The 72089-nt window shown below is 36.1% G+C and overlaps 1 protein-coding gene and 1 pseudogene across 1 annotated transcript; one reads left to right on the top strand and one right to left on the bottom strand.

Moving 5' to 3' along the window:
• Positions 1–19675: 19675 nt before the first annotated feature.
• On the bottom strand, positions 19676–20537 carry LOC138148084 (mitochondrial fission regulator 1-like pseudogene; annotated as a pseudogene).
• A 22088-nt stretch (positions 20538–42625) lies between these two features.
• On the top strand, positions 42626–46813 carry LGSN (lengsin, lens protein with glutamine synthetase domain). The gene is made up of 2 exons (XM_069070753.1): positions 42626–42904; positions 45614–46813. Exons 1-2 carry the CDS (start codon positions 42812–42814, stop codon positions 46811–46813), a joined length of 1293 nt encoding a protein of 430 aa, XP_068926854.1. The 5' UTR covers positions 42626–42811.
• Positions 46814–72089: the final 25276 nt, after the last annotated feature.

The raw sequence follows: 72089 nt of genomic DNA, 5'->3' as shown, positions 1-72089 counted from the left end.
CTAGTGGATTTTGTCTATTTTCACTTTGCCCACATGTTCTAATACATCTGAATAGTTTTCTTTCATGATTTCTTGAAATATTATATCTAGGATCTTTTTTTGTCATTGCTTTCAAGTAGTCAAATTATTGTTATTAGCACTTTTTGATCCCATTTTTACAGGTAAATGGTTTTGGCTATGAGATACATTTCCATATTTTTTTTTAGTTTTTTGAATTTTAATATTAATTGTTGTCTCCTGGAGTCATTAACTTCAATTTGATCCATTATAATTTCTAGGGAGTCTGTTATCATGTTATAAGGCTTTGTGCTTCTTTTTAAAGCTAATGAGATATTTTCCCCCAAGTATCTCATCTGTCACTCTCAATTTCTTTCCAATTCTTTCCTCCATTCTGCTAATTTTATTTATAATATTTTAAAATCATTTTTGATCACACTATTCTAGGAATCCTTATTGTCTTGTGGACAAGCAATATTTTTTTCCTTAATTTTTTTTCATTGTAGTATTTTTAAGTTAATCTCTTCTGTGGTGGTCTGTCTGTCTGTCTATCTCTATTATATATTACTTTATTTACTTATTTTTATTCATCCATCCATTTATTCATCTATTAATTAATTAATTATACTCAGTTTTGGTAGTTAGGCCCTCAGGAGCTGATTTCTAGGTTTCCTCTTTTCCAGGGATCAGACTAAGCCGAGGCATTTTTCTTTGCTCCTGGATTCTTTGCATCATCCTATGGGTGCTTCCTCTACACATACTCCTCTATTTTGGGGACTCATATTAAGTTAGAGCCCCTTCCTTTATCCTATAACATTTCCTTCTTCTGGAATAATGAGAATCCCTTTTTCTGGGATTTGCTTTAGTGTGAAATCCTTTCCTTTGGAGAAGGAGAAAGATGAAGGAGAGGCCTTTTCTTTAATCTATGGTTATGTTTGAGTAGCAATCTCATCTGGTTTCTTAGGGGGACCAAGGGAAGGACTTTTTGATTTATCTTATTATTTAGTTAATTAATAAGGTAATATTATTTTATCGTTGTGGTCTTTTTCTCTCACAGAAGGACCTCCTCTCCCTTTCACATAAGATCCTTCTTCCCCAGGACCCTTCCAAAAAAAAAAAAGCAACCTCCAGAGTTGAGGTTTTTCTTTTTGTGTTGAAACTTTTCCCCTTTGTTTCAAAGTCTTACACGTTCACATTCATTGTTCAAGACTTTCCCTTTTGGGGCCGCTAGGTGGCTCAGTGAGTAAGAGCACCAGCCCTGGAGTGGGGAGGACCTGGGATCTGTTCCAGCCTCAGATACTTAACACCCACACACACCCACACACACCCACACACACACACACACACACACAAAAACTGGCTGTGTAACCTTGAGCAAGTTACTTAACCCCAATTGCTTAAAAAAAATACTTTCCCTTTCTCTTTCATACCTCAAAGGATCAAGATCAGATCTCTTGCTTGTTAAAGAGGGAGGAGAGGTAAGTTGTGTGGCAACTGGGTTGTTTATTGGTGGAGGAGAATGAATCTGTACTATTTCCTTGTACTCCACCATCTTGGGCAGCAGAGTACAACTGAATATAAAAGGACTCAGAAGAGGAATAACAGCAAATGTTGGTTGGGCTGTTTAGGAGAATGACAACCTCAAAATGTACCAGCTGTGCACAGTATTTATTTATAGTAGACAGAACTTTAGAGATGAGAGACTGTGACTTAAGGTCCCTTCCATGATTTTGGAACCATGCTGCTGGGATATTTCCTCCATTTATCCTTGTTTCATTGTTAAGAACTTTGCCTTCATGATTATACTGTTTCATGGATATTGCCTTACATAGGCCTGTAGAATATTAATTTATATGCTAAATGGCTTCCAACACCTTTTCCCTAAAACATTTGTTATTCTTCTGCTCAAAAATCTGTAGCTCTTCCTTTTTACCAAGCTCATACAGCAGGGATAATATTGTTGGTCTGCACACAGACTACTGCCCATAATTTAGAGGATGGCTTTAAGGCAGAAATTATAGTTCTTTAATAATCACATCTCCTAATTGTTTTCAGAGATGGCTTTTGCTTAGCCAATAAGGCCATTGTCTTTCCTGCCTCATGTCCATGTCCACCCTTGGTGAAAGGAATCTTTCAGGATCCCCATGTCAAGACCACCTCTCTCTTTTTACTTCTATTAAGAGACATCTTGTTTTCCAGAACTAAGGCCCAGCAAGCATGCTCTGCCCTAAGCTTGTCATAACAACAATCCTTTGCATTCACCCTCTGGATGAACTCAGCCACAGCAAAATCCCAGAATTGTTTCACACCAGTATCATGTGGTCTCTGAACTTGGACAAGCGCCTGTATTACCCATGCTCTAGTCATGAAGCACTGTGATGAATCAAACTCGTCTCATTGCTGTTACCTCTCATTGTCAGGGTTACAGCTCACTGCTTAGCCACTAGCATATGTATTGAGATTTGCACGCACTAAAGTCAATCTCCTACCTGAGGAGGCCTCAGCAGGTGACTAGTTTCCCTCTTCCAATGGAATGAAGAAAGCTTTTTGCTTATGACCTCTGTTAGCTCTTTGGTTTTATTTATTTATTTATATTTTATTTTTCAGAGTTAACTTTGGTTGTGATAACCTGTGTGAGTGAGCTCTTTGGTATTTTTTTTTTTTTTGGCCTTTTGGAGGGCAATTGGGATTAAGTAACTTGCCCAAGGTTACACGGCTAGTTTTTGTGAGTGTGTTAAGTGTCTGAGGCCAGAACTGAACTCAGGTCTTCCTGACTCTGGGCCATTGCTTTACTCACTGTCACCTAGCCGCCCCACTCTTTGGTATTTTTAGAGTTAACAGCAGTTGCAAAACCTCTGTGACTCTTTGGTCATTTGTTTTCAGAGCTGACAAATCTAATACTCTATTATATTGTTATATTTCTGTTTACATAAACTTAAGTTTTTTGAATGAGTCCTGAGCAGCATTTTTTTTCATCAACTAGTACCTTATTTTGATTGCAGTGATCTCCCTCATAGTTTGAATTTCTAACTGTAAAAATGAGGCTAAGTGTTACATACAGGTATTATTGTCAATCTTATCATTATTGTTATTGTGGCTACACTAACATCACTGGGATGTAGATCAATCATGAGAGTAGAAAAGACTAAGAACTAGGTTTGTGTAACCTGGGAAATTAGCATTCAAAATAGCTTTTTCAATAACTTAGGGTTAATTGTTTCTCTAAAATCTTCAATGGAGTTCATAAAGTCTGATAGAGCTTTTTTCCCCCTGTATATAAGCAGAGCAATTTAGTCTCAAATTGCATTGCTTCCAAAGATTCATACTATTATTAAGTGCTATTATTATCCCTGTTTTATAGATGAGGAAACTGAGGTAAAGAGAGGATAAGTTAAGAGGTTAACTTGCTCAAGGTCACACAGTCAGTAAGATGTGGAATTTGAACTGAGGTCCTCCTAACTTCCTGTCTGATACTCTATATATCATGCCACCTACCTACCTAAAATAACAATTCCCAATAATTCTATTGTTGGAGATATATCAAGATACAATAATCAAAAGAAAACAAAAGTACTGATTTCTTAAAATATTTTTATAGTAGCATTACATGAGATTGCAAAAAACTGGAAGTAACTTAAATGTCCAAGAATGGAAGAGGTTTCAAGTCAATTTTATACATTAATGTAATGGAATACCATTGTAATATGTGTTCTTGAGAGTACTCTCCTACTGACAGGTCAACTCCCTAGAGCAAAGCTATTGATCTTCCTCTTTGGATTCTAGGGATAACCTTGAGAGTTACAGAAGGAGATGTCTTTTCTCTAATACTATAGCTCATAAGTCTCCACAAGCATGCTTATCTCTCATGGCTATCAGTTTATATTCATTAGTTAGATAGACTTAATTAGCTTTTAGAGAGGGATATTTGCTAAGGTTCTAAAAAAAGAACAGTTGGTACAAAATATTCTCTCCTGCCCCATTTATGATATACTTATGTAAGCCCTGTAGTGGTTTGTAAGACATTGTAAGACACATGACCAAGTGCCTTAACCAATTTGAAGTTTCTTCTAGTTTGTTGTCCCACTAGAAAGGTGCCTTGGCTTTGTTCACACCTAGTTCAGGTTGGTTCAATCCTTAGTGTTCTTGATAACGGTAACAAGGTTACATGCTGTGGGGTAATTGATTAGTTCAATCAACCCTACCTTTACAGTATAATACAATTAAGAACCACCTATTTGGACTATTAAAAAAGTAGGAACGATCTTTATGAAATGAGAGTGTGAAAAAAAGAATGATAAGAATGGAATAAAAACGAACTATTATCATATGGAGGAATGGGAATGAATACAGACACAAATGTCCTGATTAGGACTTAGAACTAATGATTATGCCATGATACTTTTGAGTTAAAATTAATTTAAATGTAAATAGGCACTAAACAAGTTCAGTTGTTTGGCATTCAATGTTAGGCTTCTAATAAGATATTTAATTGAAAAAAAAATTTCAAACTTAAAATGCAGCCAGAAGCCTTTCAGCTATAAATCTACATATTTTAATGAATTAATAAATAAACATTTATTAAACACTTACTATGTTCCAAGCACTGTGTAGGCTCTGTGGATTCAAATACAAATTCAGACATTCTCTGCCCTCAAGGAATTTATATTCTAATTTGCAGAGATAAGACATAGAAGGCAATTTTTGCCAAGGAGAGATAGTTGGTTTTGGGAAGTTACAGAGATGGTGAATGGGGTACAGAGCAGTAAATTGGCATACTTTTCTCCAGACAGTATTCATTTGATTCTGGTTCCAGAACTGGAAAGCTGATGGAGAAAAGGGGTAGGCATGTTGGCTAAAACCAGACTAGCCATAATGATGCCAGTGAAGTACTTACAAAGCAGGACAGCATGGGCCCCATGGGAGACTGGAGCTAAAAATTTTAAAGGTTGATATGTGAAAATATAATTTATGTAAATTTATGCAAGGAACTGGCTTCTAGTATTATCAGAGCACATAGTGGGATTTAGTTTCTTTTAGCAAGTTAAACAATTTTTGTTTCATAATTTAACTTAAAATATTTTGATCACTGTTTCCAGATTTTTTTTCCCATTTGATTTTTTTTGGTGAGATTTATTGATATGATCTAGATGAAAATACCATTAATCCGTTTATGTCTACTTTTCACCAAGTATTTCAGGCAGCTTGTGTGGTGGAAATGTTGAAATGGCATTTGGCTGATGAGGTAACCTTCAGTGGATATCTCTAAGATAATTCCTAGCAAATTAGATTTTGGGAACAGGTAATAGAGATTGCTATCTGAAAGCAGCCATCAAACCACAACGTGCTTACATGATGAAAAAGGTGCACAAAGGACTATGATTTTACTCGAGAAAATCAAAGTAGCATAAATAAAAAAGCAACTTTTTGTAAAGATGTCTAGTCATAAATATCAGTAGTTCTTTAAAAAAATAGAAAAGAACTAGTCATTCTATCTCAGGAGCTATATTGATTGACTCTAGTAGAGGGCATCTCGCAATCAAATCATCAGAAGCATTCTATTCAAAATTACTTGAAAGACTTCATTCACAGGCAATGCACACCCTCTCTTCATTTGCCCAGATAACAAAATCCATTTCTCTCATTAAGAAAGATAAAGTCAAGAAAAATACAATATTTACAACATTGAATATAATCCATACTCTATGTCTAAACCACTTTTAGGGAAAGATTGACAACTAATTTTAAAACTTATCTGGAACCTGTCAAAATATCATCTCCTTTATTTGAAAGAAATGATTGTTGATTTCTTCTAAACACCACCTTCGTTTCTCCATATCTTTCTCTCTCATCCCCCAGAGTGAGCTATCCCTTATATAATACAGAGGTTCTTAACCTGGAATCCATGAACTTGTTTTCAAACTGTACTTCAACATAATTGGTTATCTTTGTAATCTTATGTATTTTACTTTATACATTTAAAAATATTGTTCTGAGGAGGGGTCTGTAGGCTTCACCAGACTGACGAGGGATCCATGATGCAAAACAAGGAATAAAAATTTTCAAAAGATACAGAGATAAATAATTGATTAAGTGTTTATGATATGCCAGACTTTATGTTGAGCATGGGGATACAAACACAAGTATGTAAGACAGGTTCTGTCCTCAGAGATCTTACATTCTAATAGGAAAATAGAACACATAAAGAGGAGCTGATGGGGGGAGGGAGTCTGATTTGTAGGCATGGTGTGGAGATGGCCAGGTTCAAAGGCCTGGTTCCTAGCAGGGTTAAGGTGAAAGATCACCAATAAGAGCTGAGACTGAAGGTCCCTATTCAAGGTTGTAGTGTGGGGTAGATGAAAATGATTACTGGAGTTCTGGAAGTGGGGTGCTCAGCAAACTACTCAACATAATAATCAAGTCAAATAGTAAATGAACTTTTACATTCATAGTTCCCACCTTTGCAAAGAAGAGAAGGTATATCTCCATATCTTCTTTTTTTTTGAGGTCAAGCTTAGTCATTAAAATTACATTTACATTATTATAGTTGCTGTGAAAATTGCACCAAGTTATCCTTATTTAACTTTGCATCAGTTCATCCAGGTTTTCTCATGCTTCCACATATGCTTCACATTTATTGTTTCTTACTAAAATAATGTCTTAAAGAAGAAATGGGATTTAAATAATTTTCATTTAGAACCTTAACATATAAGTATTAAATAATCTTTGTTAGTAAGTTTAGTCCTTGAGAGTTTTCTTATAGAAAGGCAAAGCTAGAAAGAACTATACAGGATTCATCTAAGCCAGACTGCTATCTTCAGAAAGGGACTTCATGATGACGTACCATTCAGCATCTATCTTCTGGACTAAATGCACTTCAAGTTTGAAAGGCCCTTTGACAGTGAATAGAGCACCAGCCGTGGAGTCAGGAGGACCCAAGTTCAAATCCGGGCTCAGACTTTTAACACTTACTAGCTGTGTGACCTTGTGAAGTCACTTAACCCCAATTGCCCTGCAAAAAGCAAAACCAAAACCAAAAAAAAGGCTCTTTGAGGTCATCTACAACTGACTTGACTTTATATTACCGGACTTTACTTAAATTACACAAGGAAAGATTTAATTTGATTCAACATTCTGGCTATTTGAGAGACTTTGTCTTTCCATAAATTGAATCAGTTTTGCTTTTGCAAGTGTTTATTGTCAATCTTGCTCCGCAAGTAAACTCTCCACATGCAAAAAACCTAGTATGTTACAGAAGGTAGGGTGTTTTTGTTTTTATTTATCATTATTATTTTAGCATTTGCAGCTTTGTGATCAGGAAAGGCCACCAAGATAGTAACACTTCAGCTGAGCTTTGAGAGAAACTAGAAATTCTAAGAATTTCTAGTTTACAGTACATGATAATGGAATGCTTTCTACACATAGAGGACAATATGTGCAAAGGCACAAGGAAGGAAGATGGAGTACTATGTGTAAAAAGCGGCAAAACTGAGGCTCTTCACACCTGATGAAAGGACTGCATGCAAGGAAAAATGTTGGGAAGATGGAAAAGATACCTTTGAAAAAAATGTCAACCTAGATAGAACATTTATTATAAAGTGAATACTATGTGCTAGGCACTGTGCTAAATGTTGGAGATACAAATAAAAGAAAACATTTTTATGATTGAGGTTCCTGTTCCCAAAGGAGCTTGTATTGTCAGAACATAAAGGGGGAAGTAGAAGGTGGTAGAGGGGAGGAGAAAGAGGCTCTCTACAAGGCAGCTGGTAAAGAGGTAGAACAGTCCAGATAGTGAAAAGAGAAAATGAAATTAAAGAGACAAGAAAAGTATGGCTAATTCAGTTAGTTTGATAAAAAGATTGTGGTAAAATTTCCTAGTAGAAATCTTTGACTGTTTTTGAAAAAGAAAGAAGATAGTACTTTAAAGTATAAAGAATCTGGGTTCTTGGTCCAATTTTGCCACTAAATTGCTATGGGACCTAAGTCAACACACAACTGCTCTGGACCTCAGTTTCCCATCCTCAAAATTAGGATTTTATTCTGGATGGTCTTGAAGATACTTTCCAAGTCCAAGAACGTATTTTTCTAATTTGGCTACTTTTCTTTGGAATAGTCTCAAGGAGCTATAGTAGCAGTATATCACCAAAACTCAGTAGAGTTGAAGATGTCATGTCAATATTTAGATTCTTTAGCTGAATTTAACTTCTGTAGCCCAGATTGAATACATACCATGCTATTGAAAGAATTTACCATTTTAATCTCTAAAGAACTATCAGTAATATTTAAGGCATAATGGGAAATAGAAGAAGTACCAGAAAACTTGAGAAGATTCTTGGTTTGAATGAGTTTCTTCATTTTAAAAATAAAGTTTGACCAAATGACCTCTAAGACCCTTTTGAACCCTAAATGTTAGATCTTAAAATTATGCAAAAGGAAATGCCTTAAAAGACACAAATCAATATAATGTTACCTACAGGAATCATAGTAAACACCTAGACATGGACATAGGTTTTTAGATGATAAGATGGATACTTTACCATGCTTTAGTGAACTTTTCCAAATCTAGTTTCAGTGATTAATATCTGATAAAATTGAATGTAAATGAGACCTAAGCAAAGTATATCATGCTTAAAGGTATTACTGACAACTGGAGAATATCAATATTTAACACATATCTACTTAGGTGAAAGCAACTAAATAAAGATAACATTTAGTGCTTACTATGTGTCAGACAATTATTGTCTTATTTGATCCTCAGAAACCTTGGGAAGGTAGAGTGCTAATTGTTATTTCCATTTTATTGATGAACAAATGGAGGCAGAACTTAAGTGACAAGTTTAGGATCACATAGCTAGTTATGTTTGAGACTAGATTTGAACTCATGTCTTTCTGACTCCTGGTTCAGTGGATGGTGACACTTTGCTACTCCTAGCTGCTAAATTTCTAAATGAAAATTCAATGAAGTTGAAAAAAATAGATTCTAGGAAAATCAATAGAAGGAAATGTAAACAGAGAATATGACAAATCAAACACAAAGATAAACAAGAAAGAAGTCATAGACTTCAGTAGAATGCCGATGAAGCAGGGCTATTTGATAACCATGAAATCAATGTAAAAAAATACAAATAATTTTTTTCAAGTATAATTTGTAACATTTACAAAAATTGATCATGTTCTGGGGTGTAAGTTCAGTCAGAAATTTTAAAACCAGACTTAAAGATGATGAATAATGAAATCATATACAACAAAAAATGCTCAAAAGATGAAAGTCTATGAAGAGAATAAAATTCCTAATATAACAAATTATAGAAATAGATTATGTTAAAGATCATATAAACATTTTTATGTGGACAAGGTAGGTGGTGCTGTGGATAGAGTACTGGGCCTAGAATCAGGGAGACTCCTCTTCCTGGGTTCAAATCTAGCCTCAGTCGCTTACTAGCTGTGTGATCCTGGGAAAGTCTCTTAACCCTGATTGCCTCACTTTCCTCATCTATAAAAATGAGCTGGAGAAGGAAATGGCAAAAAAAAACTTCAGTATCTCTGCCAAGAAAACTCCAAATTGGGTCAACAAAGAGTCAAACATGACTGAAAATGACTTAACAAAATAAAAGTAAAAATGCATGAGATGCAGTCAAAATAGTATTTGCCTGAATGCTTCGCATATACAAATGGGAGAAAAAGATGGTAAGTTCCTTCCAAATATGGATTGTTTCTTTCTTTGTATTTGTGTACCCTAGCACTTTGTGACACAGTAGACACAATTTATGATACTTGACTGAACTTTAAAGGAAACTAGGGATTCTAAGAGATGGAGATGAAGAGGGAAGAACAAGGATAAAAAATGGAATTTTCAAATAAAAAGAAAAAAAAACAGAAAAAGAAAGGAACAAATGAATTGAAAAAAAGCTGCTTTTTGAAAAAAAAAATAATACACGTGAAAAACAGACAACCAGGATGGGTTAGCTGTGACCTGGGAATTAAGTAGACTAGATAATTGCTCATAGCTGCAAAGTTCTTGTCACGGAAGAAACTCCTATGTTTGTGAAATGTATCGGAGGCTGACTGAGGTAGGAGGATGGGGAGAATGAGGATAGAAACTCAGGAAGGATAGTCAGGAAGCACAGTGGGATACTAGTCTGGGATTTGCCATCCTATTGGAAGTAGACCAGGAACCAAAGCAAACCGAATCAAGTAGGATAAGAAAGAACACAGTTGGGGCAGCTAAGTGATGCAGTGGGTAGAGCACTGGCCCTGGAGTCAGCAGGATCTGAGTTCAAATCTTACCTTGTGTGACCCTGGGCAAGTCAATTAACCCCAATTTTCTTACCTCCCCCTCCCCCCAAAAGAATGGATATAGTTTGGAAATATTATTAATTCATAGTTGCATGGCAACTTAGAGAGTAATTTTATTTTAATGCACTCAGAAATTAGTAATGCAAATCTTGCCATCTCCACTATACAAATTAGAAAACCAAGACACAGATATTAGATGATTTGTTCAGGTTCACACAGCTAATAAACGCTGGAACTAGGATGAAAACTCAAGTATTTTGATTAAAAATAGTATTCTTTCTACCATGGCATCTCTGGGAGAACCCAGAATTCAGAGACAAAAGCCAGTACAAAACTGGGAAATGCATGGCAGTGGTGGTGATGATATCTATGTGTGTGTGCATAAAAGAGGAAGGAGAGCATAGTGACAATGAATGAAATAAATGGTCTTCTGTTAGCTTTTTGACTTGTCTGCCATGTGTGTTTCCGTGTCTCCAAGTGCCAGAGCATTGACAGAGTAGTTGAAGGTTGGAGGACCTGAGGGATATTTACCATAGAAAAGACTTGGGTACATGATAGCAATTTTTCAAATATTGGAACCATGACATTTGGAAGAGGAACCAGACTTCCAATATGGAATTCCAGAGAGAGCTATAATAAATAGTTGGGAATGACAGAAAGACAAATTTTAACTCAATACAAAGAACATTCTCACAGTCAGAACTGTCAAACAATAGAACAGGTTGCCTTGTAAAGCAGTGAGCCACCTGTCACTAGATGATTTCAAGCAGAATTTGTATTACCATCTGTCAAAGATGATTTAAAATGAATTCTTGAATTGGGTGGAAAGTTTGACTAGATGACCTCCAATATACCTTCTAGGTGGTGCAGTAGATACAGCACCAGGCCTTGAGAAAGGAAGATGAGTTCAAATCCAGCCTTAGATACTTATTAGCTGTGTTACTCTGGGGACCTCAGTTTCCTCATTTGTAAAATGAGTTGGAGAAGAAAATGGTACACCACTTCAGTATCTTTGCCAAGAAAACCCCAAATTAGATCATTAAGAGTTGGAATACAACTGAAACAACTGAACAACAAATATCCCTTCTACTTTTAAAATTCCATTGCATATTTTTTTTTCAATTTTTTATTATGAACTTATGTAGCATCAAGCACCCCAACACCCCCAAGGGTGGCTGCCAACACAGTTTCTTAGATCTGCTTTTCTAAAGGAAAACAACTCAAAATGGGTTAACAATCTTGCTTTAATCAATCAAACATATCATTTACCTAGTTCAAGGTAAAAAGTCAGGACCTCGAACTTCAGAGTGTACAGACAGGTTACAAGCAGAAGTTACAAGACAGAGAAACATTTCAAGCAGACAGGTCTCCAACTGTCCAACCATTACATCCATACCTAGTCAGTTACCAGAGAGGGAAGCATCAACATCTGGGTTTTTCACAGCCAGGGGGCTCTCAACGGCTACTGAGAGTCTCATCTGGTCAAATCATACAACACTTCTTACAGTGAAGCCAAAAGCAAAGCCTCACAAAAGAGTTTATATAGCCTTCTCCTGGCTCAGAGAATGTAACAACTCTCTTGACCCACTGCCCAATCACAATGTATCTCCTGAAAAACAAGCCTCCTGCCACAGGCTCCAGGTGCACTTAAAGGACTAGGGGCAGGGAAGATCTTAAATTTATATTCCCATTACAACTTAACAATCAGCAACAAACATTTCAGCAAGCAAGAGGATTATACAAGAAACTGTGAATTATTATGTACAGTTTCTAAAGAAATATAGGCACACTCATGTACAAATATATGCATTACATATGTAATCTACATATATGTATATGTGTACCCTATATATAAGTATACACAAATACACACACATATATGTATATTCACTTAACCTCTCAGTGCTGAACAGTGGTTTAAAAATATAAATTACGGAGAAAATGCTGACTTGCATTGGCAGAGGACATTTCTTCATCCAGGGACTTACTTGTCCTATTAAACTCACAGGTCCCGTCATTATCCCTATGTATTTGTGTATGTATATAGTATTCCATTATACTTAAATGAAAAAAAGACATTTTTCATATAACATTTGTTTCAAAGGCTGAAGATTTTTACAGGAATAAAAGCAGTTAAAAATATTTGTAGAGATGGCATGGGAAAGAGATTGCTTGGGGTTACTTTGAGACAATGAAATGGAAAATAGAAAATATTGAGTCAAGTACCAAAAAGATTACTGGGGGAATATCTAAAACTCTCCTCCCCTTCCAATTATCCCCCATCTATTAAAAAAAAGTAGGTCATTTAGTCCTACAATGGACCCTGGTATTATATTTTCCCTTTTGAGATTTTGTCTGAGTTTGGATAATGTGATTGTCCAATAAAGGTTTCAGTTTCTGGGAGGCTAACAATAGATTTTATTCCACAATAAGAGTGTTTATTATGAAAGAAATAAACAAACAAAAAAAGTCCACTTCTTTGTGTTGGGGGTGGGTTGGATAGGGGGAAGCCAATCAACCCAGTTTTAGGCTTTCTGAGCTCTTTGTTTGCAGGCAGCCAGGCAGAAATGAGTATTTGCCATTGTACTCTTCTAGAATTATTCTAGCACACTGTGCTGTGGACATGACACATCAGAGTGTGGGATTTATCTTTTATTACCTGCCAGGACCTTCTGGTGAGAGCCACCATTGAATTCCCTAACAATCTTTGTTGTCTGGATAGGTATAAATATTGTGCTCATTTGACCACAGCCTTTGTGATTTCTGGGCCTGACTTAAAACAGAATGTGCTGAGATGAATGATGAAGGGGAGCCTCTGTAGAAGGTAAGATGTTAATTATTAATAATGCTATTTACTACAAGACTAAGAATGGTTTTTTGGTATTCTGTGTCAACATGGTATTTGAGTGCCAGTATGAATAAAAGTAAAACTATCTTATTCCTTGTGTGTTTCCATTGGGAAAGTCTGTGAACATTCTCTCTACTTACATTATGATAACTCAGAAGTTTAAAAAACCCAAACAAATCATTATTCATAGGTTTGTAAATGTAGAGCTGAAAGGGCCATTTAGTTCAACCCCATCACTTTAAAGATAAAGAAATTAAGAAGGCAAATGACTTGTCCAATATAATATGGATAATAAGGGGCTGAATTGGGATTTAAACTCGGTTCCTCTGACTCCAAAGTCAATGTCTTTTCACAGCACAACACTAATTTTTAACAATATTTTAAACAAACAAAAACTTCTCATTGAATGAGGCTTAATGTTGTCAAACTTTAAATAATAACTTTATTGAATTATAGAATAATAGCCTTGAGATTAAAAAAGAAAATAAAAAACTTTTCTAGATTTTTTGGGGTGGTGGTGGTGGTGGAAGTAAGGGTAGGGATTGCTATTTGTTTTAGTCTCTGCATTTGTCAAAGATTTGTACTTACTGTAGGTCTGGACCTGTGAGAGATGTTATAGTGGATAGAGGGTGGCCACTGGAGTTGAGAAGTTCTTGCTGTGGCACATACTAGCTATGTTTCCTTGTACTTTTTATGTAACTAGGGAAATTCACTAAAATGGTTCCCCCTTCGTGACATTCCATCTCTTGCTTCCAAACTTTTGCAATGGCTTCTTCCCACTCCTGCTGGTAGGGATAGAGTGCTAGATCTGAAGTCAGAAAGACCTGAGTTCAAATCCAGCCTCAAGCACTTTCTAGCTGAGTGACCCTGGGCAAGTCATTTCATCTTGCTTGGCCTCAATTTTCTCACCTGTAAAAAAGAGAAAATAATAGCAACTATCTCCCAGATCTGTTGTGAGGATTAAATGGGAAAATAATTGTAAAGCACTTAGCACAGTGTCTGGCACAAAGGAAGTAATATATAAATGTGAGCTGTCATTATTGGCTATTGTTTTCTTGCTCCACTCCGTCTATAAGAATCTCTAATTTCATTCAAGGATCAGTTCAAGGGCCACTTTCTACAAATAGATTAGATTGATTCCCTCCTCCAAGTTTTTGGCATGTCCCCACACACAATTCTTTGTATTATATGTGTTTTGTTTCCCCCTTGAAAGCCAGTTTCTTGAGGACAGGGATGGTTTTCATTTTTGTTTGTGTATTTTCAGTGCCTAGCACATAGTAGGTGCTTCATAAATGCTGACTCTGATTGAATTAGATTGAAAAATTATGGACAAATTAATGAGAATTAGTGGATAGAACATTGGACTTGCAGTCAGGAAGACCTGGCTTTACAGAAGATCTAAAGTACTAATTGTGTGATTCTGGAAAATCGCTTAACCTCTCTGATCCTCAGATACCTCATCCATATCAGAAGAGAGTTGAACTCAATGGCTTCTGAGGCCCCTTTTGCCTTTAGGCTATTGTGTTATGACTTAAATCTTCATAGGACTTAACATAATTACTACACTGCTAAATCAGAAATAAAACAATTTATTTTTTATAGGCAGCTAGATGGCATAATGAATAGAGCAATGGGTCTGGAGTCAGAAATGCCTGCTTTCAAATCCCACCTCAGCCATTTGCTAGCTATGACCTTGGGCAAACCATTAACCTTTTTTTTCTCAGTTTCTGTAACCATAAAAATGGGGATAATAATAGTACCTATTTCCCAGGGTTGTTTTATGGATCAAATGAAATAAAATGCTTAGCATAGTACTTGGTACATAGTAGGTGCTATATAAATGTAAGTTATTATTATCAGCAAAATAATATAATGAAGTTAAATAAATACTGCTCCATATATTGGATAAGCCCTTGAAGTTACCTTTATGCTTCTAGTTTTTAAAAGTATTTTTATTGAAAAATGACTCTTTCTCTTCTTAGTTCATAATGTACTTCCATTCAGTTTCACATAGGCAGCATTGTCATGGCTCTTTGGGAGCTTGGTGAGTCAGTTATAGTCCTCAAACAGTGACAGCTGCAAATGTACTCTATACCCTATTAAATCACTGAATTGACCAGGTGTGGTTAATGTGATGTTTTGTTCCTGAAAAGTTCATATGGTTTCCATGTTCAGCTTATACATTGACACCTCTAACAACCCTTCTTCAGTCCAAAGTACAGGCCACAACGCCAGTATGTATATTTGTACAATTATAATACCTGTTGGAAATTCAGGGGAGTTACTTTGTTTTTCCCAGAAAGAGTCATGGGCATAATTATGAAAATGAAGGAATTAAACTAGAAGAAATTTATAGGATCAAAGATTGAGAGGTGGAAGGGGCCTCAGAGGTCATCTAGTCCAACTCTTCCCGTTTAAAAAATGTGGAAGCTGAGGCCCAGAGAAGTTAAGTCATTTATCTAAGGTCACAAAGCTTATAAGTAGCAGAGCTGTGGTATGAAACTAGGTTCTCTTAAATCCAGAGCCAGTGCTAGGTTATTTAGTTCAACCCCCACACTTTGTAGATGGAGAAACTGAGTCTCAGAGAGGTAAAGCAACTCATCAATTGGGTGGTAAAGACACAGATATGTCTGTGGAGAGCAGTGACTGAGGGTCAGGAGACGCAGCATGTTATACTCAAAAAAGTACTTAGACCCAGCTTCAAATCTTGCCTCTGGAACTTATTAGCTGTTGTTGTAGGGGTTACATAGAACTGGACACAACTGAAAATGACTGAACAACAACTCAAATCCCACCTCTGATGCTTTCAAGTTTTTTAAATATTAATAAGTTATTGAAACTCTTTGAATTTCAGCCTCCTAATTTGTAAAATGGAGAAGATATCATGTATAGTGGCTACCTTACAGAATAATGGTGAAGATTGAATGAACTCATATAAGTGAGGTAATTTTTGAGTATTAATCCATTTATATTTATATTAAGTTTTATCATTAGAGTTGAGAAAAACAAAGTTGACCATGTTTTCTTTTTTTTAAATAAATCAGGGGAATTTGATTTTGAATTGCTTGCTTTTCCCCAAAGTCATGCTCAATCTGTTCCTGGACAGCAAAATTGTTTTCTATACTCTCCATTCCAACCTTTAGCTAAAATTTAAACCAATCACATGAGTCCCCATAGCATTCGGGATACATCCAAGTCTAATACTGACCACTTGCTTTGTATGACCCTGCATTTCACCTAGAGTTGCAGATAGGGACTGGATCTGGGATCTCTTTGGTAGGAAAGTCAGTGGACGAAGAAACTCCCTCTATAACTTCAGGTCAGCATCTTGTCTGACATTTATATTTCTGACAAGTTGCCTAGATATTTAAGCGATTAAACAACTTGTCTAGTGAGTGTCACACAGACAAATATGTCAGAGGCAGGATTTGAATGCTGGTTTTCCTGGTTCCAAGATCAGCTTTCTTTCCTCTATGCAATACTGTTTCTCTAGCATCTCAGAAGGCTAGGAAAACCCAAAGACTGGAAATAAATTGAACCAGGGCAACAGTAGTAAATATACTAGATCTAGGGTTTTGTTTTTTGTAAACAGACACTCTATTTTCTTCTACATCTTTAGCTATGAATGAAAAATAATGCAATATATATCAAATAAGAACCTTGGTAGAGTAGTTTTCACCATTTTTTTATCCCCACCCAAGTAATCCTTGTGTCACCTAATTCCTCTGTAAAGTTATACCTCTTAAGACAGTAGGAGGAAGGAAGAAGGGGGATGTGTTAACTGGACAGAACATGTACAACATGGTTTTCTCCAACTGCATTGAGTAGTGGATAGAGTACTGGGTCTGCAGTCAGGAAAACTCATCTTCCTGAGATCAAATCTGGCCTCAGACACTTACTAGTTGTGTGATCCTAGGTAAGTCACTTAACTCTGCTTTCTTCAGTTTCTCATCTGTAAAATGAGCTGGAGGAGGAAAAGGCAAACCACTCCAGTATCTTTGCCAAGAAAACCCCAAATGGGGTCAGGAAGAGTTGGACACAACCAAAATGACTGAACAACAACAAATGTTAGGATGAGTGATTAAAAAGTTGCTACTTTGCAACAGATGCTCTGGGAAGGTGAATGACATCACAGGTTAACTGCAGAGAAAATGCTGCATAAAAAAGACCATGTTCATACAAGGTGGCAGGGTGTTTGGATGAGAAAAACAGGGCAATGACTTTCCCAAGTCTAACAATTTCTTTGGCTGAGTCTTCAGCTAAAAAATGAACACTTATTAATCTTGGATTTAATAGCTTCCCCTAAGGATATGCTATTGAGATCTTTAATCAAAACAATGACATAAAGCAATGTTTTCAGTCAACTTCTTCACACTGGTGCCCAGAAAAAAAGATGGAAAGACATATTCAGATTCCCATAAGTAACCCCTAAAGGTATCAGAGACTATGAAATAGGAGAAAGTGATGCTACATAATCATCCTCAAAATCTATTTTTCATGTCCTGAACTGAATAGGAAATTATGCTAGGTGCCCTACAGTGCAAGTTAAACAAGAAGAAACATTCCAGGCGCTTGGCAAATTGAGAACCCAAGACAGAAACAGAAACTTATGTAGGCATAAAGTACATTTATTTTTATCCAGACCTGAGATTTTTATAAATGTATAACTAAACATAATGATAAGGAAGAAATGCTATGCTGATACAGACCACTGGTCTATACAGTTTGATAGTCTCTATTTGGTAGGATTATCAAGGGGTGCTTGGGGGAAGGCAGAGTTGCCTCCATAATGGAGCAGCAAAAAGCTGGGGATGTCAATCCCTAATCAGTCAGTACATCAACTAGCATTTGTTAAGTGCCTACTAGTGCCAGGTACTGTGCTAAACCCTGACAATAACAAAGAAAAGCTGAAAATAAGACAAAACAAAACAGAAAAAAGGTAGTCCTTTCTCTCGAACAGCTCACAGTCTAGTGGGGAAACAACTATGTATAAACAATATATATACATACATGTATATACGTATGTATATACATATGTGCATATGTACATATTCATATATGTATACATATATATGTAAATATATATAATTTGGAGTGCAGTATCAGAAAGAGGAAACTAAGATTAAAGAGAACTGGGAAAGGCTTCTTGTAGAGAGTGGGACTTTATCAGCCAGGGAAACAAGGAGGAGGATGAGGAGAGCGACAGCATTCCATGAGTGAAGGATAGCCAATGAAAATACCTAGAGCTAGGAGATGGAATATCTTGTGTGAAGGACAGTGAGGAGCTCAGTTTTACGGTAATAGATACTGATGTCATTGAACTGTGGAATACATAGATGGCAGTAAGGTAAAAGAAGACTAAAAAAGTAGAAGCTTATAAAGGGCTTTAAAAATCAAACAAAAATTTTTATATTTGCTTCTGGCAGTAATAGGGAGCCACTGGAGTTTATTGAAGTGAGGTATGTGACAGTTAGATCTGTGCTTTAGAAAGATCAATTAGGTGGTTAAGTAGAGCATGTACTGGAAAGCAGAAAGAATTGAGACCTACCAGTAGGCTATATTGCAATAATTCAGGTGTGAGGTGATGAGGACCTTCACCAGAGTGATGGCAGTTTCAGAGAAAAAAGAGGGACAAGAGGTTTTTGTTTTTTTTTACCACTCAAAAACTTTTAATGCCAGGTTGTGCTTTAACCCAAACACCCCACACATGTACACATACTCTGAGTAAAGAAATCCCAAGGAAGGCTGGGTCATGCATTAAGTATGTGGGGTGAGGACTTTGGCATGACGTAAGTCGGGGTATGAGAAGAAGTGGCCCCAAATGAAGCACAGCTCCCTCCCCTCTTCACAGCTGAGATCCCTCAATGGCAGTGGAACAAGACATCAATGCCACGGCAATGAGGAGACCACAAGGATCCTGGGGGGGGTAATGGAAAGGCTTGGTTTCTTTACAGTATTACAAAATGTGTTTTAAGAAGAAAAAAAACCAGCCCTGGCCTGCCAGCAGCAGCCTGTTCATGAGGTGGAGCTACAGGACCTGTAGGAGGCCTGAGCACAGCTGGGTGTTGGTACATGAGGGCAGGCGCAAGGCTTGGTCTATGACTGGTACTGAGAAGACCTCAGGACTCCCCAGTACTCTCATCCCCTGCAAAGAAGCAACTGAGTTTGAGGTACATATTGCATGTACCCAGTTGAGACCAGGAGCTGGGGTAGCTAGTGCAGTGAAGCTAGTCATCCGTCTGGGGCCTATTTTCACATGAGGAGGAAAACAAAAACTCCCATCTTCTTCAATGTAAAATAATCAAAGCAACACGACCTATTACCTACAAACTCACAACTCAAAACTATTTTTACAATTGTCCTCACAAGTTTTGCTAAGGTTTGAAGTGTGGGGAAGTTTAATTTTTCTTTCTTTTCCCCATTTCCAGCTTGCAGTGTTTTCCATTGTGGAAGGACATTTCTAACTGCAAGGCAGAAGTATGTGTTGAGACTGTCTATAGAGAAAGGGCTATATATAGGGCCCCATACAAAGGGTCATCAGATTCCTTTCATGCTGATATCCTCTTCCTTCAAAGCAAACTTTCTCCTCCACACCTCTGAAATGAGGACAGCAGGGTCTTCTTTCTTCAGCAATCTCTGAATCAGGTCTTGGCTCTTCTTCATCCGGAGAATATCCTTCAGGATGCCGATCAGGTCTGCAAAGCTGCTAGCCTTTGAGAGAGACATGTAGTCTTTGTCTTGGGCTAAGCTGCAGGCAGCTGGGAAGTCAAGTTTCACAACACTCAGAGCTGGCAGAACGTAGCACGGGGGCTGATGCAAGCTCAGGGCCTTCTAACTCGGCCTCCCCCATGATGTCACTAATGACAAAGGGAGTTATAGAATGGAATGAGGATCCAAAACAAGGTAAAGGAGAAGAGACATTTGAACTTCCCGAAGATAAGAAATCTGGCATTAATGAAGGCAAAGCTGTATCTGCAGCAACCATTTTGGCAATCTGGCTGCCGCAGGTGTCTTGTCTCATCTTGTAGTTCAGTGGTTCAGCTCAGGGCTGGTAGGCCTGGCTTCTTCAAGTCCAGGAGCTTCTTCTCTGGCCCTCCAAGGGTGGCCACAGAAGCCTTGTGCTGCATGAGCCCAGTGGGCTGGGCTTCACTTATGCCCCCAGGGCCGGGTGTCACTCCTGTCTGGAGCATGGGTTTCCTCTTCATCTGCTGCTGTCCAGGCAATATCAGCCAAAGGCCGGCCAGGGGCTCACCGCTGTCATACAGGTCAGAGATGTTGGGCGGTGTCAGAAAGGACACCAGAGGGCGTGGTTTCTAGGGCAGGTTGGTCCCAATACTTCGCACTACACTTCCAGCATTTCCATGTGGTTTGTTCTGTCAGCAGTAGCATCTGTTTCCATCTCCGGTATCACAGCGTGCTCCCACCTGGCAGGGCTTCCTCATGTTAGGCCATCTTTGAGAACAGCAGGTCTCTAACTCACAGGTCCCCTCCCAGAGTTGCCCGGAAGTCCCTCCCCCCACCAGTGGCTCACTTCCCCTTCTGCTCACCACCCTCCCGCGGAAGTGGCTCTTCACCCCTGCGCATTGTGCTGTTCTATCCCAGGTCAGGGCCCCAAGAGGTGTTTCGAAGATAGAAACAACGGGACTTGACACCTTGTATCAATTATTTGACCAAAAAATATTGATTAAGCATCTATGTGTCAGATATTGTGCTACATACTGGGAATAAAAGAGAGAGGGATTAAAAAAATAAGGAAGAAAATATGTCATCATCAATTTTAGTGGGGTAAGATGTCAAACTATTTTCATTATCTTACATTTATGAGTTCCTGGTGATGCCTTCCTTTCTGGGGTGGCAGTGAGAAAGAGGGAGGGGGAGAGGGAGAAAGTCAGGGAAAGGGAGAGGCAGACAGAAGTAGACAGAGAGAGTCAGAGAAAAGACAGAAACAGAGACAGACAAAATCAGATAAGAGAGAAACATAGAATAGATACAGAGAATGAGAGAGCTCCAGAACATCAGGATCTTTATCTGGAAAAATTATTTACGAAAGGATACAAAGTACATAAACAAGATTTAAAGGGGACAGAAAGCTCCTTAGGTTAAGTGATGCCAGTTCAACAAGCAATGGAAGGAGAGAAAGTGGAGACCACCATAGTTTGGTAGTAAAGTCTGTTCAGGCAAGTCATTCCTTAAATGGGTCAGTGAGTCAGTCATTTTTTAGTTATACCCAACTCTTTGTGACCCCCATTTAAGGTTTTCTTGGTGAGGAAACTGGAGTGATTTGCCATTTCCTTTTCCAATTCATTTTACCGAGGAGGAAATTGAGACAGAAAGTTAAAGTGACTTCTCCAGGGTCATACAGCTAGTAAGTGTCTAACGCCATATTTGAACTCAGGAAGATGAGTCTTCCTAAATTCGGGCCCATTACTCTATCCTGGCAATTCCTAATTGCCACTTAGTCAGACAAGGCTCCAACTGCTTGTTATACTCAGTTTAGGGTAGTCACATCTAGTTATTTGTAATCTGATTGCTGCTGGGTCCCAAGGTTCTAAAGTTCCTGTGCTTATTTGCCTTCCTTCAACCTCCCATGATACTTTAGGTCCTCATTTGCCTGGCAAAACTACATTAAAATGTGGCTCAAAACTACCCCACCCAATTTTAGCCTTGATACCTTAACTAGGTGAGAACATGTCTCAATCAATAAGCTTTACATTATATGCTAAAAGGTCTTTGAACTGGAATAACTTTTCAGATAGGCCCAGGAAACTTGGGTTCCGATGGCCCAGGGAATATTTATAAATTATTAAGCAAATTGAAAAGGGATTCATTTTAGAAATTTGGCCAATAATAACTTCCTAGATGAACTCTCTGAGAAGGAACCACTTGGGGGAGGAGAAGCCTTGATTTTGGCTTTGAGCCTTTTCCCTCCCCTCTTTGGTCTTGGATTTATTTATCTTCCCATCAGTGTCTATCTGAAGCTTTTTTTTTTAAATAGGCAGTTGGGGTTAAGTGACTTGCCCAGTGTCACACAGCTAGTAAGTGTGGGAGTCTGGATTTGAACTCCGGTTTTCCTGACTTGAGGACCAGTGGTGAATTCACTGAACCACCTAGCTGCCCCATACTACATGAAGTTTGAGCTCAATTTCCCTTGAACTCAGTGTATTATAGATTTTTTAGGGGGGGGATTTTATCCCAATTATCCAATTCTTCCAATTTGATCATATTCCAGTTGTTCAATATTCCTTAATGGATATCCCTTTCTAAAAGCTACTGAAGATTTACCAACTAAATGAATCACAGTTCATATCTTTGAGGAGAGTATACTGGTGAGGGCTTTAGATTATAAAATTAGAGAATCACTCTATGAACCCTGAGTAGGAGTTTAGCAAGCCTAGTTCTGGAAACCCCTCTCATCTTTTTTCAAGTATCTTATTGGACATAAAGTCTGTAAAAATAATTTTGAGGCCAAGTATTACTTTTTCCATCAAGAATTATAAGTCACTTTGTAGACTTTGTGGTTTCAAATTAAATATGATATTGACTATTAAGCTTTATGGAAATTAGAAAACATTTGAACAAAATATATGGTGCCTGAGTAATTGAGAATGACAAACATAAGTTAAAGTCATTAAAATAATTTCATTGTTACTGAATATGATGCTCTGTGTGTCTGTATTGGTTGGGAACATCATCAATACCTTGAATCAGATGTTGAAAACAAATATATTTGATGTTGCATAGATATAGAATGCCTGGGCTAAAATAATGGGGAAAGTGATTTTCATTTAACTATTTTGTTTTATGTTGTTTTTAAGCTTGGTTGGCAAGCTATAGTTCACCTTAAAATCACTGTCTTGTAAAATTGAAGTAATTCCACAAAAGCAATGATCCTTTACTCTAAATATTCAATAATGTCTTTTATATAGTCTGTCTAGGTCTGCAGAGCTCCAAAGTATCACTTTTTTTCCACTCAAAGATCCTCTAATAGATATAACAGTGGAAGCTTAATAGGGACAAATTTAAAATCTATATCAGTGATATAAATTTAGATTGTGAGTCCTTAACTAACGTCCTTTACTGTTTTAGAAATTAGATGAAGAGTGCCCAAATTCTACCAGGTCTGTTTGGGTCATATGTCTTTGCTCTCCTATTGTAATGTTAAGGAATTAGTCAATGCAGTTTCTCATACTGTTTCATATAATTATATAAAAATATGATATAATCTCTATAGTCTATGAATTATAAATATGTGTATAAAATTATATAATGAAGTTGATACTGTGCAGCCTTGTTTTTCTTATCTCCACCTACTCTTATCTGTAATTTATCTGTATAATTTTGCTTTGTAAGCTAGCTTTTATAAAGTTCTTTCTAGCCACTGGATTTTAGCTAAGTGGTGTAGTCAATATAATATTGGTCCTGGAGTCAAGAATATATAAATTCAAATCCAGCCTCAGACACTTATTATCTGTGATCTTGGGCAAGTCACTTAACTTCTCTAAGACTCAGTTTTTTCATCTGTCAAAAGGGGATTATAATAGTAACTACTTTCCATATGTAAAGCACTTCATAAGCCTTAAAGCATTGTATAAATGCTGGTTATTATTATTTTTTAGAGTCAGAGGACTTTGGTTCAAATACCACCAATGTCATTTTGTAACCATATGGCCTCGGGCAAGTCATTTTACCCATTTGGACCTCTCCTTCCTCATTGCAGACAGATTACAAGGTTCCTTCTAGCTTTAAGTCTATGATCAATTACTCTCCCTCAGAGTAAGCAATTTAATCAGAGAAAACATATGTGTGCCACAGAGTGCTATCATTGAGGGTATTTACTCTTTTTGAGTGTTCTTTTTTTAATGATTTTAGTCCCAAGTGTTTGTATAGCTTTTGAGTAATCACATGAAGGTCTTGCTTATTCCAGGTCAATTTTTGTTGTTGTTCAGTCATTCAGTTGCATCCAACTCTTTGTGACCCTATGGACCATAGCACATAGTCAATTTACCAATATCCAATGTAACACCCATTTTTAGCAATAAGGGTAGGAAACTGTCAAAGCCGACTTTAGCACTGCTATTGATTCCCTCATACTATCAGTGATTAAATATGGTTTCTATGTGATAACTTAAGCAAATCCTTTTCTAATAATTCGATTGTATTCACTGCTATAAATATGTATTAAGGACCAACTACCATTCTAGGTACCAGGAACATAAAAGCAGTTAGGACAAAGGCTCAGCACTCAAGGAGCTAATAAGCAGTAAGAGCATTGGATTTGGAGTCAAATCACTTGATTTTGAAAGGCCAACTCCATTACCACCTGAATGATTTAAGAAAGTCACAAATTCCCTTGGTTTCCTCAAAGAGTGAAACATAGGCCTTACATGATCTCTAAAGTCCCTTCATGTTCTGAATCCTATGGTTTTTATAATCTATTGTTGGTATAAGGTTTTATAATATATTATAATATAATCTTTATATATTGAAGATAGATACACAAAAAGCTATGATACAAGGAGAATCTGATAAGGACAAAAGAACGGGCTTAAAGTGTCATGAGAAGTATGAGGAAGCAGGAGAAAAGAAAACTTTCACTGACAAGGATGGTGGTGAGGGAAGGGGTTTCTGCAGAGGTGACACCCAAGTGGGAGAGACTTCAACAGATGAAGATTGTCAGTTATTCCAGATGTGGGGACAGAATGAGCAAAGATGTGGGGATAGGAGAGGGCTGAAGCAGAATGGGGGTGAAGTATAGTATAGTTTTGTTAAAACCTAAAGTATGCAGCTGGGTGGCAAAATGGATAGAGTACTAGGCCTGGAGTCAGGAAGACTCATCTTTGAGTTCAAATCTGGCCTCAAACACTTACTAACTGTGTGATTCTGGGTTCAAGTCCCCTAACCCTGCTCACCTCAGTTTCCTCATCTGTAAAATGAATTGGAGAAAAAAATGACAAACTACTCCAGTATCTTTCCAAGAAAACCCCACATGGGGTTACAAAGAGTCAGATATTACTGGGAACAACTGGACAACAGCAAAGTGTATAGAGGATAATATGTGATAAGGCTGCAAATGGAGTCTAGAAGAAGAGAGGAAACAAGAAAGAAAACAGAGAGGAAGAAAAGAAAAAAAGAAGGAAGGAAACACCCAAGTACCTACCATGTGCCAGACACTGTGCTAAGAATTTTACAAATATTATCTCAGAGTTGGGAGATGGAGTGTTGTTTGAAGAATAGCAAGGAAGCCAGTGCTACTGGATAAGAGTATGAAGATCAATTTAACAGCTGAGTGGAGAATTTTCACAGGTTGTGAGTTCCTTGAAAACTTTTTTATTTCCAGATCTTAGTACACTGCCTATTATCTGGTAATTGCTTGTTGTTGATTGTGAGGAAAATGATAAGGATATGCCACTTTGAGAAAGCATGTCATTCAAAATCCATCAGAAGAAAGCTTAAGAACTGTTATAGCAGTTCACATCATTTGGCATCAAGCTTAACTTGATCATTAGTTAAATGGTAGTGATGCACAGGAGTTTTATCATATTCATATTTATCATATTGATTTATTGATGGTACCGTGTCTTAGAGTGCTCCAGCCTTTGAAACAATTCACATAAGTGAAAATGAGATGGAAGTTAATTTCATTTGTTCTGGATTAATAATTTATGAGAGGTAGCATGCTGTAGAGGCTAGAGAGTGAGGAAGTCAGGAAGAATGGGATTAAGTTCAATGACTGACACATACTGGCCATGTGACCCTAGGCAAATCATTTAATGTCTTAGTGCCCTGGGTAGCTCTCTAAAATGTTAAATTGTGTGAAGGTGGTGCATCAGTTGAGGTTTCATCATAGGGACTGATAGCAACTCAGTCTTATAAATAAATTCTATGTTCCATATGCATAAGATATAAGAAAACACACATGAAATCAGTGTTACAAATTAGTTTCTATCTTCCAAATAATTCCAAAATTAAAGTTCATTAAAAAGTTTGTTGCCTTTTGTTTTTATGCCACAGTAATTTTATATTAAGCATTTCTTTCCTTCCTCCCTCCTCCAAATTGAAGTCTTCCTCATTACAAAGGAAAAAAAAAACATTCAAGGAAAATCACCTGATAACAGAAACCATATCTGTCAGTGTATACCTTAGTACACAACTGGAGTCCCCCACCTCTCTACTGAGAAGAGGGAGGTATGTTTCCTTAATCAGTTTTAAAGCAATTCACTTTTATATTAGAAATTTCTGCAGGGGAATTTGTAAAAGGTAATTTTTTATTATGACTTGTTCTTTTGAACAACTATTCAATGAATAGTTTGATATCATTTTGGGTTTTTTTTTCCCTTTTTCTTTTAGAGTATCCTTTAAAGAAATTCAAAGTCATATTTCTTTCTTTAATGATTTGTTCTTCCAAATTTGGTAAACATTAATTCCATTTTCTCCCAGAATTCCTATCAGAGATTAGAATTGATATGAATTTTTGGTTTACTTTCTTGCTTAGGCACCAACATCTTTAATAATGCCAAGAAAGCTTGGGGAAATGAATCTAACAATCCTAGCTGGGCTGTAGCCTTGACCTCTTGTAATATGTATTCAAGTGGTCAAAGAAATGGTTGGAGTTTGGAGGTTTTTTTTGGTCTTGTTCTTAAAAACTCAGCTATTAGAGAAAATGAACATGAAAATGAATAGTCAGTGATATTTCAGATCTAAATAACATTACCCACTATACTACAGAAAATTAAATCGACTTAAGCTAGGTTCAAATTTTATGCTTGAGTGAACTCCTTTAGTGGAAGCCATTTGTATGTAATTTGATAGAGTAAATGAGATAAGGATAAAGAAGGCACACGTATGCAAGCAGTATAAGTAGATTTTGAAAAGATGTAATAAGAAAAAAATTCATGAATTATGAAAATTTCTTGAGGAAGTCTTTCTTTGGGAACTTAGTTTCTATTGTGAGACAAGGGAATCATCTAATGGAATTGATCCAAAATGATTCTAAAGAACTGAATATGTCTCTGGGGGTAGAGATGCTTGTCACAAGAAATGAGAACTAACATATTACTGTTGAATTTTAAGATATTCTATGGCTTTCACATTAATTAAATTCTGATATTTTATTTAACTTGCCTTTTAGATCTCCAACTGTGATAGCCCCTTTGACAAACTCATAAGCCTTTCTACCTCTATTGCTCCTGCCATTTGCTCCTATATCTTTATTTCTGTTCTTTGATCCCTTCATATCTCTCAAACTATCACCCTATTTATGGCTAGATCTGATTACCTAGACATCCCAGAACCCTGTGGTTGACCATTTCCATAACATTTTGTGAGTAGCCTCTAATTCTTTGGTTGACTGATCTTAAACTGTCTCCTTCTTGCCAATCCCCAACCTGAGATGAATACAACTGTCTGCTGTTCCAACTTCCCCTCCTTGGCTGCTGGAGAATGTAATGAAGCTCTAATAATTGGTTTCACTATAAACATATGTTATCTTGCTTAGTTTAATAACCAGGAGGCAATTCAACAAATATTTGCTTAGTATTTACCTATTATATGCAAGCCATTGTGCTAAGGATTCAAAGACAAAACAAAAGGAAAGGAAAGGTAATATACTTTTTTCTCCCAGTTTACTTGCAGCACTTTATTTTGAAGGGCATTTCATTCTAGAGTGGTGGAGACAACATGTGACATAAATAAATGCAAAATATACACAAGGTGATTTTAAGGGGAAGTAACAGGGCTAAGATATAGGATTTGTAGAGGGCACAATGGAATAGTAGGAAAGAGTGGGATAGAGACAAAGGAGGGGATGGAGCTGATATGGAAAGATATGCATGTACAGGGAGTTAAGGCTACAGAAGGGAATTTTTACCTAGGCAGCCTATAACTATGAAGTATGGTAAACCTATAGGGCCATTGATTGTCATCTCCTTTTTAATTACCAAATTATTATTGACTTTCTTATTAGTCCCTAAAATAAAGTTGAAAAAGGGAGAGTTACATGTATATGTTCAGAGCAGTATGTTCAGTCTTGAGTCTTGTCTAATAGTCAAGGCAATGGTCAATAGTCCTAGGAACCAGCTGAGTAAATAAGGATGAACTCTCTTGCGCTTAGTCAGGTCAAGTCTGCTGCAGGACTCACTCTGTTGTTAAATATATAATATCATTGATGTCCAGCAATCCTTTCCTGATATCCAGTAATTCTTTTGAGTTGACTCCCTTTCACAGTTCACATATCAGCTGCTTAAAACCTATCCTATGCCTCCTGTATTCAGTCCTACTCTTATCTTCATTCTAAATATATTATCTTACCTTCAGATTTCCTGAGAAAACCAAGACCAGAATATTAAAACTGGAAAGGACCTTAGAGGCCATGCCTATACTTAATAATAATAATGATAGCTAACATATGACTATGTGCCAGGTACTGGGCTAAGTACTTAAAATCATAATTATATCATTTAATCCTCACAACAACCCTGGGAAGTAGGTGCTATTATTATTCTCATTTTAGAATTAAGGAAACTGAGGCAAACAGAGTTCAAGTGACTTGCCCAGGGTCACACAGCAAGTAACTATTTTAGACTAGGCTTGAATTCAGGTCTTCCTGACTCCAGGCCTATCACTATTATCCACTGTATCATAGCTGACCCATACTTTAAAGATTCCCCACTTCAGCATACCCCACAAGTATTATTTTAGATAACACAAAACAAAGAGGCATAGCTAACATACTAGATGACAGAATTATATTGAAAAAGATCTTCATAGAATAGAATATTGAATTGCAGGAAGAAGACATTAATTATTTAAGTGACTAATTTTAGCACTCCAACCCAAACTTAAGTTCCTGGAAGCATTCTTGGTTATATCTACTGCTTGTATATCTCCCTGTTCATTCCTCTGAATCTCCACCAACCAGCCAAAATGAATTGTGAATGAAGCATTGTAGCATCATGGTAAGGCAAAATAAAAGTCAAGGTAAACAAGAAAAGGTTAAATCATACAGCTGGAGTTATCACTTGAGGCAGCCAGGTGGTACAAAGGATATATTGCTGGAACCTGGAGTTAGTAAAGTGCATTTTTTTCTGCTTCTGGCTGTTTCCTTGTAGAATCATTGGATCAGAAGTTTGGAGTTGAAAGTGACCATTGAGTCCAATATGCTCATTTTACAGATAAGGAAACTGAGGCTGATTGACTTGCCTAGAGTCACATATCTAATACATTTCTGAGGTAGGATTTAACCTTCAGTCTTCTTGACTAACCCCAGAGCTTTATACACTACACCACTAAATCATTTCATGCAGCATAGTTTGTCTAGCACTCAAAAACAATATCAAAAGGACGAAACTCCAAATGTTGTAGCCATACTGAAGGTTGAGACATGATTTAAATGAACTTCTTCAGTCCTTCAAGGCATGTATGTGTTTCTTTTTTCCCTCCTGTGGCTGTTCCTTCCACTGAACTGTATCTGATTCCTTCATGATGTGACTAAATGTAAACGAAAGGTTAAGGTGAACTCAATACATGGCACTAAAGAGAACAGTGTCCTACATAAAAGACAGATATGCTGCTGTTTCAGCTAGCAGAGAGATTGTCACAAAAAGTGCCTAAATGTCCGATGGCTAATCACCATAGGATAAGAAAATAAAATAGCTTGGAGGACTGAAATAAATCCCTCCTTACAAATCCAACCTTGTAATAGGATTTATGGCCAAGATATCCCTCCAGTGCCATATTAATAAAACTCCAACTGCAAGGACTTATTGGACAATGGAAGGTGGGACTGGGGGTGTTGTTTCTCTTCAAGCAAATGTATACATTGACTCATTTTATGTAACCTCTGATGACTTATGTAGAATTTAATTTGTTGAATGAATATTTGATAAATGAATTTAAAATTTAAAAAAAGTAACCGAAAAAAACAACCCTTTTCTCTTTCTTCAACAAGAGCCCTTTTATTCCATCTTATTGAAGTACTATATTGCTCTAAGCATAAGCCCTCAAAAATAAAGAGTTCAATTTTCAAACAAAAGAAATTCTTAAAAGAATGACAAACATCATTAATAAAGGTATGAATTCAAGACTGACATATATTGGCTGTGTTCCCTGAGCAAGTCACTTAGCATCTCAGTGCCCTAGGTAAATTTACACAATTTTCCAAATTACAGAGAATTCACAGACTTGAGTTGGTAGAAGGTGTTTCTTTTCCTTATTTGGGAGTTCCCCATGCAAATGAAATCACAAGTCAGCTACCCATCCTAGTTTTACAGTTAATCATGAACTTGTCGAAAGACTAGGTGTTATTTGAAAGAGGAGAAGGCAAATACAGAGATATGTTAACAAGGAAATAAGAGGGAGTCCCTCCCCTTGCCCATCCCTATGTACAAGCCACCATGTTAGAAGAGTGTTATGTAGAGGATAGGAGTGCTATAACTGGGGTTAGGAAGACCTAAGTTTGAATCATCTCAAAGACTAGTTGTGTAACATTAGGCAAGTCATTTAAACTCTGAGCCTCAGTCTCTCCATTTGTCAAACTAGAATGAGGTAGTGTCTGTTCTTAATAGTATCTATTTTGAAGAGTTCTTCCAAGCATGTGTATAAAGTAGTTTGTAAACTTGAAAGTGCTACTTTATTCTCATTATTCTCATTTTCTATATTTTTGAAAGCTTGGTATAAGAGACAGTGTTGTGTACTGGATAAAGAGCCAGCCTTGGAATCAATTCAGATCCTACCTCTGTCATATGCTGGATGTGTAACCCTGGGCCACATGAAAGGCATATAACTTCTCAGCACCCTTGGTGATTTTCCAAGACAATAAATTGCAGAACAGGTCCTGCTTTTTGTGGGCAAAGTGAATTTTCCCGTTAGGAATCCTCTATATCAGTGAAATCACTAGCCAGATCTAAAATCATTAAGAATTGTATTTTGGATCTCTTAAGGAATAGTTGAGTAAAATGAAGATGTTTAGCTTAGACAAGAATCAAAGGTAATATGATAGCTTTCTTCCAGTATTTAAAGGACAGTCTTATAGAGCAGGGATTAGACTTTCTCAGTTTGGTCCCAGAGGAAAATCAGGAGCAATTAATTGATGAACCAAATTTAGGCTTGATATCAGGAAAACCTTCTAAAAAATGAGAGTTATCCAAAGGTGGAATGGGATGCCTTAAGAGGTAGAATTTCTTCCTCATTAGAAGTTTTAAGTAAAGGAGAGGTTAGATGACCACTTGTTAGGTATGTTGTAATAGGGATTCTTTTTCTGGTGTGGGTTGAAGAAGATGGATATTGTGTCCCTTCCCACTAAAATTCTGTTCAATTCTTTGATATCAGGACATCCGTTTATAACCATTATTTAAATATTTTTTTAATTTTAAATTTTTTATAATATTTTTTCAATTACATGTAAAGAAAGTTTTCAACATTGACTTTTAGAAGATTTTGAGTTCCAAACCTTTTTCTTCCTATCCCCATCCTAAGATGACAAGCCATTTGATATAGGTTATACACATACAATCATATTAAACATATTTCCACATTAGTATTGTATAACCATTCTTCAACTTTTTCACAATTCAAATAAATTCAAAAGCTGATAGTTAATTTATATATAATAATCAACATTGGCATTCCAAAGGATCAAAGATGTTGATTTTGAAGGGACTTTAGATGCCATCTAATTGTCACAATAAACAATCAGACTTTCAAGGCTATTGTAGTCATACTGATATGATTTCAATATACTTTTTAATACTTTAGGGATCTGTGATTTTGTCAGTGTAGGTACTCATTTTACCAGATCATATTACAACCTGGATACAACTTAGTAACTAGAAAGTTGCCATGACTGAACAATTTATCACATTAAGTGACTTGGTGACGAACTGCAGAAGCTACTTTGTCTGGTCCTTAGTGGTCAGATATAAGTTTAGTTACTTGACTCATATTCAAAACCTTTTCAACTCACTAAATTCAGTCAGAGCTTATACTCTATCTTCAAAGCTCATTAGAATGCAGAATCACCTTTGCAATACAATGAAGCATCTGAGTGTAACTATAGTGGAAGGTTTAAATATGAATGTATAGGTAACAAATAGGCTTAATTTTCTTTTTTCTTTTTGCCTTTTTTTTTGGAGGGGGGAGGGCAGGGCAATTGGGGTTAAGTGACTTGCCCAAGGTCACAAAGCTAGTAAATGTTAAGTGTCTGAGGCCAAATTTGAACTCAGGTCCTCCAGACTCCAGGGCCAGTGCTCTATTCCCTGCACCACCTAGCCGCCCCAGGCTTAATTTTCTTAATATCATTTCCTCAACTTCCATGAAAAAAGAAAAGAACATTCAGTTATTTATCAAACATTTATCAAGCATTTATTGTAAGCCACATTGTGCTAAGTGATAGAAATACAAAGAAAGGGGAGGAAAAGGGACATGAATATATAAAATAGCCTGATATTGCATTGACTATTTTTGAGGAAAACTAGTAGCTATTTTAGAATCTAACTTTTCAATCTCTACTGTGTTTCTACATCTATGTCTATTTTCCATGCAATGTCTTGGCTCTGTTTGTTGATTACAGGACGCAGCAAGGGGTGAAGAGGAAGAAGTTGATGGCAGCTGGATAACTAAAATAAGAGGATAAGAAAATAAAGTTAGTAAAAAGTCCATTTCCTCATCAGAATTAAGAGAAATGGATTTATCTTTTTCAGAAGATATCTTAGACAACTATGATCTCCCAATAGCATGTGGTCATTTACAGACCCAAGTTAGTCCACCTCTTCAGAAAACAGCTTGCATTCCTCCTGAACAGCAGGAACCAGAAGAAGAAAGAAATAAAAGTTATTCCCAAGTAGCAAGTCTAAAAAATAGCAAACCTAGAGGTATTAAAGAAATACATGAAAACAATCAACTAAAGCAGATGGAGACTAGTCTCAAAGGGGATAAAGAAGGAGCCACAGTGAGAAAAGATGAGCCTGAGGGAGTCAGAGCTGACAACGAGGATGCTTCTCAGAGAATGGAGACAGAAACAGCAACTGAGCATTTGGGAAGTCATGATAAAAGTGTAAAACAAGCATTTGCTTTGTGCCTTGGAATGCCCAGATCAAGTCTGCAGGAGCTTGAAACCCTACTTCCAGAGTGTTCACTGGGTGTTAGTCTAAATAGAAATGGAAGCAAGCCAAGGGACACACTATCTTCCCGAATATTCCTGCCCAAATCTTGCAAGCAAGCAATGACAAAGCCAAAACAATGGCAGACATTCAAGACATTTTGCCCTCTTCATAGAGAAGAGCCAAAGCTAAACCATGTACATAAAGATATAACAGGAATGCCAAACAAGCCAACCCTAAGACCCATTTCTGTGGAATCTGAGGAACAGCAAACAGGTGGCCCAGAGGAGCAGCCCACTGAAATAAAAACAACACCCCCCCGGACAAGTGGTAGTAAACCAGATCTTGAATTTGACCCCAACACCAGTCATATTGGTAAGAATACAAGATTTTCAATTTTGGTGTGCCTTTCATGGTCTTTGTTAAAACTCTGTTAAAACTTGTCTCCTTAATTTGGAGGTGGTATGGTGTGGTGCAAAGAGTACTTCTAGGAGTCAAGAAACCTGAGTGCTGAACTTGGTTCTGTTGTTAACCATTTGTAGAACCTTTGTCGTATTAAATACTCATACTAGATCTCAGTTCTCTGACCTATAAAGTGAAGCGTTCTCTGATCTATAAAGTGAAGTGGTTGGCCTAGATGATCTCCAACATCTCGTTCGTGTCTAATATTCTGTGATTCTAATTGACAGTGATATAATTATGTTTGATAACAGGGTCTGTTACACAGTTGTACTCTCAAAACTGCACTTATTCTCTTTTTGTGGCAGCAGGTGATTATGAAGTCCTACCACCTGTCCCCGAAATAGCCATTTACAAGTGGTCACATCTTGTTCACTGTAACTGAAATATTTCCTCATTTTAACTGAACAAAGGCAACATTTCTCTGAGGTCTTCCAGTTGCTATAAAGCTTTGTGATTTTTTTTATATTTCCTTTTCTTCCCCTTAAACATTTCCAGCAGTAAAACTACTCCCATGAAGGCACATTGATTTAATTTATTAGTCCTATGAGGTGGTTGGAATGCAAGAACATTGAATATGAACAGCATTGTAAAGAAAACAAATGAACCACAAAGCTTGCAATTACCTTCATGCTATTCATCATGTCCATTTGGGAAGTGTTGGCCAAAGGGCTTAATTGTTACTAACAGGTATGATTTATTTGAAACAAAGGAATTTTTAAAAGGATGCAGCCCAATCAGTTGATGCTATAAAAATGAAAATAGATTGGCTATGGTTCTTATATTTGATTAAAAAAAGCTTCAGATTAGAGCACTATTTGTTGAGATATTTTCCAGATCATCTAGCAGAGATTCTTACTTGTTAGTTAGACAAGGCCAGCACACACAGGACAAGATGTACTCTATCAATGGTAGCTCATAATACAAACATAGTTGTGATTTCACATGTGTAAGATCTTACGCAGTATTCATCATTTAGAAAATAGTTTAGGAGAAATTTATTTGTGATTTCATTCATGTGAGTATTCCTTCCCTGTTGTAGATTGCATAACATCATAGAATCATAGATTTTGAGCTGGAAGAGACCATAGAATCTTAAGTTCAACCCCTTCATTTTACAGATAAGGAAATTAAGACATAGATCAGTGATTTGCTTAGGGTCTCACTTAGGCTTTCTTCTCTTTTTCTTTTCCTCTACACTCTGTCACTTGGTGATCTCACTCCTATGAGTTTAAACTTAGTGGGAATCTGAGACAGGGGTTTGTACCCAGATCTTCATGACTTTAGGTTCATTACTCTACCTACTACACCATAGTAATTCTCATTGTAATCTCTGTATGCTATACGTGGCCTTCATTATTTTTCAGTAGAAGTCCTTCCTTCCATATCCACCCAACACCAATTCCCCAATCAGTCAGTCAACAAGCATTTACAGTCTAATTCTGTAATATACATGGTATACTCTATAGCTAATTGTCAGTTCTACACTTGAAGTTCTGACAGCTTGGTGAAACCATCATACTTTTCTTCTTTGTGACTCCAGAGTTTCCTTCATATCATGGCGAAGCATTGAAGTTGTACTTTAGAATAAGATACTAAATATTACCTTCAGAAAAAACCCAGCAAAAATATAGCTTAATACTGTTTTAACATATTTTGGAATCTGATTATCTGAAAATGAAGTTTAACAATTGAAACTATTTTATAGCTATCAGAAAAATTGATACTATCCCTTCCCATCTTTTTTTTCAATAGATTGCCCCTACTAAAAAACCTTTCTCTCCCTCCTTCTTTCTCTCCTTCTCTCCCTTGATTCCTCTCATTTTTAGTCTTTCCCTGTCTACTGGTTTATTCCTAGCTTCCTACAAATGTGATCAAGTCTCCCTGATCCTTAAAAACCCTAGATCTCACTCTCACTGCTAGCTGTGCTTCCTCCTTTCTCAGCCTAACTTTTTAGTATCTCCTCTTTCTCTTTTGTCACTCTCTTTAACAGTCATCAGTGTGACTTCTAACCTTATCACTTAACTGAAACTACTCTCTCCAAAGTTCTCAGTGCTCTCTTCAGTGCAATTCTATGGGCCTTTGTCAGTACTTAACCTTCTTGACCTCTCTGTAGTACTGGAAGTTGTTGACCATGGTCTCCTAGATACTATCACCCCTCTAGGTTTTCATGACACTCCTAGTTTTCCTTCTGCCTGTCTGATCCTTTTTTTCACTGGTTTATCATCCATCTTAGTACAATAACTTTGAGTGTACCGGAAAGCATTGTTGTGGGCTTCTCTTTTTCTTTTCCTCTACACTCTGTCACTTGGTGATCTCACTCCTATGATTTTAAATATCATCTCTATAAAGATGTCTCCCAAATCTACAGTCATAGCTGCTGTCTTAAGCTCCAATCCAATATCATGAATCGTTTTAGACATTTCAGACAATGTTCTATAGGCATCTCTAATTCAATATATCCCAAACAGAACTCATTTTCTAACCCACCTACTATTCCCACCCTTCTCTTGACCTTTCCTATTTATGTTGAGGGCAGTACCATTTTCCCAGTCATCCTGGTTTATCTACTTTCCCATACACCATAAATCTAATCTTGTAATTTCTATCTTTTCAATATCTCTGTTATTTTACCTTTTAGTTTACCTTCTTCAGACTCCCACAGTCACTACTTTAGTTCAGGCCCTTATCACCTCTTGCCCAAATAATTGCAATGAACTCCTACTTTTTCTGTCTTCTTCAAGTCTCCCTTGCTAATTCATCCTCTACATAGCTAATAAAATGATTTTTCTGAAGCAGAGGTCTGACATCGTTACCTCCTACACTCAATAAACTGCATTCACTCCCTGTTGCCTTAAGAATCAAGTATTGATTCCTTTATCTGGTATTTACTACTCTTCAAAATTTGGCCCTTTCCTACTTTTTCAATACTTTCCACATCATTGGGGTTAGGGATGAGGTGTCTCCATGATCTGGAAAATCAAGATGAAATTTTTTGGCCCTCCCTTCTAAATTATTATGATGCTGAAAGATAAAATATGTTGATATTATATAATAGTATACATATATTTTATGCATTTTTTAGTTTCTAAACTTTTTGTGTTGTCTCCTGGCCTTCATGTGTCATCTGCGGCTTCTGTAAAACTAGCAGAAAATAAATCATATGTTAACCAGTGATATATTGAATGTATATGTTGGTGGGGAATGAATATATTGATGGGGAAAGTTACAATGTGGAAGGGACAACTGCAGTTACACATTATTACCCTCCCTAATCTCTATAGTTTAGCCATACTGGTCAACTAGCTCTTTTTCATACATGATGCTTGTTCTTTTGTCCCTAATTTTCTTCAAAGCACAGATCAGCTGCATCTTCCTAAATAATGCTTTTCTTGATTTGTACACTGCTTCCCTTTGCTCCCCCCCCCCCCCCCAGTCCCCAGTTATTGGGATTCTCTTCCTCTTGAAATTATTTTCTGTGTACTTTACTTATTTGTACATGTTTTATCTTTCCAAGAGAATATAGGCCTTGAGAACAAATACTATTTTATTTTTGTCTATATATCACTAGAAGCTCACGTGGTTCCTTCAATGGTGTTTAATTAGTATTTACTACATTTAATGAATAATGGGTATAAATAGCATGCCTATTACAGCACATTACAATTGATGAATTGTATGTACAAAGCATTGTAAAATATACTATCAACTAGGTAGTACAGTGGCTAGAGTGCTAGGCCAGGAGTCAGAATACCTAGAAGTCAAATCCTCCCTCAGATACTTACTAAATGTATGATCCTTGGAAGCTGGGTGGTTCAATGGTTCATATCTAGAGCACTGGCCCTGGAGTCAGGAGGACCTGACTTAAAATCTGGCCTCAGACATTTATTTACTAGCTGTATGACCCTGGGCAATTCCCTTAACCTTGTTTACCCCAGTTCTTCATCTATAAAAAGAGCTAGAGAAGGAAATGGCCAACTACTCTTTTTTTTTCTTTGCCAAAAACAATTCCAAATGGGGTTATGTAGAGAGGGACATGACTGAAACATTCAACGATGAATGTTCCTGGGCAAGTTGCTTAACTTCTGTCTGCTTCAGTTTCCTCAACTGAAAAATGGGGATAATAATTGCACTTGTCTCTCAGGTTTACTGTGAGGATCAAAGGAGATAATATCTGTAAAGAGTTTGGTATAGTACCTGACACATAGTAGGTGCTTAATACTTTTCCATTCCCTTCCCTGCCATCAAAGAAATGTATTATCTGAAAAGCACATAGTTCATGTAGTAAGCACAAGGACAGTCCTAATGTTACATTTGTACTCATATAATGTCAAGAGATCTAGAGGAAGAGACTCAGAATGTTGAGTAGACGACCTATGGTTGATTTATTAAGTGGTATGGACAAGAGTCACACAGGTTGAGAAGTCATGGACAGGTTACAGTTTGCACTATCTGGAGAGACTACCAAAATTAATGGGATCACAGGTATATTAAAGATAATGAACCATTGAAGAAATGTATGTTTATATTTTAAAAGAATTCTTGACTAGTAAATAGTGGTTGTATTACTATTAGCTATATGATCACGGACAATATATTTAACACATTTGAAGCTTGTTTTCCCCATCTGCAAAATCAGGGGTTGGACAAGATTAACCCTATAGACCTAGAGGAGGCCAAGCAAGATAGAGAATCATCTACAGATTGGCCACATGAGGATCAGTTGAAAGAAATGAGGATGTTTGGCCTGGAAAAAAGAAGACTTAAGTACAATATGATAATTATCTTTAAATATTCCACTATGCTGTGGAAAAGGGATTGGACCCTAAAAGATACAACTAGGAGAAATAGGTGCAAGCTCCCAAGAGACAAATTTCAGCCTAGTATAAGGAAAAATTTGCTCTGGATCAGGGCTGGCAGAGAATGGAAAGGGTTACCTTTGAAGAGATCATTTTTCTTTTTTAAATTTAAAATGTTTTTATCTTTAATTTATGCAATAAAGCAAACACTTCCATATGATAATATAGTAAAAAAGATGATACCATATGAAATTGCAAATCTGTTATAAACAACTTGCTATTCATTTTAAATATGCAATAAAGTTATTATATTTTTTCCCTTTTTGCTCCCTACCCCCTCACCCTAGAGATGACTACCATTAGACACAAATATGTATATATGTAAAATCATTCTATATATTACAGGTTTCTTTAATAGAGGCTTTCAATCAAAGGCTAGATGACTACTTGTTATGTATAGTGTAGAAGGATTTTTTTGTTCAGCTATGGTTTAAACTAGATGGCTCAGATTATTTGATTCTGATTTTGAAATAATTTTGTTTTTACAACTGATTTATAGCATATTTATTAATAATCATTCTCAAGGAACTGCTTTATTTACATTTATTATTTTAAAATGAATTATTCTTTATTTTTATTTTATAGTATTTCCTTTCTGAAATCACATTCGTTAACCTACTTAAAAATTACAAAAAATGTATTCATGCCTTTTATCTTTATACCAGTTATTTTTGAAATTAGCCTCTTATTCCTCTACCCAATTTTCCACAAACCACAGAAGAGAAAAAAAAATTAAGCCAAACAGCCAACACAATTGACTATATTTGACAAATTATACAATATTTCATACTCATAATTCCCTGTTTTTAAAATTAAAAGTGAAAAGTGCATTTCCTCTCTCTTTTCCAGGGCCAAGATTAATCCTTATAAACACAGAATTCAGTTTTATTTTGTTTTAGTTTTGAAAGAAGCTCACAATCTTTTTTGTTGTTTCCTTTTTGAAGAGGGGAACGCAGGGCAATTGGGGTTAAATGATTTTCCCAAGGTCACACAGCTAGAAAGGTTAAGTATCTGAGGTCAAATTTGAACTCAGGTCCTCCTGACTCCAGGGTGCACTATTTACTGGGCCACTTAGTGCCTCCATAATCTTTTAAAAGATATTCATCAAAATAGAGACATGCAAGGTATCAGGGTTGTGTATTTATGTAAATTTGTTCTCATTTACATAAACAAGGGCATTTCTGTAAGCACCAATATGATAATGGTAGTCAGCTAGGTAGTACAGTGGAAAGAATGCTGGGCTTTGAAGTCAGGAACACTCACCTTCCTTAGTTTAAATCTGGCCTGAGAAACTTACTAGCTGTGGGATGCTGAGTAAGTCACTTAACCCTGTTTGCCTCAAGTTTCTCATCTGCAAGATGAATTGGAGAAAGAAATGGCAAACTACTTCATTTTCTTTGCCAAGGAAACCCCAAATGGGGTCATGAAGAGTAGGACATGACTGAAAATGACTAAGAACAACAACAAAAGTTATTGTGTATATAATTTTTCTAGTTCTGTTTACTTCACTCTTCATTAATTTTTGAAAGTCATAAGACATAGATTAAGAACTGGAAGGGAACAAAGAAATCATCTAGTTTAACTTCCTCATTTTATAGGTGAGATAACTGAGGCATAGAGAGGTTAAATAACTTGCCTAAGGGTATTCAGGTAGTAAATGGCAGATCTTGGTCACATCTTGTTTCTCTAAATTCCTCATGCTTATTCTTTTTTATAATAATAAACTCCCATTACATTAATTTTGTGGGCTAATTAAATGGATGCTTCCTTTATTTACAGTTTTTTGCTACCATGAAAAGAACTTAAATGAATATTTTTCTTTTGACCTCCTTGGAGTTAGAGATGTAGCAGCAGGATTTCTGGGTCAAAGGGTATTGGCATTATAATAAGTCTTTTTCTTTTACTCCACCTCTCTGGTTCTGTCTCTCTTGATTTTGTAAGTTCATTTTCCTTTCCTAAATTCATTTTCCTTTTTTATTGTTGTTCTATTTTTTTAAGTGATTTTCTCCAATGGCTTTCTTATTTCAAAGGTCCATTTTTTCCCCAAAGATGGTTAGGGTATACTATTTTGGGGCTATGTCTTGAAGTCTTTTACTTTTTTTAACTATTCTGTTGACTTCTTTATTCTAACTTTTTGTGGTTGAGGAATTATAATGGGCTGCTTGAAATGAAATTCTTTAATAGCCCAAGGTCTTGAAAATGTTGCTATTTTGGAATTTTAGTTTTGAAATTTGACCATTTCATACCTTGGAGTATCAACTGTGAGGTTTTTCTTTGGTAGAAATTTGTGGATTCAGTTAATCAATACTTTGTCATCTGTATTTAAAAGTCCTAGGTTGTTTTCTTATATTGTTTCCTATAGCATAATATTCAAATTTTGATATTTACTCTTTTAGTTCTATGTATATTGTCTTCATAGTCAATTGCTTTGGGGAACAAAGAATTTTAAAAAATTGTTGCCTTTTGCTTCTCTTGTGCCAATTTTGCTTCCATTTTAATATTTTAAATTTCCAGATCTGCAATTCTCCTTTTTTTAGTGCCTTCGGTACTTAGGAAACCTTTGCAGTTATGTTTTATAGGTTATTTACTTTGTTGTTTATATTCAGTAATTCAGCTTTGAGACATCTGATTACCAATCTAATATCCATCTTACTGTATTTTAAAAGTATTATTTCTTTTTTGAAATGTTTTGGAGTTCTATGCTATTGTTCCTTTACCTCCATAGAGTCCCTTTTTTCAGTGGAGGATTTTTGGTTCATTTTCCATTACAGTATTATACTTTTTCAGTGTGTTAAGGTCTGTTTTTCATTTTTACTCATTTTTTTTTACTGAAAACAATCTTACTGTTAATTTGTTTGAATACTAAGCTTATATTTGACTTTTTTTTTTCTCTTGGTATTTTTATTTTCAGTCTTTTACTTATATTCTTAGCAGCTTGTTTCTAGTTATCCTCCCCCTTTTTGATTCCTTCCCCTCTTGCATGTACTTTTTTCCTTCATAGATACCCAAGGCTGACTGGCCTTAGTCTTATAGACTTGGATGGTGTGGGGGTTCAGTTCTTTCCCTGCCCAGAGTAAATTCCATGGGTAAGGAATGAATAAAGATAGATTTGTAGGCCCCTTTTTCTTTGATCATGAAAGCTCCTTCCTCTCTAGTCAATTTTGGGTGACCATGTCTTTGGTTCCCACTCCCTCCGTTATACTCCTTGTCCTTCATTGGCTGTGGGATGTGAAAATGTTCAAATTGAGTCATTGCTGTGAAGGAACTGGACAAGGATACCCAGGGCAAGGAACCTGAGAAACAACACTGTGAGGTTGTTTGCACTGGCTATGCTTGGTGCACCGACTAGACTCTGGACTTCAGTTGTGGAAAGTGAGTCAGACCTTTAAATAAGGTTTCTGATTTTTTTCTGGTATCTCTGATATTTGATCAAGGGGCTTTTGCCTGGGGGTAGTATTTCTATCTTATCTTAAGGATTCAGCCTTAACTGCTATAAATTTGCCGTTCATTTCCTTCTTTTGAGGGTTTTTGTTTTTTTGGGTGGCAGGTATTATCTAGTAAATAAATACTCCTCCTTCTTAAAATCATTTTCCTGTTTAAAGTACTTTTGATATTATATATATAGAAGGTAAAAGAAGGCTTTGATGGGTATGATCTCACTAAAGAAAAAGAAACAAACCCAACTTCATTCTTAAGCCCTTACAAACTTTTAGTAGGCTCTTCTCAGGTCTTGAAGGAAGCTCACAATCTTTTAAAAGATTTTCATCATAATGGAGACATGCAAGGTGTCAAGGTTGTATATTTATGTAAATTTATTCTCATTTACATAAACAAGGGCATTTCTGTAAGCACCACATATGGTAATGGTATACACTTATGCAAATAGTGTTAACTCCCAACAAGACAGCAGTGATAAAAAACCTCTTAGAATGCTCTGAGATAGCACGGTAGGGAAGATATATGGGTACATGGGGGCAAGAAAGAAGGCCTCTGATTATAGGGAAATGAAATAATGAATCCACATTCAATAGCTATCTTCTGAATGTCTGAGAATATAATGGGCCTAATGACTGCATTTATGTTGCTCTCAGGTCCCTCATTCTCCACACTAAAGTTATTCACAGAGAAAATCTTTTATCACTTGATAACTTGAACTATATATATATTTTTTAACAGGTGGTACCAAGGATCATGATACCAACAACCCTAGATTTCATATCCCACTTCCCTTGTTCTCCAGAGTGGAGCACATTAAACAAGAGATGGCCAGAGACAATATACATTTTGTCAGATTTGAAGCAACGGATCTGCATGGAGTGTCCAGATCCAAGAGCATTCCAGCTCGCTTTTTTCCAGTAAGTTTAATATTCAAGTTACAATTTTATGACCATTAGTAGATAAATCACAATTATGTATTTCTTGGAATATCTAAAACAATTTAAGCTTGAATTCCAACATTTACTCAATTTCTCTCCTCAGCCTTTTCCCAAGCTCACAAATGTCTCCCCAGGATCTAAATATATCCCCTCAATTTAGAATGCCTCTTCTTCAGCCTGGCAGAAGTACAACATATATTAGGATGGGAATTTTAGTTCTTTTGCCTTGAATAATTTCTCTCTACATAATTAGCTTTCCTAGCTCACCACATTCATGAAGATTATATTTTATTTGATATGAGTAAATTACAAGAGGAGACCCAAGAGCAAATACTGGAAGAAATATGAGTGATGAGATAAACTTTTTGAAAAATAAAAGTATCCCCTTATAGCTACTAATTATGATTAGAAAATGTATTAGTTTCAGGATGACATTAAAAATATTTGGAGACATTAGATTCTAAGAAACAAATATTTGTACATTCCCTGCACTTCCAGCCCCCAAAATGGTATTGAGATTAAGTTGGAATATGGTTTCTGCCATATCCTTTTGATTTTGCTGAAGAAGTAACAATGTTAATCAGACTGCAAAGCAAACCCTCCTCCTTCTTTCCTCCCCTCAACTATATTGTACAGCAATCTCTGATCAAGTATAATAGTTAAATATTTCTGATGTTCAATTAGACTTTTTTCTTATCTTGTAGGATATCACTATAATGTATAATTGTTATTTGTACAAAGGGTCTGATTTGGGCTAATGGAAAATAGGTTGTAATAAATTTAATGTTAATTGTTGATAAAGGATCTTCAATAAAGCCTAATTCAGTAGAAAGGGCACTATATCTATTGTCAGAAGATCTAAATTCAAATCCAACCTTGCCCCTTAATACTTGTGTGATGCTTGAAGAAAATCATTTACTCTCTTTGGTTCTGTAAAATAAAGGGTTTGAACTGGATGATCGGAGGTACTTTCCAGCTCTAAGCCTATGCTGCTACGATCCTGTGATCCTTATCCCAGTATCTTATTGCTGTATGTTCCCAGGGGTGTCCTTGTAAATGTTTAACAACCACTGTCTGAAAATAATTTTCACACAATGCACTGTTAAATTTAATCTGCATTCTTAAATTTAGATAGTCAACAACATAATAAATCAACCCCTCATTTGCTGTCTTCTGAGGTGAAAATTTAACCATCATCTGCTGGTCTAAGCTGGTTCTGTCAAACCCTTATTTAGTCCTATCTTGTGACTTTTGCATAATCTGCTGTCTGAGAACTAGTCTCACTGAGTTTGGAGAGGCATATTGCCAGAAGGCTAGCCACAGGTTGATTTTTTGGGGGGACCACAGCATTTCATGAAGATTACTAAAATTTGGTGTCACAGTGGGTATAGTGCCAAGTGTCAAGTTAGGAAGACTCAGCTTTCTGAGTCCAAATCTAGCCTCAGATACTTACTAGCTTTGTAATCCTAGGCAAGTTACTTAATGGTGTTTGCCTCAGTTTCCTCATCTGTAAAGTGAGCCAGAGGAGGAAATGGCAAACCACTCCGACATCTTTGCCAGAAGACCCTAGGTAGGGTCACACAGAGTCAGACATGGGCCAAATGACTAAACAACAACAACAAAACTGAAATTTTAAGAGGTTATATATGATCTGCTTTGATAAAGTGAGTACCTGCACACAATACCTTTTATTTTAATAAAGTGGTTTTTAAAAAGAAAATAAGTTACATAGGGTAAGAACCTGACCTAGGATGGTGGCAATAAGGAGATGGATATGAGGTATTATGCCTGTGAAATTACACGTCCAAATCCTATCTCTATTTTACAATTAGCTTAAACTTTTCAAAAAGTGCTGAATCAAAGGTAGACTAAGTATTAGAGGTGCTAACAAAAACAATAAGAGTATTTCATATATGACAGTCCATAGATGGAAATCTATGCAGATAGACTTGCAAATAGGTAATCAGCCCTAATCAAATTTAGTGAAACATTAAGGATAATTCAAATCCAATGATATATCAATATTATTTCGTCTGATTGTAATGTTGAGATAAAATAAACAAAACCATGCATGCCATTAAAAGGCACTTGTGAAACATTCATACTTTGAGACATGTCTTTGAGCCCTTAAGGACAAGGGAAATAGTTCCTAACTAGAAATGTTATTTTTTAAAATCCCAGGTATGTGAAGTCAGTGCAAAAAAAATTCCCAGTGATTTTGAAAAGATGAAAATCATAGGATCATAGATACAGAAATGAAATGGACCTCAAGGCCATCTAATCCAACTTTATCATCTTAAAGACAAGCCAACTGATGCTCAGAGAGATATAATAACTTGTACAGGGTCGCAGGTAGTAAGTGGCAGATCCAGGACAGTAATTGTCTTGATTCTAGAACTGCTTTCCTAACATTCAGATGAATCAGGATGGGGACTAAGACTTGAGTATTATAACATATTCCCATAAAAAACCATTTTAACGTTGTGGGGTTTGTGTGTGTGTGTGTGTGTGTGTGTGTGTGTGTGTGTGTGTCTAAACCATGGTGATAGATTTTTTAAAATCTAGAATGTAATAGTGTACAACTCTGTTAGCTTTTCTATTACATTAGCAAACTTCTTTCATAATTCTTTGTTGTTCGACTTCCAACTTTCTAATTCCAACTGCTCCATAACATTCCCTCTTATTTAGGAAAAAGCAATCCATGGTATTTCCATACCCAGAAGTTATCTTGAGCTGACTCTGAATCCTAAAGACAGTGAAGTGGATCATCTGAATGTACCCAGTTTTAATAGTGACATCATCCTGATCCCTGAGTTATCAACCTTTAGACCTCTACCATGGGTTGAGAGAACAGCAAGAGTGATATGTGATCCCTTTACCATAATGGGCAACCCTCTATTGACCTCTCCCCGACACATTGCCAAACGACAGCTGAGCCATCTGCGGGACAGTGGTTTTTCTCTGCATTCTGCCTTCACCTATGAATTCTGCATTTATGGTGTTGCTGAAGTCATAGATTCAAAGACAATATCCTTTCCCATGGGAATGTTATTAAGCAGTCATGACCAGCTCTTCATTCAGGAACTTGTTGATGGAATGTATCACATGGGTGTCAATATTGAGAGCTTCTCTTCTTCCATTGGGCCTGGTCAGATGGAAGTGACTTTTTGGCCAGAATTTGGCATTACTTCAGCAGATAATGCCTTCACCTTCAGGACAGGTAGCAAAGAAGTGGCAAAGAAGCATAATTATCTAGCCAGCTTTTTCACTGAGACAGGATTTTACAATTCAGGAATTCTGACTCATAGTCTGTGGGATACCAGTGGGAGGAAAAACTTGTTTTCCACTGGTTCCCGGGTACAGCAGCTCACAGACATTGGGAAAAAGTGGTTATCAGGACTCTTAAAGCACTCTGCTGCTCTCAGCTGCCTAATGGCACCTGCTGTCAGCTGCAGAAAGCGCTATTCTGTGGATTATAAAGAACCGAAGGAAAGCGTGCCTCCAACATGGGGATATAATGATAATAGCTGTTCTTATAATATCAAGTGTCATGGTGAGAAAGGTACTCAAATAGAAAATAAACTGGGTTCAGCCACAGCAAACCCTTATCTTGTACTTGCTGCTACCATTGCTGCTGGTTTGGATGGAATCCAAAGTGGGAATAGTTTCTTGGATGGTTCAGATGACAGTGAAAACTTTGTTGAAACAAAACCTTCAGAAATCCCTCTAAAACTGGAAGATGCATTAGTGGCACTTGGAGAAGATACATGTTTGCGGGAGGCTCTGGGAGACACCTTCATCCATTATTTTGTTGCTATGAAGCAGTATGAGTTGGAAAATGAAGAAACTGAGTCAGAAAGAAATAAATTCCTAGAGTATTTTATTTAGAAGACACAACTTTTCCCTTCTTCCAAATACATTATGACTGCTTAAATACCTGAAGATTCAATAATTCAATACAGTAAATGTTTTTTGAAAGTAACTAATATTATAAGGTCCTATGCTCGGTCCAAGATAATCAGAGACAAAAGAAAGAAATTGTCTTCAACTGTAATGTCTTCAAAGAATACAGGTCCTAATGGGAGGAGGGTGGTGTTTTGAAGGCACAGTTTGTGGACAAATAAGTAAAAACTGTTATATGAAATCATTAGAAGAGGGAGAAAACACTAACAGTTGCTGTAGGGGTGATTGATGGAGACCAGAAAAAAAAAGCCTTGTGATACTCTGGCTAAGTTACTAAAGCTCCCAGGGTGCAAGTTTTCTCATCTGTAAAATGAGGGAGGTGGGGCTGGGTCACATGGCCTCCAAGATCTTTTCTACCTCTAAACTCTGATCATAGCATCCTATAATCTCTCACAAATCAGTGGTAAAAAATGGGTGACCAAGAGCCAAAAAAAAAAATCCCAATACTTTTTATTTTCTTCCATTATGGTTGCTGTAGGTATGTTGTAGAAGGGATTAACACATCAGAGAGAACCTGGACAAGATGACCTCTGATGTCTCTCTCAGCTCTAGAAGTCTATAATTCTTTGATCAGTAACTTCTTAAATATGGCTTTATTTGATTTTATACAGATTCAAATGCATGGTATGTTTGGTTAGGAAAAAAGGTAAAACAAAAAAACAAACCCAACCCTTTAATAACAAGCATACTGAAAATACAAGATAAAGTTAAAGGGAAAAGAATTAAAGTTCGCATACTTCCTTGTGCTGTCAGAGAAAGGCAAAAACATTTATTGATTGTTCCTTAGGTATTGAATTCTGTATGGCATAGCTTAATCTTTTAAAGGTCTAAATATAGTACATACATACATGAGAAGACAAGAATATTCAATAAACAACACATAGAGAAGTAAACATTAATTCATAAAAGTATCATATATGTATGTGTAAATATATATACATGTACATTATATATATATGTATATGTATGTATATATATGCATAGAGGAAGAAAGGAAATGGTGAAAAGAAGGTCCAGGTAAACCTAGAAGAGCCCCATGTTTTGTACCACCATTTCTTTTTTTTTTTTTTTACCAAGTAACAGCTGTATCAGAATATCATAAACTTTCAAAATTCAAAAATACAGTGAATCAAGAGGAACAAAAGCATCTTGGATTTAGCAACAGAATCCATTTTAAATTAATAGAATTACAGAACTTTAAAAGTAACTTAGAAATTATGTGTTAGAATGTAAACTTCTTTGAGGGGATGGATGTAACAGTGACTGACTGAATGAATGAAAAGCATTTGTTAAATTCTTCCTATGTGCTAAACACTGGCTAAGAACTGAGGATAAAAAAAGAAACAGTGATACAACCCTCGTTCTCCTGGAGCTCACACTCTAATTGAGGGAAATACCACCAAAGAAAGTACAGCTGCAGGCTAGATGGAAAGGCCTAGAAGTCCTAATCATACATCAAATGGGCCAGTGACAAGGCCCAGGGGGTCCTTAGGCTAGTCATTAGGTCAGATGACGGGGTTTGGAGGATATAGAGGCATGGCAGATGGTAATTCTTGGTGATTCTCTGTCCCATGGGAAGGCATGGAGTTGGTGACTCCATTTGAACATCCTTAGTTAGGGGAAGTGACAAGATGAGAAGACAAAGACTGGGTCTTCCTTAAGATTTTGTTCTGGGCCAGCTGGGAGCAGAGAGAGAAGGTAAAGGAAGATGGCAAATGAAGGAGGGCCTCTCCAGTTGTGACAGGTGAATGAAAAAGCATTTATTAAGGACTTATGCACCAGACACTGTAAAGAAAGGAAGCGTATCTGTATAATATTTTTTATTTCATATCCCCATCGCCTTGTCTATGGTCAGCTCTTAATGAATATCAGTCACATGAATCAATGAATCTAATCAAACCCTTGACTGACAGATGAGGAAACTGAAAGCCAGAGATTCTGTATTTTTCTTATGAAAATGGACACAAACTGAGAACAACATGCAGCATTCTGTGTATATCATGTTCATATTATGCTAAAACTTTATTTTTTCATTTTCTGCTCTCCTGTAAGTTATAACAGTTCATTTTCAGTGCCTGTGTTGCTATTTGGAAATAAAAACCTCTTCTATTGGCATCTTAGAAATGATGCATGTGTTTCTGTTCTTGTAGGACCACACCTATTCCTTTGCTAATGCTTTATGGGTCACTCATTAAAAGCCAAAGCCAAGGTGTAGCAACCTCTTTTCAATATCATAGTTAAAGGTGACTAAGACAGATGAGTCGATATCAAATACAATTTTTAATTTCACCAGCTTTTTCATTGGAGGTCTAAAATAAATAGCTAAATAAATGAATGGATGAATGAATAAATAGAAGAGGTTTCAAGATTTCACAATTACTTTCTCAGGCAGAAAATTGTTGGCTTTATTCCTTCTGATTCAACAGATTCCAATGAGCTCTGGTAATGAAAATGTTTACTACCTCCACACTCTCACTAGCTGTGGGACCCTGGATCCCTGGGTTACTTCTTCCCTTTGAGACTCAGCTTTCTCGTCTATAAAATGGAAATGATAATATTTCTATTACCTACCACATAACTTTGTTGTGGGAAAAGTGCTTGTAAATTTTAAAGCAATCAGAAATATGAACCTTTATTGTTATTATTCAAATTGGCAAATTTCCCCATCATATGAACATGTATATCACCCTTGTATCAGACATACCTGTGTCGTGAAAGACTTATGTTTCCTTTTTACATATTTTATTTCCCCCCTCCCTCAATTGCATGTTAAAACAATTTTTAAACATTTTTTTAGTTTAGAGTTCCAAATTCTTTCCTTCTTTCCCTCCCTTTCCTCCCCCCCCCCATTTCTGAGTTGGTAAGCAGTCCAATATAATTTATATATATGCAGTCATGTAAAACATTTCCATATTAGTTATTTTACATGAGAATAAGAAAGGAAAGAGAGAGGAAGAGAGAAAGAAAGAAAAAGAGAAAGTGAAAAATAGTATGCTTCAATCTGTGTTCAGACAGTATCCGTTATTTCTCTGGAAGCAGACAGTATGCTTCATCATTAAGGACCTATATTTCCTTCTCCTGTCTCAATCCTCACCCAGAAACACTGTACAGCCCTTTCCCTGGATAGCCTAGTAGAGTGGTACCAACTTCCCAACTTACAAGCATATCAGTCAGAAGAAGTTTTGGTAAACGAAATGAAAAGAGTAAACATTGAATGGTATGCATTAGATAAATTCCAGTAACCTGAAGTCCTATATCAGGTAGATTAAGGGTGACCTTGGTTTGCCTTTAGTACTTGAGATATTGTCAATGAGGTTAGGGAGACAACTCAGATAATCCTTCTACTGATTTGGCCAGTGATTACAGTGTCAGCTCTGGAAAGCTGAGTAGATAGCTATGGCCAGAGAACAGTAAAGACATTTTAGAGGTCAGCAGGTCCAACCCTGACATTTAACAGATGTTGCAATTGAGTGCTAGACAAATACAGTGACTTATCCAAGGTGCCATAGCTAGTGGAATTGCCAAGCTAGGCCCATGTACATTTTAATTGCTGTGAGTGTTTTTTGTGAGCCTGCTGTTTTTTGAAAACTATTTGGAGGGCTGTTTTATGGCTTGAAAATAATCTTTTATGAATCGCTTTTTGGAAATTGCTTTCTTATTTTGCTTTCCTCTAATTGTTCTAATCAAAGCTTAAGGGGAAATGTGATTACTGAATTTAGAGTTGCTTATTAAATGAGTACATATACTATGTGTAAATTAAAAAAGTATGATGACTTGAAAAAGGAACTAAAACATTAGTACCACAGTAAGGGGTATCTATTTTCAAAGACATTTTATTATGCCAAATCTCATTTGACTGTGTCTGAAACCTCTATATAATAACAGCCAAGTTTGAAATGATGATTTGAATGAAATGGAAGATTTAAGCACTTTAATATGAATACAAATTGAAAGCACACTTTGAAGTCTGCACTTATCAGCAGCACAGCCCACCCCCTGACATCTCTCGAGTCACTTGTTTGATGAAAATGACTTACAAAGATGTTTACAATGTAGTGTGGAATTATTAAGTGAGGGAATACATTTTCTTTTGGGTTGTCTATTAAAAATGTTGGAAATTGTGTTTCTATTTATACAAGATGTGTATGCACATGGTAGAGATATAATCCAACATTAGTATGTACAAAGAAAATCATTATAAAAAAATGATCTTGCCCCTGAACATCTTCCCAAACAACATGCCACAGAACCTGAAATCCCCAGATTAGGGCTAGTCTCCAAACTGAAGGAATTGTATCTCCAGAAGACCACTGTCTAAAAACAAATGTGTTATTTTGGAAGAGTAAAAATTTTGAGTCATTTGCATAGATTAATTTTTCAGATTAGAAAGCAAAGAGTAAAGCTCTGACGGACTGGGACATGGCATTGGCAAAATTCTAACAGAAGAAAACAAAGGAAGGCAGTCTTGGGGAATACTGGGGGATAGAAATAACAGTATGAATCTATACAGTCTTGTTCTATGCAAAAGTGAAGGTAATAATAGAAGTGATAGCCCTTTAGAAAGTTAAGATAAAATAGTAAGAAAGTCATCTGTGTTCTGGGAGGATCTACAAATGCATTTTCAGATAAATAATAGCTGATTTTTAAATGCTACTTCATGGTTTACAAAATGCTTTGTATAAACTATCTCATTTGAGCCATTCAAGAAATTTGTGAAGTAGATAGTGCAGATATTGGTATTTATTTTAGAATTCCAAATACAAGGAACCTTAGCAGCCATCTAGTTTGGATGATTTACAGCTGAGGAAATGGAAACAAAGAAAAGGTAAGTGACTTGCCCAAGATCACATTGCTTGTAAATTACAGAGCTATAATGTAATTGTAAATTTAAAAAACTGTAACTGAAGATATAAAAAAAGTTTTAAAAGATTTAAAAAATTGAAGACATGTAATAATGGGGATTTTGTGTTTGACTAAGAAATATGAAAGTATTATTTAATTTTTAAAATCAAAGTTGTTTAAGCAATGTACTGATAAAATATGTATAAATTAGATCCTGTTATCTAAGAATAAGAGATGACCACAAAGCTCTGTAAACATTTATGGAAAAGAAACTATTAAAATATATATTTGAATACCAACAATAATAATTTCAATATTATTATAGTGATATGTTATCAAAGTATGTGATATTGTTATAATTTTAATATAATTTAAATATTTAAAATTTTCTCTTAAAGAAGAATCAGTAGTTATCTCAAGAATCTTGGGAATAATGAGTCCTTGAGAATTGCTAGCGAATTTATAGACATTGCAAATATTATAATTTCTTTCTGCCCATGGAACTCTTTAGTACAAATTAGGTTCAAATTAAAATCAGCAGGAACAACACAGGCAAGCCTATAGAAAGAATTTATCTTTGTGTTCTAAAAGTTCTTGGTTGTAAACATACTAATAGTTTAATCTTGACTTTGAATTTTTTTATTATAAATCTGTAAGGTCAGCCTTGGCATATCAAACTATAGCACTAATGAGGCTTTATTTTGTCACCTGTAAAATGAGGGTGTTGGACTATGTAACCTCTAGGATCCTTTCTAGCTCTAACATTCTGATTCTAATAAACTTAGAAGTGTATGGGAGTTTAAAGATAGCCATATTTAGGCAGTTTCTTGTTTAACTTCACAATGTATTCCTACTTTAGTCCTCACCAAGCACAACACTGCAAATCATGACACCAGTTACATTAAGGTCTTACATCTCTCTCATGAAACCTATTCCAGGCCTCTAGTTACAGAGCATGACAGCAGTTCAGTCACTGAAAAGGCACACCAGGGGTTGTTCAAGTGTCTTTCTATTCACCTTTAAAGACTTCAATTTCTTTCTTATTTCATGGGCTTTGTTATGGTTTCAGTCAATATATTGGACTGAACACTAATCAGGAAGGGGCGTACTAGATAGAGTGCTGACATTGAAGTTGGGAAGATATAAGTATATATCCATCTTCTGAAATAGGATTAACACCTCTGTGAGCATCAGTTTTCTAGGCAAAATGGGAATAAAAATATCTGTAGGACTTATACCATAGGATTCTTGTGGAGTTTGAATGAAATAATGTAATTATATTGCAAATGTTTAAAGTAATACATAAATTCCTGATGTTATAGAAATGGAATTTTTGAGAGATATACCTAAGTATTGTATAAATTTAAATATTATTGTTTTAAAGAGGAATTAATCCATAGGCGCCCTTGGACAGACACTTAACTTATCTTTGCCTTAGTTTCTGATTTCGAAGTCTTTCATACACATTTGTTAAGTTAGTGAATAGTGTTTTCACATCTCAACATTGTTCAAGCAAGCTGAATTCTTCTTGCAAAATATAATCAAGTAGGAGCACTCTTTATTTCTTCCCTCAAACATAAGTAATCTTTTTTCTTTTATTCATTCACTTATTCATTTGTATGTTTTATTAAAAAAAACTTTTTTGGTTTCCAATTTTTCTCCCTCCTTTCTGCCCCTCACACACCAGTTGAAAAGGCAAGCAATATGGTATCAGTTATATATGTGAAGTCATGCAAAATGTATTTCTGTATTATCTATGTTACAAAAAATATCCCAAAACTGAAAAAGCAAGAAACATAAAGAAAGTGAAAAAATGCTTCAATCTGTATTCAAGAGTTTATCAGATCTCCTTCTGGAGGTAGATGACATTTTTCATCATGGGTACTTTCAAATAAACATAAGTAATCTTAAAAGAGAAGTTTCAAATTTAAATGACTCTTTAATGTCTTAGGAATATGGAAAACTGATGGATAGTTATATCTTATACTTAGGGAATTGTATAATTAGGTGCATTTTAATCAATCAACAAGGATTTATTAAGCTACTAGTATATGAAAGGCCCTTGTAATGGGAATGTAAATTTTAAAGATCTTCCCTGCCCCTAGGCTAAAGTGCACCTGGAGCCTGGGGTGGGAGGCTTGTTTTTCAGTAGATACTTCTTGAATGGCCAGTGAGTCAATAAGGTTGTTACATTCTCTGATCCAGGAGAAGGCTATATAAGCCCTGATGTGTAGCTCTGTTTTGGGGCTCACTTTGAGAAGTGTTCTGTGATTTGATCTGGATTCTGGGAAGCCATTGTTGAGAGCCCCGCCTCAGCTTTGAAAAACCCAGATGTTGATTTGGTATGGATGTAATGATTGGACAGTTTGGAAATCTGTCTACTTGATCTGTTTCTCTGTCTTGATAATTCTGTCTGTATACTTTGAAGTTTGGGGTGCTGAGCTTTTCCCCCTTTTTACCTGAACTAGGTAAATGATACATATTTGACTGATTAAAGTAAGCTTGTTAACGCATTTTGAGTTGCTTTCCTTATTAAAGCAGATCCAAGAACCTGTGTTGGCAGCGACCCTAGGGATGCTGGGGTGCTTGCTGCTACAGCCCTGTGTTAGGTGCTTATGAAAACAATGATAAAGAATGAAATAATTCCTACATATGAAAAGAGGGAAAGGAAGGAATAAGCATTTATTAAGCACTTACTATGTGCCAGGCACTATGCTAAACTTTTTATAAATACTATATATGTATACAAATATATATAGGATATATATATATATCATCAAAATGTAAATATTAAGTTAATAAATACACACATATACTCATTAAGTAATTAAACACAAGGTAGTTTGAGAGGGAGAGCACCAGATGTTGGGAGGAATAAGGAAAGATGGTACCTGAGTGGCATCTTAAAGGAAAGAGGGAGTCTCTGTGAGCTACAAGTAAAGAGGGGGTGCATCCTAGGCATGGGGGATGACCAGTACAAAGGCACTTATAGATTACTTTATTCAGGCTTCAAAAATATTCTTAGAAAAGAGCTGCTAATGTTTAATGATGGGAGGAAAGATTTGATATTTCCTTTGTTTGCTTGTTTTGTGAGTAACGTCAGGCAACACACTGATTTTTGAAATTCCCAGTCAGCTGACATGGACAAGGGTTTAAGGTAAGAGAGAAAGTAAATTCAGGACCTTGTCTAAATACCTGACACATAATTGGACACAAATAATGGATGTTCAGACAAAGCTTCTTCTTAGAAAGAAAGTGACATTGACTGAATTTCAGAGGACAACTTTAATAAATGAAGTTATCATAATTAAAATCTATTTCTCTCTTAAGGAAAGGAAAGGCAGCCTCTTAACTAATCAAGGCATAAATCGAGTCTTATAAAGGAGGCAACGATGTTCATTGATAAATTATGGATTTTGACTCATCTTATATTTTAAGTGATTGTTATTAAATGCCTTAGAACAGAAGCAGACAAAATTTCCAAAGTGAGCTAGAGGGCAGCAGTGCACCATTAAATAGGAACTTTTGCTACTATCTTTGGCAAGCCTCTGTACTTAATCTGAAGACAATCATTCGTAAAATGACCAAATAATAGCCTCTCCCTTACCCCAACCTCAACCAACCCAAGCTCTCACAGATTTTTGGCAGTAGGTAATAGAAAAAGTCAAAACAGGAATATATTTTTACTTGCTTCCTTTGTGATTTAGGATAACAAATATTTAAGACAAACTTAATTGCAAATACTTTGAGAAGGAGAATAACTTTGAAAGGAGAGAATGCCTTTGATATCAAAAGGATATTCAAGATCCATGGGAAATATGAAATCCTAGAAAGATTACTTATATTATAAGGTAATATGAAATCCAGATTTTCTGAATTTTGGATGACTGCGGTGGATCTTAAATAAATCAGTCTGAAACACATGGTACCCATGGGGAAAAGTTTATTATTAAATTATCTATGAGAAATAGCATTCCTTCTTGTTTTGGGGTTCCACTGGAATGATTAAGTTATGGATATTATATTCAAATTGCCCAATATTCAAATATTCTTTGTAGAAATCAATTCCCAGTTTTGACAGTAATAGACTATACATCCATTTTGTTTTCTGGATACATTTCTGGAAAAGGTGACATCAGTGAATTCTCAAATGGTGTTCCCTGGCAAGGATTTCACTAAGTATTTTAGAAATTGTATGGAACTTACACTTCAAACCCACATGTACATGATCTAGTCTCCCATCTCTCTGGTAGTTTGCCAGTTTAAACATTCATTGTGCCAAGTTTTCTTATGGCCAAGAATCATAATATGCCAAGAGCTAAAACAGCTGGAGAATCACTGAATGATAGATACTATGATGACTAAGGATAGGCCATGTTAAAACCTCTACACTTAAAAAATTAGATAACATATAGTACTTATGCTTTGTCCTTTTATGAGCTATGGAAACCAATATCCCTGATCTCCTTCAAAAAGCCCAGGAATGATCCAGCTTGTTTGATGATGTTTTTTCTCCCTCTATCAACTAAACAGGATGTAAGGAGAATGGGCTATACCAGAGATTACCAGAGCATTTGTACTCCTGGTCAAGGACAACTAAGCAACTACCCTCTGCAATGTAAAGTTTCTGCGGGAATTTAATGGTCCTTGTTCACAAAAAGATTTGGGGACCAACAAGACAATGTGTGTAGAACGGTTCTGGATCTGGATGGAATCAGAGGCCCTAGGTTCAGGTCCTGGCTTGCTTTGCTGCTTATTGCCTCTGTGATTTAGGGCAATTCACCTAAGTCTCATTTTCTTCCTGAAAAACAAGGGGGGTGGAGAAGGTGGATTAGATCTCTCTTATGCTTTCTGTATCCTGATACTATGCTGCAGAGCAGCAGGGACTGTTTGTTTAGCTTGCTTAATACAGAATCTGTCTCAGTGCCCTGTATGTGACATTTAATATTCTCATACAGTGACAAGAATAGTGGAGATGTTATCAATCTTTGGAGACTTTTTTAGAAGCCTTTTTCTCACCTTTCATATCCCAATCATTTCTCTTAAATGAAGGTAAAAAACCATTAAGTTCTAGTAAGATAAATGAATAAATATTAATGAATCATTAAGTCCACACATTTTTAAAAATTTCTTTTATTTAATGTGATTATATATTTAAATACCAACAAGACATATGATGACCAATTTTAAAAAGCTTACATATATCAGTATGATAATTACATTCTAGGAAGAGGTCATGCTGACCAATGTAAGCAGTGAGAAAGACTTTATTTGAGAAGTGATGATGAGATATTTACCCACTTTAAAATTTTTCAAATATTTTATGTTTTTATAGTCTATTAAAATAATAACTTATTTCCATTGTACACAAAGAAATGAGAGGTTGCATGGTAGAGTAGATAGAGAAATGGCTCAATGAGGAAAACCTGGGATTAAAATTCTGCCTCCCACCCATATTGTCTGTATGATCTTGGGGCAAGTTACTTAACCTCTCACTGTCCCCAGACAACTCTGTAAGATTATAATTGCTCTACTCTGATAGAGGTAGTTTCCTTATTGAGAATTTCTTAAGCCAAGGAAATCACATATCCAGTCTTAAAAAAAAATGCAGTAAATAAACTAAAATCACTTTTGGCATGTGGATATAAATATAGTTAATCCTGGATTTCTACTTTTGCATTTTTTTAAATAAATTTTTAATGATTCTTGTTTTCATATGATCATTTCCCATTGTATCTTCCTTCTACCTTCTTAGAGAATTGTATTTTCTAATTGAAAATTTTTTAAGGAGAAAAAAATTCAGCAAAATTAATATATTAATAAAATCTGACCTTAATGTGCATCTAAATGTTCTATACCTATTATCCCCTACCTTTGCAAAAAAGGTGTCTTCTTTGCATCCAAGATTGATCATTATAATTTTGCAATATTTAGTTTTGATTGTTTTGTTGTTTTTCTTTTTATTTGCATTTTTGTAGTCATTGTATATATTCTTTTCCTTGTTCTATTTACTGTGTTGGCTACTACCTTCCTATGTTTCATTTTTCATTATTTCTTACAATCCAGTAATATTCCACTATGTTTGTGCACCACAATCTGTTTAGTCCTTCTCTATTCAGTGAACATGTCTTTGTTTCCAGTTCTCTGTTAGCACAAAAGTGATGCTATAAATATTTTTGTGTATATAGGGCTTTTTCCCTCACAATTGACCTCCTTGGGGAACTTCTGGATCAAGGCATATGGATATTTTAGTCACATTTTTCACATATTTCCAAATTGCTTTCTGAGATGGCTGGAACAATTCATAACTCTAGAAATAATGCATCAGCGTGCCCATCTTTCTGTCAGTTCTCAAACATTGACTTCCCATGTTTTGTCATTTTTGCCAATTTGCTGGGAGTGAGGTGAGATTTCAGTGTGGTTTTGATTTGTATTGCTTTGCATATTCCACATTTCACCCACCATTTATTAAGGACCTGCTCTGTATGAGGCAATATGGTGTAGTAGATAGCTAGCCTCAGAGTTAGGATGGTCTGGATACAAGTCATATCTTTGATACATGCTAGTTAAGTCACCCAGGGCAAATCACTTAATCTGAGTGCCTCAAGTAACTCTCAAATACTCTATTTTTCAGAACAGTTGTAGATCTATATCGGTAGAGAGAACTTCCTTATTTAAGAGTTTCCTATAGCTATGAAATCAGAGTTCTGGATGCCACTCCCATCCCCCCTCCATACCACCCCCTAAAAAAACATAAGGCACACACAGACAGACAGACACACACATATGTGTGCACCTGCGCCAGTCCCTGCCTTACAGCAATTTACATTTATTTATTTATTTGTTTAGCTCATTTGATCCTGACTGATAGACACCAAAATTTCATCCTATTCATTGACTAATTTTTACTCCTGATGGCAAATATGTTGAATGAATGAATGGAATGCCATATCTTAAGTGCTTCCTATGCAAGCACTGTGCTAGGGATACAAATGGAAAAGTGAGAGAGACTCCACTCTCAAGGAGGTCACACTTGCAACTGTGGTTAGTAACACATAAAAGGAAGTTCAGCTTCAAGGTAGGTAGCAACACCCACCCACCCACACACACACAAAGGTGTATTAGGGGTGGGTGGCTAGGTTAAAGGGTCCTTAGATTACATGAGTAGGTCAGATGACAGTGCTTTGAATCTGAAAGGAATAAAGACAAGGCATGTGGTAAGGCCTTGTGATCCCATCTCAGTGGAAGGAATAGAATTGGTGACTTCCATCTAATCCAAGTCATGTGAGTAGCAAAACAGACCAAATAGAGTCTGCACATCCAGGCCTGGAGAAGATAAGTGGAGAAGTGTGCTCCTCCATCCTTCTTTCTGGGAGTAGACTGCTCAGCATGGTGTGCCCATATTAGAGAAGGTGCTGTGCTCTGAGCAAAACAGAATTGAAACAGTTCAAAGGAAACACAGGATGCTCAAGTTTAGAGAATCCACCCCAAGTGTTCACATGAACTATTTGTGCCCAGCCTGTGGTAGAACATTCCGAGCTCGTATTGGTCTGATCAATCACAGGTGGACACATTGAAACTTGACTCTAGCATAGTGATGTCATTTTGGTCCTTTTAGAATGAAGGACAACAACCTAACCTAAGGTTGATACAAGAGTATAATAGTTCTTGTTCAGTCAACTTTAACATAACCAGCTACTTTATGACATGGTTTCCAGAAATGTATCATGCTGCAAAAATGGACTTCCTATGCACTGGTGTTTATTTTTGAATCCAACCACATGAACAATTTCTCTATTATGGGGAGATAGATCTATTCCTTGAATGATTAAGAAACACAGAACAGCCATGAAAAGTTGAGTTCAACTCTACTACCTAGATATTATGAAGTAGAAATAGTTCTAAAGAAAATAAATTCTGGAGAAAAAAATTAGGACCTTACAAAATAAATATATTTGGAGGAAATCTGTACTGGACATGTGGCAACTTTAAAGGTACCAAGGGATTGACTTTCAAGATATCTCCAAGGGGAAAATTACAAAAAAATGGAAAAATAATGGGGAATATAAGTACAAAACAAGGATATCTAGAATACATTAATAATTGAAAACCCATGCACTTTTTCTTTCATTTTTATAAAATTTGTGAGAAAGGTCTGTGCATTCATTGAAAGTATCCCTCATAAAAATTTAAAACAAACAAAATCATGAGAAATGAACAGGCAGGTTTTTCTAGATGATTTTTTGCAGCAGACCACATTTTCACTATTGTTCAGTTAACTGAGAAGTACCAAGTTGTTGGAAAAAACAATGTTCTGCTGCATTCATTGCTTGTTGATTACAAAGAAAAAGGTGGGTTTGACTATAGCAAAAAAAAAAAAGTTTTAAAAGCTCACATTAGTTGTCAAGTTCTTTTGTTTTTAACCTTTGTAACATCTCTTACATAAGCCTCCTTTTCTGATCTGATGCACTGCCCCCTCCCTGGTGCAGGGATCCATCACCTCATATCTGGACTACTCAACTATTCTAATAGTTTTCTAGTAGGTTAGTAACCCTGTTTTGTCTTCCCCCCCTCCATTCAACTGGAATATATTAATCCAAATCAATTCAATTAGCAACTATTTATTAATTCCATACAAGGTGCAAGGTGCTCTCCCAAGGGCTGGAGGCAACATGCCAATGATTTGAATAGATTCTTTATGGAGCATTTGTGGAAAGTTATGAGCAAGAACTGCAAAGAATATGAAGGTAAGTCTGATGAGATGCATGGGACCCCTGAAGGATTAAAATAAGTAGTTGCAAGAATTTTAGAGGTGGAATGAATCAATTTCTATTCAGAAATTCCATAAAGACCTAAACACATATACTTGAAACATGACTGGTGCTTTCATTTATCTGCATAATTTTGTGTGTTTTTTTTTCTGAGGGAGGTGTTATATATCATTACTTATTTTGTTATGAGATAATATTTAATGATCACTAATTGATTTAATTTACTTTTAAAATATAAGACTATATAGTAACTTCCTTTGAAGTTAAAGGATTTTGTTCCAGAACATATTTGAAGACATTTTGTGTTAGAATTTGTATCCATATTACAAGAATTTATATTTACATTAACAGAGTATACAGTAGGATCTGTTATCATTCTTATTATTGCTATTTATAGTATTATTATTATTCCTTTGTAAACAGAGAAATATAATGTAAGTTTTAAAAGCTAAATGATTAGAAGAAAAGGCATAGTATTGTGGAATTAACATTTTCAGAGAGAGGACCTAGATTCAAATCCTAACTCTTTTGTATATTTCCTGAATGACCCTGAGCAAGTCATTTATTCTCTCTGGGCTCACTTTCTTTTCCATAAAATAAAGGAGCTGGACTAGATGATCTTTTAGCTTTAAATCAATCTGTGACACTATGATTTTTAGCATGTATATGTAGAATAAGCAACCTGCCAATGTTTTTCAAAATGATAAATAGCATACCCTAGATATATACACATCAACTCAAATTGTATTTCTCATAAATAAATCCTATTTTAACTTCTGTTAATTTGCTGCTTCACTGTGATGAGAGACAAATGACACTTAGCCAATATTTAATGAGTACCCACCACTAGAAAACACTAAGTTCTATCAGTTAATGTTAGAAGTAGACCAATAACTAGATGATAGACAATAGATAGATATACAAGGGATGAAAATATTTATTGAGTGCTTACTATGTAGTAGGCATGGTACTAAGTGCTGACAATACAAATACGTGCAATCAAAAGAGTCCTTGCCCTCAAGGAGCTTACATTCTAAAGAGGAAATGACTCTGGGGAGGAGCTGGCTGTGATGGTATAAGTAGAGAAGTCAGAGTGGAGTAGGTTGGGAAGTGCTAGACCAGGAATTCTGTCTTCATGATCATTTACCAGTTTAAACTCCCTGAAAATTTGAGATAGAGCAAAGTGACTTGACTTCCCCATCTTAAGAAGACTTTCTATTTCATCTCCACACTTCTGGGGATTTCCCCATGTCACTGGAGCTACATGTTATGGGATTGTTAGAATTACTTCAAATGCTTTACATGGAGGAGGTAGCTTTAAGAAGTAGCAAGATTAATTTTCCATTTTTTAAAATATGAAAGTTCCAGCCATGTGCCATCTGGATAAAAAGCCTTTTAAAGATAAAGCCTTCCCAGGCTCTTCTAGATTTTTCTATTGCTGCTCAATCAAGACATCCTTGACATTGAAATTTAGGTAAAGACCAAGAAATGTGTCTCTCCTATGCTGCTTCTCAACTGCTGATTCCTTGGCTCATAGGGTTTCACGTTAGTTAAATTAAACTGTGCAGGGGAAGAAAAGCTGTTTCTAAATCTTAAATATCTCATTAGCTTCCAAGACAGACCATTAAATGTTAGAAAGGACCCTTTCTGCAAGCTACCAGGGCTATTGTGACAGATTCTTAGAACTGGTAAGAAGTATTTTGACATTTAAATCCTGTCTCCTATTCCCAACCTTTTGATAGGAAGATGGTACTGTAGAAGAGATTCAAATGAATTAATGAGTAATTACCCTAAAAATATATTTTAGAGTGCTTCACAATTAGATGAGCTATACCTATTCCTCATGTGATGCATTCGTTTATTCAATAAACATTTATTAAACATATAACATGTGCCAAGCACTAGGAAAATAAAAACAAAAATAAAATTGTCCCTTTTTCAGGAGTTTGCATTCTAATTGGGAAGAAGCAATACATGTATAGATGCATTCAAAATACTGATGGAACAATTTTGTTGGAGGTAAACACTAGCTACTAGAAATACTGTAATGCAAATAATAATTTCATTTGGTGATGAGGAAACTGAGTCTGAGAGAGCTCATGCAGCTTGTTCATGATCAGATAGCCATAAGGTATCAGAGACAGGATTTGAATGACAGTCTTTTGGAGCTGTCTGTTATTTCTGCCATGCCATCTTACACTTTAATGAGCATGAATGACTTTTCAAGAGCTACTTGTCACATACTAGAATTCAGAAACCAAATAGGTTACCTGTTTTTCCTCTCCTGACTTGAGAGAAAAGATAGAGGCCCAACAGTTTGAACCAAGTTCCTTAACTCACATTTTCATAAGCATATATGATCAAATCAAATGAGATAATATATGTAAAGTACTTTGTAAACCTTATAATGCTATAAAAATGTCAGTTATTTTTAAAAATTTTTGCTAAGTCCCAAATACATGAATTAAAAAAAACCATAATGCTGGATGAAACTTTCATATAATATGTGTTTCCACTTGAAGAATTAAGAATTTCTGGGCCTTGCCACCCACTTTGCTGCTACATCCTAAGACTCATCATTTCTATCCTTCCTGTAGACCTACTCTGCCATATATGTTGTTTCTCCTTTAGAGGAGGGACTTTCTTGATCTTCTGTTTGTCACCCCAGCACTTAGCACAATGCTTGGCACATAGTAAGTGCCCAATAAATGCTTTTTACTTCATTTTTCATACCAAATCATATAGTTTAAATGATTTTTTCAGGAGATGACAACTTAAGCCATTATCATAAGTGAATGAAATGACAGATGACTAATTCTATTTATTATTTAAAAAATTAAACTAAGCATCTTTGCTTTTATGAGAAGAATATATAGTGGTAAAGTAAAAGCAAATTTGAATAGTTGACTTAAAGGACACATGTCTAGTATGTGCGAAAAGAGATGAGGACATTCGACATAGATTTCCACTGAAAATGGCTCATTTCAGTTTTCAACAAAAAGTATGTTTATTCTCAAGAGCAACTTTCACTTAATTATCTAATCCTGTCTATCATAATTCCTTTTCCACTGAGGGACAGTGATAATTAATTTTTAAAGGAAATATTTTAAGTTAATAAAAGGTATTTAATATATATCTGAGCCAAGGAAACCTAACCACTTCAAATATTTGATGATTTCTTCTATACATTCTTCAGATTTTAAGATCCCAGTGAAAGAGCATTTCATCATTTAAAGATGAAAGAGAACTTATAATCAATTAAGTCTACCCATCCCTTATTTACTAACAAGGAAACTGAATCCTAGAGAGATTAAGGGACTTGCACCAAATCACTCATGTAGTCAGTAACAGAGCTACTTGAGCTCATATTCTGCTCAGATAGAACTTTTTCTTGTAACTTTTTTTCTTTTGCTAATACCTGAATAAATAACTTTAGAAAAAAACACGAGTAGGTTTCAAATTGCAACACAAAATGATTAGCAATAGACAAAAAGAGCCTATTATAGTATTAATAAGCATATAGGATAGGTATATTTATATGAAGTGATGAGGGCCTAGACCAGTCTATCCAGTGTCGGAGGAGAGAAGGGGAACTACATGAAAGACTGTATGAAGATAAAATTGACAGGCCTTGGCAACAAATTGAATCTATACCTACATATATATCTGTATCTGAGAGGCAATATTACATAGTAGTTATAAGGCTGGCCTTGGAATTAGGAAGATCTGGATTCAAGTCCTATGACTGACCCACATCACAGAGTGACCAAGGACACATGAATTAGCCTTTTAGTGTTCCAGGATACTCTTCAGTTCAGTTCAACAAGCATTTATTAAGCTATAAACTTGAAACATGCAAAACCCAGAGGATACTAAAAATGCAAACAGTCCTCAAGCAACATCCATTCCATTGGGAGGGTGAAATAACATAATAAGCACAAAGATAAACTTGGTAGATACGAAGTAATTCCAGAAGAAAATGCCAATAATTTGGGGGTCAATAAAGTCCTTAAGTATGAGTTGGCACTTGAGCTTAGACTTGAATAGACCTGGGTATTCCAAGAGATGGAGCCCTCAGAATGTAAGTTCTAGGTAAATGTGCACTGAACATAATGAGTTGCTGATAGAGATCAGTGGAGGGAGTTTCCACACTGGGAATCTGCTAGTTAGATTAAATCACAAGTCTAGACACTACCACTCCAAGTTACATGAAATCCATCTCAAAATTAGGAAAATTCAATATTAGTATTCAATAAGTTCTGGTTCTACTACCAAGGTTTTGGAATTTTCTAGAAGTTGGATTCAAGTATTAATCCTTTTTGAAGAGATGACCTTTTTTCTTCATCTCCTTGTTATGAGAAGGATTAGTAACTGATATGGCTTAAGCCAATAGGTGTGTCCTCTTGAGGTGTTTTTGTCATGGCTTCCAGGTAGCAAGAAATATGTTTGCTATCATCCATGGTTTGTTAAAGCCCCATCTTAGATTACAGTGGGCTCTCTGCTGAGTATTTCATATTAAATTAAAGCATTTCTCCATGGAATGACACAATGAAATCCTCTAGGCTCTGCACTAAATCAGACTGTCTCACTATAAAGTTGCACTTCACTATAAAGTGGCTCACTCACTATAAAGTGGCTTCATGGTATTGCACAGTGAATAATAGTCTCACAATCAGGCTGTCCCCATAAGCTTCTGTATATTGTACAGTAAATAGAGTTTTACAACAGAATTACATGGTAAACTTTATTGTTCTATATCCTAAATCAATGGAGATCTACAATAAGATTCCCCCATTAAGCACTTATGAATTGCATGGTAAATCATGGAATTTTTGTTGTGGTCCATCAAATGTCTTCCTTTATTTCCACTACAGTATTGCCACTACTACAATATTAGGAATGCTTCAAACAGCCATAAAAGCTAGTGACATATGCCATGTTGGTTAAGCAAGTCTATTCCTTCTTGTCACCTTCAGTTTTGGCTAAATCTAACTGAGTAGCTCATGACTAAGCATTGTAGGTTCTTAAAAAGGGGGGAAACTGGAGTCATGTAAATAGAAAGAGCCAAACTTCTCTTTCCTGAATTGTCCCTAGACAGTATGTTGTCATTAGGTATCATATACATCTTAGTAGCTCATCACAGTATGGTGTTGATGAAAAAATGTTTTGGGCTTTTTTCCCTCTCTTCACTAGTGATGGAGAGAGTAGAATTTGCTGCTGGGTTTGATTTTTTTAAATTAGTTTAGTGATTTGTGAAGGAGGATGAAGAAGAGGAAAAGTTGGGTAGTTCATTATTAAGAGGATGGATAGCTAAAAGGAGGAATCTGTCAGTTTTAAAGGGTGAGGATAGGATTGAATTAATTAAAACCACTTATTAAGTGCCAGACACAATGCCAAACATTGGAGATACCGATTTAAAAAAAAAAGACTGTCCCTGTCCTAAAGAAGTTTATATTCTAATAATAATATGACACATATTGGATAGTGATAGCCAGGGAGGAGTGTTTTGATCTAGGATATTGTAGGGCTAGTGAATGGAGCTATAGGACAATTGATTGTCATGTCCTTCCTAGAAAGGTAGTGCTGCTTTGATTACTGTTCCCAGAGCTAGAGGTGGAAAGAGGAGAGGGAAAAGGTGATGGCATGACTTGCATTGGACAGGGAATAATGAATTTAGTCTGGGTCAAGTTTCATTTTTTAAAAAAACAATATTTTCTTTTCAATTCATGGAACAAAGCAAAAATTTCCATCAGATAGTACAATAAAAAAGATGGTTGCACATGAAACAGCAAATCTACCATGTACAACTTTCTATTCCTTCCAAATATACATCAAAGCTATCACTTAAATTTCTTTTTTTTCTTTTTTTTTTTCCTTCCCTTCCCCACCTCTTCTCCTGCCCTAGAGATGGCTTCTGTTAGACACAAAAGAGCTCTCACCAATCAGCATCCCCAGGTGGAAGCTGAAGTTCTTGGTCAGAGGCTAGAGTACAAAGGTGACTAGAGAGCAGAGTGGTCTGGGTCAGGATAGGGAGACAGAGAAAAGGTGATGGGACAATCGGAATGAAAGACACATTTGCTAATGCCTTAAGTTATTAGTGTGAATATCAGGCACAGATAATAAAGAAGATGGTAAAATGAGCTTCTGGGCAAAACTTTGCTGAAGGAATGTGCTTTTCTTTAGCACCCCTTCATTTCTTACTTTAGAATTTAAAGGAACTTTAAAGATTATCATGTCTCATTCTCATTTTCTAGATAGGAATGGAAGAAAATGAGATGAGGAGGAGTAAAGCGTCTTACCCAAAGTTACAAAGAGTTAGTGGTAGAGTAGAAACTAGAATGGAGGTACCCAATAGGTAGTTAGGTAGCCCAATGGATAGAGTGCTGAGCCTGGAGTCAGGAAGACTTGATTCCAAAGTGTCCTCAGAAACTTTCTAGCTTATGTTACACTGAGCAAGTCATTTAACCTCTGTGTGTTAGTTTCTTCAGCTGTAAAATGGGGATGATAGTAGTATCTACCTCCCAGGGTTGTTGTGAGGATCAAATGAGGTAATATTTGTAAAGTATTTTGCACAGTGCTAGGGGTCAGCTAGTTGATGAAGTGGATAGAGTGCTGGTCCTGAGGTCAGGAAGACTTTTCTTCCTAAGTTCAGATCTGGGCTCAGACATTTATTAGCTGTGTGAACCTGTGTATTGGTAAGGGAATTTGAAGATCTTCCCTGCCCCTTAATAGCCTAGGGAATTTGGAGATCTTTTCTGCCCCTTAAGGGGCCTCAGGTAGAACCCAACAAGAGAAGCTTGTTTAGGGGAGGCTTGTTTTTCAGGAAGAATCACACCTTTTGTTACTTTTAATTAGTCAGTGGGTCTTGAGGGTTGTGTGAAGTGTATATACATATTCTGAGGTTACCATTTTGCTTTGGGGCTTACTCCTAGGAAGAGTATTCAAGTGATATAGCCAAATGAGACTCTGGATAGCCGTTAAGGAGCTCCCTGGCTTTGAAACCCTAGATGTTGGTGCTTCTCTTTCTGGTAACTATGTATGTATGTAATGGTCAGATAGTTGGATCTATCTGTTAATCTATGTGTGTATTATTTGGTCAAATGGTTAGAAGCCCTGTCTGTTGGTCTTTATGCTATTATTTTTGCTTGTAATTTGTGTTTGTATTTTCTCGGAAGCTCAGGGTGCTGACTTTTTACCCTGAACTAAGTAAATGACATATATTTTTGATTAAAGTAAGATTGTTAACCCCTTTGGAATTTCTTTCCTTTAGAAAAGATCAAAGAACCTGTGCTAGCAGCCATTCTGGGTATGCTAGGGTGCTTGCTGTTGTACCCTGGGAAAGTAATTTAATCCTGTTTGCCTCAGTTTCCTCATCTGTAAAATGAACTGGAGAAGAAAATGTAAAACCACTACAATATCTTTGCCAAGAAAACCACAAATGGGGTCTTGAAGAATCAGACATGGCTGAAAAGAAATAATTGAACTAAATAGCATAATACCTGGTACATAGTAGGTGGTCAATAATTCCTTCCTTCCTGGCTGCTAGTGTAGTGCTCTTTCCATCCTGTCTTCTTGGCAAGGAGAAATAGATCTTGGCTCCCACAGAAGGGAAATTATTTCCCCATGGCAACACAACAGATGTTGGTAGCAAAACTGGGACTTAACTGGGTTCCAACTGGGCTCCTGACTCCCAAACAGCAATGTGCTGGTGAATGTTTAACAACCAGCTCCCTGAAGAAACATGTAGGCAGGGTACAGTTTTAAGTTTAATCTGCATTATTAACATTTTCTCCATCACTTTCTTAAGTCTAGATACTCAACAAAGCAATATATCAAAACCTGATTTGCAGCATTTCCTGATTTTCAAATTATAAAGGCTCACATTTGAAAATTTAACAATCTGCTCTCACTAGCTAGTGCAAGCCAGTTCCATCCTGCACACCACCACTCCCACCCTAACATTCTTTGCCTGGACATTTTAATATTACCTTCCACAAGTCTAGATTTAAATGGGATCTTTGTGTGGCCACTAGAATCAATGAAATCCTTTTGTTCCCCTTAACATTTGCCTTTTTGTTAGCATTTAACATATTTCAAAGTCCAGTTGGTCTTTTGCTTGTAGGGATTTTGAACCCAGCTGCCTCCTTTGGGGTCCAAATTGTTTGAATACTCATTAAATTGTCACACATCAACTTGTGTGCATGGTCTGTTCCAAGTTGCCTCACGTGTGGAAACAGGTTTTTTTTTTCACTTTGTCTCTCTTTTTGTCCTTTTTCATCATACTGCTCCTACACTGTTTTACATTTTTGCTGACAGGGAATAATATGCACATCCCAACCCCTGGAGTGATTTTAGAGGAACTTGGATCAAATTCAGCACATTGAAAGGAAAGTGATATTGGATAAAAAGTGAATTCAAGCCTGTGCCACTAGAACTCTCACCATGTGTTTAACACTTAATCCTTTAAGACCTCATTAGATTTAGGTTAGCTGACCCTAAATGCTCACATGCTCCATGACCTGTCCCTTTCTTCCTTTCAGAGGAAGCTACCAGTACAAGACAATGAATGTTCACTGGAGTTGGAGATAGGAGAAATGACAGCTAAACTTTCAGTGGAGGTGTAGCTGAGACCTCACCATTCTTTAAAAACCTTTGAATTTCAGATCCAACTAGTTTGATAACAGGAATTCAATTCAATAAACATTAATTTAGTAGTACTTACTATCAGTCAAATATTGCCTATTAAGTAGTTACTATATGCAAAGCATTGTTCCAAGTGGTAGGGATGAAAAGAAAACAAAAACAAGATATCTTATAAACTCCTGACAATAAGGAATTTACATTCCCTGAGGGGAAAAACATGTACACATAAAAGTACATGGTAAATATACACTAAGTATTAATACTAAGTAATATAAGTAAGTCATCTGGGTTATGTGGCTAAGAAGATGATAGACTAAACATTTTCTCTACTCTCCATTAACTCTAAATTTTATTTAGAATTTAATTAAATTATTTTTAAATTTTAATTAAATAAGTAAATAAACATCCACAGTATGTTTAGGATAAACACACTGGAATAAAACATACATTTCAATAACATAGTACAATAAAAAAGATGATTGTACATGAAATTGTGAATCTACTAGGTACAACTTGCTATTCCTTTCAAATATGCCCATTAACTCCAAAAAAAAAAAAAAAATCTCTCAAAAGAAGTAGGCAATAGAGAAATTTATAGCTGAATCTAGAGGGCAAAAAAAAAAATCCTTGACAAGGTAAAAACCTTATGAATTAACAGAAGAAAACACAAGGCCTTAAAGGGTGCACTAAGTGTCTTTCCACTGCTAGTCTTCATGTTCCTAAGAGATGCTCAAATTGACACAAAATTTCCTACAGGTTTGTGCCTGGGAAGCACCCTGACATCCCTTGCTGCTATGGACACTGAAGATACCCCCTCACTCTTAGTTCACCTCCCACTAGCCACAAGAAACAGACACTGATTCTGTTCAGTTACAAGAGGAGGCTTTCTAAGGCTCAGTTTACATATCTGCAATATGGAAACATTAATATTCTTGTTATCTGCCTTAGAAAGTGAGGAAAGTACTTGTAGACAAAGTGTCACATAAATGTTAGGTACTATTATTTAAGGAGAGAAGTATATTTGCAATGCATTGCAAATTTGGTACCTTTTACTTATAAATGTAGCCTTTGACATGAAATATAAAATTATTTTAAGTGAATGCATTTAGAAGAGAATTAAACCATATATGTGTAAAGCTATCTATTTATACTTTCCTAACTATGAAATACATGAGTGGATGAGAACATGTTGAAGGGGATAATTAAGCTGAAACATCAAGCTTGGAATAATCATGAAACTGAATTGCCATCCATTAAGAAGACAAAGAAAATCAAGATTGTTTTGAAAAGAGCTTTTCTCTTTTCATATGGATGGTCTCAGAAAGAGCAACAAGCAAGACAATAGCTTTTGATCTGGACTCATCTCTTAGTTAAATGCTATTTCTTTTTGGAAATGGGATTTTTTGTAATATTCATATGTTCTATCTGATCAATAGGATCAACAAAGATCCTTAGCTATTAATTCACAGTAGAATTATCAGTTTTTTTTAAATTTGAGATCTGTGAGAAAATAATATTAAAATCCTTTGTGGAGTGGAATCACAGGTTTAGACTTAGAAGGGACTTTCCTAATTTTTCAATGAGGAAACTGAGGCCTAGAAAGATCAGGTAACTTGTCAGTAGTCATGTACTGATTATATGTGGCAGACCTTAAGGTCACAGTAAGTGGCAGAAGCAGGTCTTTTGAGCCAAATACAGTACTTTCCCCTATCTTATCACAGTGTCTGTGAGAGTGTCTTTTATCTCCTTCTTTAAAGGGTTGCATTGGACCATTAAACCTGACCATAGGCTTAGGAAGATTCTAAAGATCACCTTGCAGGATAAGATACCAGACACTGAGGTCATTTCTCATACTAAATTGCCACCCATTCAAACTGCTTCACAGAGCACAGCTCTGAAGGGCTAACCATGTTGTTTGAACGCAAAACATACTCTTGCCAAAAAGACTATTTATGGAGAACTCAACACAGGGCAAGCATTCAGATGGTGGTCAGAAGAAATGGTACAAGGACACTAACAAGGTCTCTCTTAACTTTGAAATTGATTGTGTGACATGGCAGACGCTGGCAAAGGACTGCTCAGTATGGCATGCCCTCAGCAGAGAAGAGGCTATGCTCTCTGAGCAAAGCAGAATTGAAATAGCTCAAGAGAAATGCAAGATGCATATACTTAGACAATCCACACCAAATGTTTACACAGACTCTTAGTGCCTGGCTGTGGTAGAGCATTCTGACTCCATTGGTCTGATCAGCCACAGTCAGACACACTAAAATTTGACTCTAGTGTAGTGATGTCATTTTGGTCCTCTTCAAAACAAAGGCCAACAATGACAATAACAGTAACAACAACAAAACAGTTTCTGGAGTGAGAAAGCCTGCGTTCAAGTGCTGGATCCACTACTTGTTATCGGTGTGAAATTGGACTCTTTTTTTAACATTGATAAAATGAGGACATTCTCTAAAATCTCTTCTAGCTCACCATTCTATGAGAAGATTTGAAAATGCAATTTAAAGCAATAAACATTTGTTAAGCTTCAGCAAGGTGAAGTATCCTGGGAGATGAAGAAAATTCAACAAATGCATTATCAATATACAGCACTAAAACTTTCAAGTTTGCCTCATTGATGAATATGCCTAGGGGAGATATGGACAAAAAACCTTGATAGTGTCAGAGGTAAGTGAGCTGGGCATAGTAGTTGAGAAACACTCCTTATTCTATTCTAATCTCAACATTTTTGCTAAAAGAGAAAGAAATAATAGTATCAAGTGAAACAAGAAATAAATGTTGACATTACCAAGACTCCTACACTTCTCTCTTTTTGTGTGCCCTCCATTGATCCTGGCCTAAATCAAATTACCTGAATGGTAATTTTCAGTGTATAGGGTGATCAACAAATATTTCAGTTGTGTCTTATTGGATCCCAAAGGTGGGCTATTTTTGGCATG

Source organism: Petaurus breviceps, unplaced genomic scaffold, assembly GCF_028583685.1.
Source record: "Petaurus breviceps papuanus isolate PSGF00001 unplaced genomic scaffold, PetGlider_PUasm1.0 90822, whole genome shotgun sequence".
Lineage (NCBI taxonomy): Eukaryota > Metazoa > Chordata > Mammalia > Diprotodontia > Petauridae > Petaurus > Petaurus breviceps.
The sequence above is the reverse complement of the archived record's forward strand: the minus strand, read 5'-3'. Positions and strand labels throughout refer to the sequence as shown.

What these genes read in the sequence shown, in the direction of transcription:
- LGSN (XM_069070753.1), top strand. Translation starts at nt 42,812, where the DNA reads ATGGCCAGAGACAATATACATTTTGTCAGATTTGAAGCAACGGATCTG. An exon ending in TTCCAGCTCGCTTTTTTCCA is followed by an intron (nt 42,905 to 45,613) that starts GTAAGTTTAATA and finishes CCTCTTATTTAG; the next exon opens with GAAAAAGCAATCCATGGTAT.